Here is a 72,089-nt window from a genome sequence, read left to right as displayed (position 1 = left end):
TTACACTTGAAAACAAGTGCAATGTTACAAGAGTTACCAACAAAAAACGGATAAAGTTTGGAAAGTTCTCTGTTCTTTACATATGAAAAATGAAACAACAAAAAACACGCTTTGTAAAACAGAAGAATGACTATTTGTTGATTACAAATCATTTAAAAAGCAACTTTTTTATGCAGACTATAAATGTTGCAAATTTATCAAGGTATTTAGGCAGTTTGTTCCATTCATATCTTGTTTTTGTTTTGTTTTGTACAAAGTAAATAATTTTGCAAAGTAAATAATTTTATATAATTTTGGCACGAATGGGTGTCTTGATTTCGGTCGGCGGGGGTGCCCGTTTGGGAAGGCAGAGATCTTGTGGTGGAGAAGATGGTTAGGCGCCAGTGCCCGTTGACCGAGGGACAGAGTGGCTTCTTCGCGACGAAGCTCAATTATAATTCACTTCGCACCGAAACAACAAAATCTGTTAGATTTACATTGATTCAACACCTGCAAACGTTGAATCAATGCTGAGACCACCGTTGAATGCTGCTGAGACCACCGCGAGAGCTGAGGCCATACGAGCTGAGGCTGCCGCGAAAGCCGAAGCGAGAGCTGCTGAGTTCGCACTCAAAGACGCTCAGTTGAGGGCTGAACAACGTAAAGAAGTAGCTTTAGCTGAATATTGATCAGAGTTGGGCTCCCGGCGTAGTTCTAAGAAGGGATCTTCTAGCCATTCCAGAAGTGAACATCAATCGCAGTTTAATTTACACAACCTCTTCCAGACGCCTGTTCAATCCGTGGGTAAACCAGTGCAATCCACACGTTTTCCGGTTGTTTCAGGAGGTCTCGAGGCCGCAGCTAAGGGTCTTCCGAAGGCTCTAGAGCCAAGGCCTGCGAATTATAACAGAACTCCTCCCCCAGAGCGTACAGGTCACGGGGCCGCCATTAGCAGTAATGCTTTGCCCCCTTCTCAGTTTTCTGCGTCGCTAGTTTTTGATCGCCCAGCTACACGTAATTTGAGTGGTTGTGAGAGGCATGTCGCGTCCCCTGAAATTAACGTTTGTGAGGATCGTGATCGGGCTGTGCATGTGACTGAGCCCCGTCAGCCATCACATTTCATCGAAACGACAGTTTATCGAAACGACAATTCATCGAAACGACAGTTCATCGAACGACAGTTTATCGAAACGACAGTTCATCGAAACGACAATTCATCGAAGGGGCTAGGGTCTAGAGGCTAAGGGTTAGGGGCTAGGGGTTAGGGGTTAGGGGTTAAGGTTAGAATTAGGGGTTAGAGGTTGAGGGTTGGGGGTTAGGGTTAGGGGTAGGGGTAGGGGTTAGGGGTTGGGAGTTAGGGGTTGGGGGTTAGGGGTTGGGGGTTAGGGGTTGGGGGTTAGGGGTTGGGGGTTAGGGGTTGGGGGTTAGGGGTTGGGGGTTAGGGGTTGAGGGTTAGGGGTTGGGGGTTAGGGTTAGAGGTTAAGGGTTAGAGGTTGGGGGTTAAGGGGTTGGGGTTAAGGGATTGGGGGTTAAGGGGTTGGGGGTTAAGGAGTTGGGGGTTAAGGGGTTGGGAGTTAAGGGGTTGGGGGTTAAAGGGTTGGGGGTTAAAGGGTTGGGGGTTAAGGGGTAGGGTTAGGGGTAGGGTTAGGGGTTAGGGTTTAGTGGTTAGGGTTTAGTGGTTAGTGGTTAGTGGTTGGGAGTTAAGGGTTAGGGGTAGGGTTACGGTTAGGGGTTAGTGGTTAGGGGTTAGGGGTTAGGGGTTAGTGGTTAGTGGTTAGTGGTTAGTGGTTAGTGGTTAGTGGTTAGTGGTTAGGGGTTAGGGGTTGGGGTTTAGGGTTAGGTGTTAGGTTAGGGGTTAGGTTTTCGATTAACTGTCGTTCCAGGCTCGTAGCCATCCGGGGGCTAGGGGGGCCTCGCCCCCCCTGAAATTTTGCCCTCCCTGGCAAAATCCCAAGATTCAAGAGCAACAGTTTCAACTATAATGATTTTGCCCATTTAAATTTTTTTGGCCCCTCCTAAAGAAAGTTGAACCCCCTTGCTCTGCGGTCTGGCTACGGCCCTGTGTCGTTCGATAAATTGTCGTTCGATAAACTGTCGTTTGATAAACTGTCGTTTCGATAAACTGTCGTTTCGACAAACTGTCGTTCGATGAATTGTCGTTCGATAAACTGTCGTTTTGATAAACTGTCGTTCGATAAACTGTCGTTCGATAAACTGTCGTAGTACCATATTGAGCATGCTGGTGAAGAAGGAAACGTAAAAAGATTTGAGTGATATTTACTGTTATGTATTTTAGTTTATTTGCATTGAAACGATGTACTTTTCGTTTCCCTCAGGTCTTCTCTTTTGCTTAATATTCATCCGCCTGCTTTTGTTAATTGGCACTTCTCGTTTTGGGCTTACTTTGCAGGTTTCACACTATATCTTGGTTGTGCAATTTTATAGTAAAACAGAATTCCAGTATGACTCTGACTGAATGAGCTAAGAACACAACAGAGTTATTTGGCGACGAGGATGGGACGCTGAACGTCTGAACGAGAAACTTACAGTGGTACGCAGAAGTGTTCAGTTTTAGTCCCTACGAGTTTTACTTTCTACAACTTTTAAATTTTACAATTATTTACAATATGGACAAGGTGGTGGAATTAATGCAGTCGCAGCTAGAACATAGCCTATGCGACAACAGATGCAACAGCAAGAAGAACAGGCGCGACAACAAATGCAACAGCAAGAACGTCATCATGAAGAACAACTGAAGGAGTTAATTTCAGCCCTCAAAATTCCATGCGAATCAGAAAACCAAAATCGATTATCTCAAGCTATTCCTAAATTTTGTGAGTTTGATTCAACTTTAGAACTTTGGACTGATTATTGGTCACGTTTTGGCACATTTGTAAAAGCACAGTCCGTTCCTGATGATAAGAAGGCTCAAGTTTTCCTCACTAACCAGTCAGCCAGCATCTACAAGATGATCCTCAATCTGGCCGCACAAGAGTCTACTGCAAAGCCAATCAATGAACTTACAATGGAGGAAATTTCGAATTACATGAAAGCACAGTTCGACCCTAAGCGCTTCGTTATTCGTGAACGATTTCGCTTCTGGAGCAACTTGAAGCGGAAACCAGGTGAGACTGTTCCAGAATTGGCTGCACGAATAAGGCAAGCCGCTGCCACCTGCGACTTTTCTTCTATTACTAATCCTTTAGATGAAGCTTTGCGTACTTGTTTTATGTGCTCGGTAGGAAACGAAGCAGTTCTTAAAGCTCTCTTTAAAATTAAACCTGACGATCTTACTTTTTCACGTGCTCTTGAAATAGCCATAGAAACTGAAGACGCTGCAAAAGTGGCTAAGGAGACGGTGTTTGGCACTGAACCGTCGGTGGTACATAAAGTTAAAGGCACCGATAGACGATATTCTTTCAAGAAAGCTACAGTGGCCAGTGCTAATGCGAACAAGCAAAGTCGCCTAAGTGCTATCGATGTGGTAACTCTAATCACCTTGCTAACAACTGCAGATTTAAAAATGCGGTCTGTCATTTCTGTAAACTTACAGGGCATGTACAATCCGCATGTCGTAAAAAAGCCGCACAAGTTCATTCTTCTAAGGTCAACTGCATACAGGAGGTAAATACTGTTCATAATTCGTCGAGTAAAGTTCCTAAACTCGAGGTTCAAATTTTTATTAAGTCTTTTCCCGTCTTAATGGAACTTGATACAGCTACAGGGGGAAATTTCATCTCTTCTGAAGTTTGGTTGCAGCTAGGCAAACCTATCTTGCAGACTCCGCAGCTACGTTTTCAGTCGGCAAGTAAGCACTCGATGCCTATTATTGGATCTTTCACTGCCGAAGCGAGCTGCAACAAATCGGGAAAGACGACCACAGTTCAATTTATGGTATGTGAAATCCCTAACCTTAACTTATTAGGGCGTGATGCTATTCAAGCACTAGATATTTCGGTAGATAAGTTCTTTTCTTCATCTTTACATGCTATTCATCGTCACAACGACATAGATTTTAACTTGCAAAAATCATGTTCCGAGTTATGTGACCAATACGAAGACTTATTTAAACCTGAGTTAGGTTGTCTTCAGGATTACGAATTAGAGATTGAGTTTAACTCTGATTGTAAACCAGTGTTTTCAAAGCCCAGACCAGTGCCTTTCGCCATTCAAGAAGACTTAGCTCTTGCCTATGACGCCGGCATAGAAAAAGGTATCTGGACACCTGTACAATTTTGCGACTGGGGAACTCCTGTAGTACCAGTTCGCAAGGCTTCTACCGAAGGTAAGAAATCTAAATTAAGGGTTTGTGGTGACTATTCTTCGACGGTTAATCCACAACTTAAAACTCACAGGCACCCTTTGCCTCTTCCAGAGGATTTAATGCGTAAACTAGGGGGTGGCCACGGATTCACTAAGATTGACCTGGCAGATGCTTATAACCAGATTAGGTTAGGTCCAAAGAGTCGAAAAATATTGGCATTAAGTACACATAGAGGGGTTTTATTGCAAAATGTTATGCCGTTTGGCATCTCATCTGCCCCAGGCCATTTCCAAAAGATAATGGATGATTTAACTAGTGACCTTCCTGGTGTAGTAGTCTACCTGGATGACATTTTGATAAGTGGAGCTACAGCGGAAGAGCATTTCCAGAACCTTAAACGACTACTCGATCGTTTATCTTCGAAAGGTCTTAGATGTAGGAAGGAAAAATGTAGATTTGCCCAGGCAAATGTCGAATACTTAGGCCATGTTCTTTCTAAACAGGGGATTTCAAAGGGCCCTAAAGTCGATGCTGTACTGAACATGCCCGCTCCTTCCAATGCTGGTACCTTACGTTCTTTTCTGGGGTCGGTTCAATTTTATTCTAAGTTTATGCCCCCAGATTTTTCTACGGTAGCGCAACCTTTATATCATTTAACCAAGAGTGGTGTTCCTTGGAGCTGGGAACACAAAGAAAAATGCGCTTTTGCAAAATTAAAAACGTTTCTTTCCGCAGAAGATGTCCTCGTACACTTTAACCCGTTGCTTCCTTTAGGAATTGCATGCGACGCATCAAGCGTGGGCATTGGCGCCACACTGTTTCACCGCTCCCCGGACGGAAGCGAGAGGCCAATAGCCAATGTGTCGAAAATCTTGACAAAGGCCCAAAGAAACTACAGCCAAATCCAAAAGGAGGCTTTGTCCATCATCTTCGCTTTGAAGAAATTTTATCAATACCTCTACGGTAGGAATTTTATTTTGGTAACGGATCATAAGCCTTTACTTTCACTTTTTGGTCCAGATAAACCTACCCCTTCGCTGGCGGCTAATCGGTTAGCACGCTGGGCGTTGTTTTTGAGTCAATTTAGTTATACTATAGAGTATCGCAAAACAACGCATCACCAAAATGCTGACGCCTTGAGCCGTCTTCCGTCCAACGATGACACAATTTTTGATGGGGAGGAAAGTGCAGATGATGTTGATATTGTCTGCGCAATTGATACGTTGGATTCGCAGGTTAGTCATTCCGATTCTTCTACTTTGCGCAAGGAAACTTCTAAGGATCCGGTCTTGTCTAAAATCATTCGCTTTACACAAGAAGGATGGCCTGCGAAATCAAATTCTAACGATCCAATCGAACAGTTTAGAAGAGTTGCTGATTCTCTAACAACATGTTATGGTTGTTTATTATATGGTTCTAGAGTAGTTATTCCTTTTAAACTCCGCAATGATATTCTTTCTCTTTTACACGAAGGTCATTTCGGCATGCAGCGAATGAAACAGCTGGCCAGGACAGCAGTCTACTGGCCCAATATCGATGCGGACATTGTCGACCTCTGCCGAACATGTACTACATGTGGTGAGCATCAAGCTGCACCAAGCAAGGCTCCTATCCACCCATGGATAGCTCCAGAGAAGCCTTGGAGTCGAATTCATGTCGATCACGATATTAATTTTTTAGGTTCCGATTGGCTTATTGTTACCGATGCTTATAGTAAGTATCCTTCTATTCACCCAACTTCTTCCGTATCGACGTCTGCTACTATTGATCTTTTAGAGCAGGATTTTGCCCATTTTGGATACCCCCACTCCATTGTCTCAGACAATGCGACTACGTTTTCTTCAGAAAACTTCAAGAATTATTGTAAAGCTAGGGGTATAGTCCACATCACTGGAGCACCATACCATCCAGCTACGAATGGTGCTGCAGAGCGTTTGGTGCACACTTTCAAGCAGGCGTTGAGAAAATCGTCGTTACCGCCTAAAAGTGCCACCACTCAATTCTTGATGCAGTTTCGCCGTACGCCTAATGCCAGTGGTTACTCTCCCAGTGAGTTATTAAACCACCGACAACTACATACTAAATTAGATATTTTACTTCCTTCCTCAGCTCAGATCACGAAACCATCGACGACTCCTTCGCCTCGGAAACAAAACCGGAAAACAATTAACTTCGATGTTGGTGATCCTTGTTATGCTTTATACTTTGGTTCCAGGCAAAGCCGAAGTCCTCGGTGGGTTCCTGCCGTCGTGGTGAAGCGACACGGGAGTCGTAGTTTGCAGGTTCGAGTGGACCCTCGAGGTCCAATATGCAGACGCCATATCAACCAGCCACGTCCGCGTTACATCTCGCCGGAAGACGGGGACCCAAGAGAGACTACTTTAACGTCGTCATCGACAGCTGACGAGTTTCCGGTTCCATCGACGCTGATTGCGACCGAGGATTCATCGACGCCGACAGCGACCGAAGATTCATCGACGCCGATTGCGACGGAGGATTCATCGACGCCGATAGCGACAGAGGACTCATCGACGCCGATAGCGACCGACGATCCATCATCGTCATCGCATCAAGAACAAACATTAAGGCGATCAAAGAGAAGACGCCAACCCCCTCTTCGTTATGGGTGGTCATAAATTTTATTGGGGAGGTGTTATGTATTTTAGTTTATTTGCATTGAAACGATGTACTTTGTTTTCGTTTCCCTCAGGTCTTCTCTTTTGCTTAATATTCATCCGCCTGCTTTTGTTAATTGGCACTTCTCGTTTTGGGCTTACTTTGCAGGTTTCACACTATATCTTGGTTGTGCAATTTTATAATAAAACAGAATTCCAGTATGACTCTGATTGAATGAGCTAAGAACACAACATTTACCATACATTGTGACGTCACAATTAAAAAAACGCATTGTTTACGATGGCAAGTCTAAATTTCGAGGAACTTGTGTTAATGATGTAATGTTTTCGGGTCCTGACTTGTTAAACCCTCTGGTAGATGCATGTCTTGGCTAGATTTCGGCTTGGTAGATTTGGTCTCATGGCTGATGTGACTAAATGCTTCTTTCAAATAAAGTTACCGAGTTGATAAAATCAGCTGAATTTCACAACACCCTGAAACAGAAGGAGATAAACTGGGAGTTTATACCTCTATATGCTCCAGCGCAAGGTGGCGCCTGGGAGGCAATGGTAAAATAATTTAAAATAGCATTTTTTCACATTTTGGACACTTCGATACGTAGCCTAAGCCCAATTTTATTGAACTGCTTACGTACATCGAGCAGTGCCGTTCGGATCGTGAACGAACGCCCTTTGGTACCTTCGAGTGACGACCGTAGGGATTTTACTGTCATCATTCCTGCCTCACTTTTGACCCCATATTTAGATCTATATTGTGCTGTTGGGCAACCACATGTTTGTGACCAACTAAGAAGGGATTGTCGGTTCAATTTGTCACTTTCTCAGCAGTTTTGGAGTGAATGGATCGATTTCTACTTGCCAGGGCTTCAGGGCCGGAAAAAATGGTTAAAAATGGCCGAGAATTTGGATCCTGGTCAACTTGTAGTGGTGGGTTCTCTCCAAGTCATTGGTAAACGTGAGAAGTATCAACTTGGGAGGGTGCATGAGGTAGTCCCACAAATTAGGAAAGGGATGAAGCCTGTGGTTCGTAGAGCTAAAGTTGCCGTCTGCAGCTATGATGAGAGTACGGGGGAAGTGAAAGTGGACTACGTGTTGAGGGATATTTTGTACCTCGCCCCCATAAAGAACACCTAAGAGTTAGGGTTTGAGCCTAGTTTTGTCTGCGGTGGCCGACACTTGTCTTAGCCCAGAACAGTCAGTTATTATCGCAACCATTGTATATAGCGTCAATTTTGCGTGTAGCCTACCTATGGTACCAATTTCATGTATCGTAGTGTATTATTCCTATTGCTGTTCATTCTTTGCATGCCCTTTGTATTTGCGTATTAACCTAACCGTGAGTGATTCAAACAATTTGTGTATCGTGTGTTTTTATTTATTGGCTCATGATTGTCCTTAAATTCTTTTTAGTTTTTAAATTCCTTATTTTTACGTGTGCTTTAAGTTTTTCTGTAGCCTACCAACTAACAAGAACTTTTTTATTATTTATGGTCACAATGGTAAACCATAATCTCTTTGTGGGAAATTTGTAACATAAATTTCCCGGATCCGTTCGTCTGCATGCAATGACCGAAAGAAACACTCTTTTGAAAACGTCTATTCAAGAATTGTATTTCAGTAAAAATAGCCTCAAGGCTGTCGAAGAATGAAGGAAACACCGTACCCACTAAAACTTGTCACTATATTACTGAGATAAAGACGGAAATTTCGTCCAGCTGGCAAGCACAAGCAAAAACCGTTTTAATATGCGACCAACTTTTCAAGCAACAATTTTAAAATGACGAGACTAGATTGCAATATTCCAAACGCACGTAACCATCTTCTGTGACATAATAATGATAAGCATTATGAAGCTATTCAAGCACCTGTTCAATTTGGCTAACACTAGGCCTACCATATTTTCATCGCCTAAAAAGAGGACACGTTTCGCAAGTAAGTGGAATTTTACGCTTGAAGAATCGTTTACATTCTTTTAGATCAGGGGTTCTTAACCAGGGGTGCACGCACCACTAAGGGGTGAGAGATCTGTGCCTAGGCGGTGCGGGGATGCTGAATTATCAAGGTTAGTTATAATACGTATGAAGCAAAGTTGTTTTTATCAGGTTTCAACAAAAATTTCAAACTGTAAGCGACTATTAGGCTAAATATCAGCCAATCCTAGCCCAGCCAGCAAGCCCATATGGGCCCCATATACTATTTTAATGGGCTTGTGGGCATGTGGGCTCTATGTGGGTTTTTGTGTTTTTGCCATATGTGCCCAATATGGGCTTTCTTGCAGAATGTGTTACTAAATGACAAGGTGGAATATAAAACTTCCAGTCTTCAAATGCGTGATCATATAAAATTAATGCGTTTTAATAAATTTAGCCACATAAAATTATTGATCATGGCCCCAGTAAACATTGATTGTTGGGGCAACATTGGCAAGAAGTTGGCCGCAGCATTGGCAAGATGCAGACGCCAACGTTGGCAAGATGTTTTATGCACCATTTGGATGCATCTGGCCAGCGTTGGCGTCTGTATCTTGCCACCGTTGGCTTCTGCATCTTGCCAACATTGGATTATGTATCTTGCCAACGCTGGCTACTGCATCTTGCCAACGTTGGCAAAATGTTTTATGCACCATTTGGATGCATCTGGCCAGCATTGGCGTCTGCATCTTGCCACCGTTGGCGTCTGCATCTAGCCAACGTCGACTTCTGCATCTAGCCAACGTTGGCTTCTGTATCTTGCCAACATTGGCAAAATGTTTTATGCACCATTTTGCTTCATCTTGCCAACGTTGGCATCTGTATCTGGCCAGCGTTGGCAAGATGGCTTGTGCACCATTTTGCTTCATCTGGCGCCTAGATTCTGGTTGACTTTTATGCACCATGACGCTGCTTCATCTGACCTATTGACTATTGTGATGCCCGCGCTTTGACCAAGGTTGGCCATGCGAAGCAAGCTGGTGCATAAAACATCTGAACAGCATTGGCATTTACATTTGCCAAACGTCTCTGTACCTAAACCTTGCTCATCACCAAAAGTTTATTGTTGAACCTAGCTAATCCTAGGGCGAAAGAACAGCAGCAACACGGATTTATAAGCAACACTACTCCCTTTGTGACAAAGCAAAGTAACAGCCAAGCTTCTTATATTTTCACATTTATTAGAAACAAGCCACATCAAATCGTATTGACAGATGGATATTCATTGCACATCAGCAGCTTTTTCTTGCGTATCTTTATCATTCTGAATTCCTGCGAATGAAACAAAAAAATTTAATTCAAGAAGGCTGTTTGGCAACAGTGTAGGATTTTGATCAGTTGTTGTCCAGGATAATACGAAGTTAATTGACAATCTGCAATATCAATGTAATATCCATGGTAATACCCCTCTCTCCAACGTGCGTGACAAAAAACTTATCATTCGATTCTGCGCCACGCAGAGCGATAATCAAGTTCCAATACATTCTAATTGCGTGTACAGATAGTTATTCAACAACTAAAGCAACACATTCGCAGTTGTCTTTCAAACATACAACAAGCTCACCAAAAGTTAGTTTTTGCCGTTTTCGGCCACCTTGCCTGTCCTTCCAATTTCGAAATCACTCTGAAACTCTTCATCAATTTCCTGCACGGCAGCAGCTTTGTCGTGCGCCATCACCATGTCTAATCATGAAAGTAAAAAAAGAAGTGTTAAATCAGTATATAAATGCCGACATAGCCTACTAACCACCATGTTCGTTGTTTACATCAATGCGAGTACACCACTAAAACATTTTCATACACTCAATACTCTTCACAATTACATCATACATTAATCAAAAGAGCAAAATGGCATAGTTATGACATAATCATTTAGTCGTAGTAGAAACATTTATCCGTACTCACCAAGAACAACTTTTTTCAGATTCTTTTTTAAACAATCAAACGAGTGCTTAGACTTCACGATGTTTTTTTTTCTTTCTTTGTTCTCGACATGACTTGAACTGTGTTGTGTTCGATAATAATAGTTGGAATAAGTCCACTGATACAATCGCTTGCATTTTTGCCAACAACTTGACTTAAAGTTGCCACCTGCAAAATGTAAATCGAATGTAATGACAGGGGTTTCATCCATCATATTAAAAAGCTTCAGCACTTGTTACAGAAATTTTCGACTGTTACAAATGACAGCCAACGTTTAAAGTTTTATTTGGGATTCCAGTCGTGTGTTGCGTATGTAGGTCGCAGTGTAGGCTACTGTAGGCTATGTTGTCGCAATGGGAGCAAAATAAAACATGTTATTATTATTATTATTCAGTTGACGGCAATGAAAGCTACATTTGCAAATACTCTACAACCATCACAGACCTATCCACACGACATAAAAATACAAACACATTCAAGCAGTCAGGCAAACACTGCCGGAGCAGCAAGATTAAAGATTGAGCAAAACCCTACACGTGTTGTGGGACATCACAAGCTCTGCTACTTTGCTGATATCTTCTTAGCACTCATCTAGGAGCACTGGCACTAAATTTGTCACGAGAATATTTCATATGAAAGTTTTCCATTGGTCATTGAGTTTTATAACTTTCTCTAATTTGAGTTTTATAACTTTCTTTAAATTGTGTAAACGTAGCCTAGTGACAAAAACGACTTTACACAATTATTTCAGGTTCAATGAATAAAAGACATTCACTTACCAGGTTTTCATAAACATTGTCGTAAGTCATTCCTATAGTTTCATTTTGATCATTTCTAAAACTTTTTTCGGCTCATTTCTAATTGATCATTTCTAAAACTAATATCTCAATTGAATTCGATTTTTTATATTTTCGATGCAAGAAGCGAAAATTCCTCTTAGCGCTGTTCACATAAGCATTGTGCTTTCGGCTTTCCACGTAATTGTGTATTGCGCACAACCGCCATGCTTGAACAGTCGAAGTGAATCGAGTGACGTCATAATCCCTTTAGCAAAGGATTAAGTCATGGCCTTTGTCTTCCTTCATCAAAACAAACCAAGTTCTTCTGCTAAATTGCATCTCCTCACGTTGATATAACACATCGCCGCATTCTAAAGCTTTGTTGCCTATTTCACTTCAACACGTCATATTGCCCAGTCAAAGTTTAAGTAGTGACGTCATAATGGAGTTTTCACAACAATTATTGTGCCTGCAGTGTTTTTCTATGCACCGCGGGAGGAGAAAAACGATTCGCCGGATCGTTGAAAGTAAAAGTAGCAATCGTTTTGTGAAATCTCGCTTCAAGAAATTGAGGAGAGATTTCGACGCAACATGACTGCTCCTGAAGCTGGAAATTGCCCACCAGTAGCGGTGTCAGGGGAGTTCAGGGAGTACTTTTGAACTCGGGCCCTGGATAATGTTAGGAGCCCGTAACTTCTTCAAGGTGTCCGGAAAAACAAACAAACTACCGCGTATATTTAGATGTAGTGCGTTATTCTTAAAACTGTTTAGAGGCCCAAAGATCTCATTGGTACCGGGCCCAAATTATCTTCTCACTGGCCTGGTCTGTAGCAAATGATGGTGTACATTTGCATAAATTGAAAGAAAACTTTAGAATAGTTGTTCAATTGGCACAACGTTGGCAACATTTCTAACCGATGTTTGCTCACAGAAACATATTTTTAAACAAAACCGCATAAAAAAGGTTTGTAGGCTATTGATATTTTTAAAAATGGAAATAAGTAATAAAAGCATTGGCTACTCTTCTGACCAACGCTGGTCTTAAATATTCATAGTATACTTGTACGTATCAGAAAATAATAACAGCATTGATAGCCTATTATTAAAATTTAAAATTGTAGCAAAATGATGGCATAGCCTACATTTGCATAATTTGAAAGAAAACACCGAAATTGTTATGAATTGGCACAACGTTGGCAATGCTTCTGACCGATGTTAGCCAATCACACAACTGTGTTTTGAAGCAATACCACATGAAAAGAGGTTTGTGTTAGTATTTTTCAAGTTTAAAACAAATAAGCTTAAACCTGAAATAAAATCTTTGAGATCTTTTTGAACGCTTAATAAGAAGTATTGAAATTGTTGGCGTATTGTTGGCAATGTTGGCAAAATGTTGGACGAAATTGCCGACCTTGTGCCAACATACCCAGCATATAGCCAATTCTGGCCCAGCAATCAATGTTTGCTGGGGGGCTAAGCATGAAACATTGATGGGCTTTCCACTTTGTTTATGGCAGACCATGGGCTACCCACTTTGTTTATGGGCAGACCATGGGCTGCCCACATTTTTTATGGGCAGAACATGGGCTGCCCACATTTTTTATGGGCAGACCATGGGCTGCCCACATTTTTCATGGGCAGACCATGGGCTACCCACATTTTTCATGGGCAGGCCATGGGCTGCCCACATTTTTTATGGGCAGACCATGGACTGCCCACATTTTTTATGGGCAGACCATGGGCTGCCCACATTTTTTATGGGCAGACCATGGGCTACCCACACAGTGATTCAAAGGTTTGTGGGCAACCCATACTCATATGATATACACCTCGATCAGCATTTGTCTAGACTTTGAGATTTTTTAGTTGTCTCAAACGACTTTTATTGATCTTTTAAACAAACACAAAATGAAATTGAACAAGCAAAATTACTGGGGGCACTTTGCTATGCATTGCACTAAACTCACTGCTTACAGTTGGAGCACTTTGGCAAGGTTGGCAGTAGTACTATTTTTGGTGCTTACGTACCACAAATAGGAAAATGTCACATGGAGGTATATACCTCATGGCCATTCTAGTGTGCAATGTCTGTTGACGCTCTTGGCTTACTAAAAAAAAAAAAAAAAAAAAAAAAAAAAAAAAAAAAAAATACTCTTGGCTCTTTACTCTTTACTCTTGGCCAAACAGGTGCCCTTCTTGAAGCGGGCAACAAGAAGATACACACACACAAACAAACTCAAATAAAATTTAAAAATTAATTATCTACCAAAACGCGCTAGTTCTCATGCTTGACCCGCCATCTCCTATACATCCACAGATTACCATCTACCGCGGTGGGTCCCTTCGGTCGGAGTAAGTCCCTCGCCTCCCTGGTAGGTATCTTCCATGTAAGTATGGTGTGCCTGCTGAGTGTTTGGGTGTGTGGACGGCTCCCGGAGCGGACGCACTAATGATGAGACAGGAAACAAATCCATTTTATATGGAAAGTTTGTAAACCTGCAAGATGTAGTGGTATCCATCTTGAACTCTGAGCGTTGCGCGAAAAAAAGAAAAAAAAAAAAAATACTCTTGGCTTACGCTTGGCTTACGCTTCACATCATCAGACCACTGCACATTACCAATAATTCATCTCCAATATCAACAACACACCAAATGGGGTGAATATTCATACAAAATCAATAACAGCATATTACAATATGCACACGTCATAACAGAGCTCGAAACGGCTTGGGAAAACTGGACTATTAACGTACCACAAGTGGAACCACCAGACATGCTTATAAGGTGGGATCAAGGAAGAAAATGTTGAAAAATCGACTGATTGACCTCTCGCAAGATGTCGCACTCAAGCGTAGAGAAGATTACAATCAAGCGAAAAATATGCTCCACACTCTGGACGCTCATCCAGACCACGTCCTGGAAGATCGTCGCCCGGAATTCTTGGAGAAAGTCAACAACTTCTACGATTATAAAGCAGTCGGATCGCAAATCAGATCCAGAACTATCCCAACTAGCGATGAAGAGCCATCTAAAAGCTTCTTCAAAGCAGAGGAACAAAATTGTAAAAGTAGCTCTATCACTGAGATACACGACGCAAACAACACTCACCAAGAAAGAAGACATTCTCAAAGAAGTACACAGCTTCTACCACTCCCTATGGGGTGTAAAAGACAACATAAACTCTCAAGAACAAAACAACTACTTAAACATTCTTGGAGAGGCCAAAATTGAGGAAGACACAGCGGAACAGCTGATCAGTCTCAAAGAAGTAAAAACCGCCATCGATTCTCTTAACAAGGATTCTGCACCTGGATCAGATGGTCTCGGCTCATTATTCTACCAAAAATGCTGGCATTTCCTGAAACACGACATTCTAGAGATGCTTACAAATTGCTACTTGAGAAAAACAATGACTCCCTCAATGAGAGAAGCAAAAGTGAAGTTAATCTTTAAAAAAGGTGAAAAAGAAAAGCTCAAAAATTGGAGACCGATCTCTCTGCTCAACACAGACTACAAGATCTTGAGCAAAATCCTCTCCAACAGACTCACACCCATGATCACAAACCTGATTTGTCCGAATCAGAAATGTGGACTGCCAAACCGCAGAATAGAGCATGTTACAATGAATATACAAGCTGCCCTGGAAGCTTCTCAAACACAACACAGGGACTTGTACGTCATGATAACTGACTTTGAAAAAGCTTTCGATAGAGTTAGTCACTCCTTCCTCTATGGAATCTTGAAGAAACTCGGAGTAAAACCAATAATGATGAATTACCTGTCATTAGTTTACCACAAAACAAAAAGCAAGATAGAAATCAATGGAGCTTTAACAAAACGAATAAACGTTAAAAGGGGCATACGACAGGGTTGTCCCCTCAGCATGCTCTATTTCATAATCTGTGCTGACGTTCTCACCCGACGCATAGAGAAAAACCATCTGATCAACGGTTTTCGCTTTTCCAAGCTGACAATCAAAATCCAGCAATATGCGGACGACACCACATTCATCACAAGAGACATTCCATCTCTCAAGGAAATCAACAAAGAACTAGCCATCTACCAGACGATGTCCGGCCAGAAAGTGAACCAGGGAAAGACCCAGATCCTGGCGTCCAAACTTGACCTGGCCCAAAGAGCTCAGCAACTCTTTCCAGAAGCTGCGATCTTGAACAACGTGAAGATCCTGGGCATCTGGCTAGGCACAAACAAAACACAACTTGACAAGATGAACTGGCAGACCGCCATCAAGAAAACTCAAACGATCGCCAACATCCACAAACCACGAAGACTCTCCCTTTATGGAAAGATCTCGATCATCAACACTCTCTTGGTACCCGTCACTTTGCATCTCAATAGAGTGCTGATGCCAACGAAACAACACATCAAAGAACTCAACAAAATCCTATTCGACTTCCTCTGGTATCCTTCACCATTTGAACAACTCCAGAGAAGCAAGACATTTCCTCCTGTCAAAGATGGAGGCATCAACATGGTGGACATCCAATCAAAATTTCAAACAAGCCGCATCGACAGAATTCGCCACCTCTTCTCACTAGAAGACGCCACCGAAATCTGGCACGAATGGGCCATGTTCAATTTGAGCTACAGAATGAGACACATTAATCCTCATCTGTTCTCCAACAGCATTCCGCATGCCCCGATTCCAAACGAAATGTATGCGGACATCTTCAAGTCCTTTTGCAAACTCAAAGGCTTGAAACACGACTGGGAAAATACTTCCTACAAAAACATCTATCTCAATCTGAAAACGCAATATGAAAAGAAAATTGACAAGATTGATCAAAACGGAAAGAAGATTCCTTGGAATGAGATCCTCTTGAAAAACAAGGGAATCAAACTCCTCCTTCCACCTTACCTATCCTCCATGTCCTTTCGGATTGCACATGGAGGATACAAATGGGGAGACTTTAATAGATCAATACATTCCGACAGAATAACAAATTGCAAATTCTGCAGAAAACCAGAAGACAATGTTGCTCACGTCCTCACCAAATTCTCTTTTGCGCTAGGAATATGGGAGCGCCTGAAACAACAATATCTTGGCCTAACCAAAGAAGACATGGAGATAACAAAAGACATGATCCTCTACAACCAAATCCCTGACGGACAGAAGAACAACCCGATTCTTTTGACCATGATGAATGTCGCCAAGCACACCATCATCCAAAAGAAGATATCTCTGGACATAGGCGACACATATATACAGGACACAAAACGGTCCACCATTCAAGCCCTGTGGGTCATCACGACAAAAACAAAAGACATAACACAAAAGCATAACATTCCTTTGTCATCTGACATTTCTACTCCTTCCAAACCTCCACCTACGGTCAGAAGAAAGAAGAACCAGTCGAGATCCACTCTTCAACCGCCCTCTCAGTCGTCCTTGGTGGTAAGGATGACTGATTGCAGCGGTGGGTCTCACTAGCACAGTACGGTCGTAGATCATCTTTGAAGAAGATTAGACAGCCAAGGGCGTAACATCCCACCTTTAACCCGTCCCTCTCACTCATCTACAACGGCCTGATGCCGGAAGAGTGATTGCAGCGGGAGATCTTCAACCGTCCCTCTCCGTTGTCCCACTCGCTCTGGGATGACAGGATTGCAGCGGCCCATTCTAAGATGACTCTGGGGTCAGCGAAAGCTACCCTCCCTCTGGCCGCTCCTCTCTGGCATCTCCGCCAAATGAGGTGTCAGACTGCAGTGGCCCGTCTCCCACAAGCAGGTGCCCTTCTTCAAGCGGGCGACAAGAAGATACACACACACAAACAATCTCAAATAAAATAAAAATTAACTCTCTACCAAAATGCGCTAATTCTTGAGCTTGACCCGCCATCTCCTAGACTGCTCCAAGATCAGCAAGAGGAAAGTTGAGACAGGCAGATCAGCTTGAGGCAGCCACTAACCAAATATTTACATCCACAGATTACCATCTACCGCGGTGGGTCCCTTCGGTCGTAGTGAGTCCCTCGCCTCCCTGGTAGGTATCTTCCATGTAAGTATGGTGTGCCTGCTGAGTGTTTGGGTGTGTGGACGGCTCCCGGAGCGGACGCACTAATGATGAGACAGGAAACAAATCCATTCCATATGGACAATTTGTAAACCTGCAAGATGTAGTGGTATCCATCTTGAACTCTGAGCGTTGCGCGAAGAAAAAAAACAAAATCAAAAAAAAACGCTTGGCTTACGCCTTACCCGATCTTCAACCGCCCTCTCAGTCGTCCTCGGTGGTAGGGATGACTGATTGCAGCGGTGGATCTCACTAGCACAGTACGGTCGGAGATCATCTTTGAAGAAGATTAGACAGCCAAGGGCGTAACAACCCACCTTTAACCCGTCCCTCTCACTCATCTACAACGGCCTGATGCCGGAAGAGTGATTGCAACGGGGGATCTTCAACCGTCCCTCTCCGTCGTCCCACTCGCTCTGGGATGACAGGATTGCAGCGGCCAATTCCATGATGACTCTGGGGTCAGCGAAAGCTACCCTCCCTCTGGCCGCTCCTCTCTGGCATCTCCGCCAAATGAGGTGTCAGACTGCAGTTGCCCGTTTCCTCCAAACAGGTGCCCTTCTTGAAGCGGGCAACAAGAAGATACACACACACAAACAAACTCAAATAAAATTTAAAAATTAATTATCTACCAAAACGCGCTAGTTCTCATGCTTGACCCGCCATCTCCTAGTCTGCTCCAAGATCAGCAAGAGGAAAGTCGAGACAGGCAAATCAGCTTGAGGCAGCCACTAACCAAATATTTACATCCACAGATTACCATCTACCGCGGTAAAAAAAAAAAAAAAATACGCTGATTGAGCACTTTACTGGGGGCACCTTGCTATGCATTCCTGATCAACTCGATGCAACCTCCAAAGTTTCATACCACTATTCTATATTTTTCCTGGTAACGTAGCCTAGTCATATCTACGCTTCGATCGCTAGTCCCCCCGACCCATCTGGGCGAACCTGCCTCAACGTCTGGCCAGTGCACATCCGTGCTCGTTGGTTCAACATCAACACTTTTTTCGGTAGGTAAAGCATACAATATATTCCCACTTACCATCTTTTTTTTTACACCAATTAATTGAGCCTTTGCTCCAGATTTTATATAATTTTCGTCTCCCACGAGTATTCAAATCGTCCTTGTAGCTAAGCTTCTCTTCCTCGTGGGAGACCCCAAAGTTTATCCGCTCTGCCTACGGGCAGACCGGGTATAGGAGTTAAACGTACCTGTGTTACGGTCACGTGATGGAGACGTGGGCGCTGCCTGGCTTTATAAAACTTCTGTTGCCCGGCCCGTCGTGAGCTGACCTTTTTGCGTTTGCAGAAAGCAAAGCCCGTCTCCCTGGCCCGTCTCCCTGGCCCGTCTCCCTGGCCCGTTCCGCCATTCTAACTTTTGCGGACGAGTCGCACAAAATTCTCGATCCACACTTTCCTTCCACAGGTACCTAGACTCCCCAGCCTGGCCCCCGCGACCTAAGCTGGTGGACTTCCCTTCCGGGTGCATCGCCACCCCATAATCACGCCGCTCCCCACCTCCACGGGGCGTGGCAGGCCGGTTCTTTAAAGTCTCTGACCTGGCTATGTTTATTGTGTTTTTCTCGCCGTGTCAATTATTTTGTACTCGTGCGTCGTTGATCAAAATAAAACAGTTCATCATCTTACTGCTTGCAGTTTGTGCACTTTGGCATCTGTCTGCAGTTATATATATAGGCTACCTGATATACATATGGGCAGCCTGTATTAGATTTATGGGTTACATATGGGCAGCCCATATTAGATTTGTGGGTTGAGTGTGAGCAACCCATAAATGAATATGGGCAGCCTATATGGGGGCAATGTGATGCCCGCGGACACAATGTGTATGGGCCCCATATGGGCAGCTCACATGGGGCCCATATGGGCTTGCTGGTTGGGAGGAGGGGAGCTGCGAGAACTGGTTGGCAATTTCAAGGTGGTGCGGACAAGGCAAAAGGTTAAGAACCGCTGTTTTAGATCGTTGCAGTAGGCTATAGGTCTACGCAGCATAAGTTACCAAAAAAGAACAAGAAAACAGATTGACTGAACGTTTAATTTATTTTTTTCTCATTTTTAGTGCTTCCTTAAGACAACAAATGATTGTAAACATATATTATTAAGAGTCAGCAAAAAATGAAAAAAATACCTAATTTTTAGACAGTTTCAGTCAGACAGCCATGATCGCAAAAATCTGCAAAATGTGACAAGTCAGGCACGATCTCCAGGTAGCCAAGCCTTAACTTTTTTCAACAAGTAATGGTCAGCTTTAACGAAATTGTTAAATTACTTGCAAGAAATATGATTAAAACAGTAGGCTGCACATAACCGTTAAGATGCTAAAAACGGCGTGAACTAAAATCTGTCCCTTTCCTTGCAAAGCTGTAGTCCTGTCCATGCCACGATTTCTTTTGCTGGAGGCAGGGGCGCCGGAACGGTTTTTGACTGGGGGGCAGGATTATGAAAAAAGGGCACTTTTGTTGCTGAAAGGCCAATTTTTTTTAAAGTTTTAAGATAAGATATAGCAACAATGCTCATCCATCAGCTCATCATCGAGTAATGATACAAATGTACGGTGTACAAAGAACAATGGCGCAGAAAGGCATCATATGCTATGTTGTAATGATGTAGGCTAACCTACTGTGATACAGAAATTTGTGTCGTGCGTATTATTTTGAGGCAGAAATGAAAGATTATGATTAAACTGAAAGCGAATAGCTGAAATTGTTATATCGTATTGCAAAATGCTCAGTAGCTTACATGACCTTAAAAGGGCACCATTGCTCCTCCTGCCCCCCCATCCACAGAAAAATTGAGGACAGGGGAGCATTCGGCGCCCCTGGCTGGAGGTTAGGTGTTACACACATTTCACTTATAGACACTTTTTTCGATTTGTTTCAAGTAACAAAGGAACCAAACTGAGTTGATAATCAACAATGTTTACAACCGTTCTATCAATATAAAACGTAGCCTATGTAGGTAAAAGAATAATTTTTTGTGAAAGTGTGAGCATAGCCTTTAAAATGTCGTTTAATATCTTACAGTGAACCAGGGAATGAACGTTCAATGACAGTTCCATAAAATGCACCAATTTCTTGTAGAATTTATAAATCAGCATGTTACATTGGTATACAAAATGTTTAGATAGCAAATAGCCTACAAGCAAATAGCCTACAAGCCGTCGCTGAAACGTCATCAAGCAATATAATCCCGTTGAAAATATAAGCAAGAAAACCAAACTGTCAAAAAAGAGGACATATGAGCATTTTTTAGTGTCCTCGGAGGACAGTTCATTTTTTTTGAAAAAAGAGGACAAATCCTCTTAAAAGAGGACGTATGGTAGCCCTAGCTTACACCATATCTCGTAATTCAAGATTTAACGATGATGTAATGCTTCAACAGGCGTGACAAAGGTGATGCAATTTTTGCTTATTTTTTAGTAATATTCCATTACGTCAGACGCCAAGATTCAGTAGACCTGAAGGGTTCTATGTGACTTTGATTTGTAGTTTTGTACCGGTCCCACGAATTACCCATAAGTACCCATAAGCACCATAAGTACCCATAAGCCCCATAAGTCGCGTCGAATTACCCATAAGTACCCATAAGTCGCGTCGAATTACCCATACGCCCCATAAGTCGCGTCGAATTACCCATAAGCCCCATAAGTCGCGTCGAATTACCCATAAGCCCCGTAAGTCGCGTCGAATTACCCATAAGCCCCATAAGTCGCGTCGAATTACCCATAGGCACCATAAGTAGCATTGAATTACATAGAAGTAACGTCGAATTACCCATAAGCCTGTATAGTGTAGAGTGTAGTCTATAGCCGTCTAGAAGCCTAGTAGTCGGCTGCATAGCCGAGTGGTGAGGAGCACGGGCTGGGCGTTCCAAAATATAGTTCGACACCGCTCAAGAGCAGGACACTTGAAGGCATGCCTAAAGGTGGACACAAAGATTGGCTTCGTTGCCTTCCCGTTCGCTTATGTGTAATCTGCAGTTTGCTGCAGCAGATGGAGTGTTTTGTCCGATAAAACACCTTAACATTGGACAATTTTTCCTATGAACCAGGTGACTGCAGCATAGCAATCGTTCTCGCACTCAGCCAGAGACTTAATTCTTGCTTTAAACTTGATAATTAAAGAAAAAAAGGAATAATGGCAAGAGTGGGAATCAAACCCGTGTCACCAAATTCAATAGCCTTTGCCTTAACCACTCAGCCACGCAAACGCTCGTGAAATTTTCGCTTAATTTGTTAATATGGGTAATGTTTCGAGAACGCTCACAATATTATCAGTTTAGTTTGTTTTTATTTCTGACCATCACAACGAAAAAACAATACACGACAAACTTAGCACAGATCTATAAAAGGTAGAAGCGACAAAACGCGGACGTTTATAACGTGCACGATACCAAAGCCTGCAGATTACATATACGCTGACATGAGGCGTAAGTAATTCCACGTTGCTTATGGGTAATTCGACGCGACTTATGGGGCATTTGGGTAATTCGACGCGACTTATTTAGCTTATGGGTAATTCGACGCGACTTATGGGGCTTATGGGTAATTCGACTCGCGTCGAATTACCCATAAGTCGCGTCGAATTACCCATAAGCAACGTGGAATTACTTACGCTTTCATGTCAGCGTATATGTAATCTGCAAGTCGCTGTTGCGACTTGCGATCGTGTCACTTAAACTGATTGTCCTGCTTTGGTATCATGCACGTTATAACGTCCGCGTTTTGTCGCTTCTACCTTTTATAGACCTCTGCTAAGTTTGTCGTGTATTGTTTTTTCGTTGTGATGGTCAGAAATAAAAACAAACTAAATTGATAATATTGTGAACGTTCTCGAAACATTACCCATATAAACAAATTAAGCGAAGATTTCCCGAGCGCTTGGGTGGCTGAGTGGTTGAGGCAAAGGCTATTGAATTTGGTGACACGGGTTTGATTCCCGCCCTTGCCATTATTCTTTTTTTCTTTAATTATCAAGTTTAAAGCAAGAATTAAGTCTCTAGCTGAGTGCGAGAACGATTGCTATGCTGCACTGCTGCAGTCACCTGGTTCATAGGGAAAATTGTCCAATGTTAAGGTGTTTTATCGGACAAAACACTCCATCTGCTGCAGCAAACTGCAGATTACACATAAGCGGACGGGAAGGCAACGAAGCCAATCTTCGTGTCCACCATTAGGCATGCCTTCAAGTGTCCTGCTCTTGAGCGGTGTCGAACTATATTTTGGAACGCCCAGCCCGTGCTCCTCACCACTCGGCTATGCAGCCGACTACTAGGCTTCTAGACAGCTATAGACTACACTCTACATTATACAGGCTTATGGGTAATTCGACGTTACTTCTATGTAATTCAATGCTACTTATGGTGCCTATGGGTAATTCCATCGCGACTTATGGGGCTTATGGGTAATTCGACGCGACTTACGGGGCTTATGGGTAATTCGACGCGACTTATGGGGCTTATGGGTAATTCGACGCGACTTATGGGGCTTATGGGTAATTCGACGCTACTTATGGGGCTTATGGGTAATTCGACGCGACTTATGGGCTTATGGGTAATTCGACGCGACTTATGGGTAATTCGACGCGACTTATGGTGCTTATGGGTACTTATGGGTACTTATGGGGCTTATGGGTAATTCGTGGGACCCGTTTGTACAGATATTGTCCGTAACAGACAACAGTCTAATAACAGATATACATACAGTAATATAGAGAGAGACTGTGAGTCAATGGCAAATCTGTCAGAGGTTCTTATTTACAAGCGCACTAATATTAGGCACTGGTTAGTTTAAAGGTGCACTGCAACGAAAATATATAGCTTTTGTATTCATAGATCTTTATGAGAAAAAGCGATTTGTAACAATAAATTTTTTTTTAAGTTTGTCATTAGCTCAAAAATCTAATAAAAGGGATATTGATTTAAAGGCATCTGATTGGTCAAAATCTTTGATGACGTATTTGGTTGTGCAAAACAATTCAGAACCACTAGGTTAAACCATAGAAGTAAGATATCTGTGGTTAAGGTATAAACAATTGGGCTACATATTACACAGAGAACAATTTTATACTTGAGTTTTACGCGTTGAGATGGTTTTTTGTATGGCTCCCGGTTGTAGTAACGGAAGAAACGTGAAAGGGGTACACTTTCATCGTTTACCTCTGAATAATCAAGACCAGCTTAAGAAATGGATCTCTGCGATGAAACTCAAAAACCCACCAGTCAACAAGCACTGCCGTGTGTGCAGCGACCATTTTCTGGCCAGCGTGACCTACGGGCAGAGCTACAGGGTACCACACCTAAACATTTGCTCATCCCTGAAGCTGTCCCCTCTGTCTTTGATTTTTCGAGGTATGTGAAAGCCACTGTTACTGCAGTGCCCACAAAACTTGATCGAACTGGGTTCAAATCTCTGAGTAAGAGTGGGCGTTCGGATCGAATAACAAAGAGGGAAATGAACAAAGCTTTAAAACAGGTCAGTAAAACATTGGCAGGGTAGGTACCGTAACTATAAACACATACTACCATAGTTTTGTTTCATATAAATCATTTAGTTCAAGCCAATTATTTTTTTTGCAGCTTCATCAGGCAGTGGATCAACAATTGATTTTTATTAATAATACAATACTAAGCAAAACTAACTTTTCTCTTGCTAATTGTGAAATTTGCACTAATTTGATGCTACTTGGTTGTGTTTTCCAGCTCACCGAATTTGTTCACACTGGTGACCTTGAAGTGTTCCACAATGTACTCCTGAAGTATGTACCTAAGAGGCTGGCATTCACTTATGAGGGAATAGTTGCACGCACAAAACTAGCTGCTATAGAAAACAATTGCAATGTTGGTCGACACCAAGCAGAGACCAAGGGTGGGATGAAGTGCTGGAAGCTGCAATGGTCCAAGGGAAGGCAAGCATTTGTGGTCAAAAAGGTTAACAAATCAAAGGACTTTACATTCCGAGAAGAGCTTATGGGTGTAACTATGCATCGTCTTGAAAACAGTAAGTCTATTGTAATGTTGACAAATTTGAAACTTTTGGGCACATTGCCCAGCACTTGTAGAGTGCACAAAATGCTCCCCAAACACCATTGTGGAAATGTACACAGCAAGTACGCATTTAACTGCCAGCATTTATTGTATTATAATTTAGCATTTCTGCAGTACGGTATAAAGTGATGTATTTATTTTATGCTTTCAGATGTGCCTGAAGAAGTGGATGCTATTGTAGTGCCAGAAAACGCAAAGATGTCTATTGCCAAGGGGGACAAGCCATCTAAGTTGGATGCTATCCAACGACACATATCACGCTTTAGGAATAGTAGGGTGGATATATCTTCATCAGATGCAACATATCCAACGACATATGTCATGCGTTAAAAGTAGTAGGGTGGATACATGTTCATCGGATGCAACATAGGACTTTCACAATGCTAAAGACTGAGGTAATAACGTGTAGGCCTAGTAACTCTAATGATCGATGAAGTGTATACTGCACAAAGAATAGAGTATTCAAATGGTTTATTTATTGGCCTTACTGAAGATGGCATACCTGCAAAGACAGTCTTAGCATTCATAGTCCAGTCTGCACATGGCAGTTATAAGGATGTTGTTTGTCTCGTTCCTATTAACAGACTGGATACAGGAATTTTACTCCAGTGGGTTAAATGGGTTATGCTGTCTTTACACTTTATAATTAGGTTGTGGCTATGTTTACACTATAGTGTAATTAGAAAGTGCTCTGCTTGCAAAGAATAAAATCCAAGGCTGTGCACCAGAGGAATATGCCCAGTTGTTTCATTCAGCTGTTCGTGGAGGTTTGTCTGCTCCTACAGATGCTCGACTGCACTACATTATTTTCTATATGTTTGTGTAGAGATCCTACCCCAATCAAGGAACTTCAAACATCCTCCGAAACCAGGCAACAATGAGCGACGTGGCAGTCGCGACACCCCCCTTTCAAGGGTTAATATGCTTGCCCATGGCAGCAGGGGACCTGGAGCCACCGGAAACACATAGGCCTAACAATGTCGGCGTTGCAGCAGTATTCATTATCTTTGTTTAATTTTCCAAAAAAATGATGACGGTCTTATAATATTGGCGATTCCATGTACCGTAGCCTTATGATTTTAAATGTTATAAGTGAAATGTTTATACTAAAGTTACATTTTATCAGTGTTTGCACTATTTTCCTCACCATATACTCAATTGGAAGTGGCTATTTTTCCACGCTTAATGCCATGGTTACAATCAGGCATTACCAGAGTTGGGATTAAAGTTAGGAAGGGTAAAGATAAGGGTTAGAGTTAGGAATAAGATTAGCGTTTTGATCTTTGCCCAGGACTAAAAAAAGTTTGTTAACCATGTATCATAATGTTTCATAGTGAATTCATCACGAATGGAAGGACATTTCAATCTTTCAACTATTATTTCCTTGTCAAACAAGACTGGTGTAAATCTCTTTCAACAGTTCAGTTTATTTTTATTTTGTTGGAGAAGACGAAAGAAAAAAAACAAACATATACAAAAACACTAATAATTCGCAAAACAAGGATGGCAGCGAAAGACCAAAAGGTCACCAAAGTCAGCTGCCACCCAAACATTTAAACAATAGACCCAAAATTAAGAACATTAACACATATAGGCTACAATACCAGCACTTTACATAATACATTAACAGCGGAATAACACAGGGCAACAAAAATAAAAATTGTGCCGAGAAATAAACAGATGATATGTTTTAGGAGTGATCATTGTACAAATTTTTTCATAAACTTTTATATTTAAATTTAAAAACATTATAAGACTTTTCTTATATTTCTTATGGTATTTGATTCCATAGTTTCACTCCATTAAAACATAGCATCTTCTTACCAGAGTTTGACGTTGCAAAAGGCAAATATAAATCAATCCTTTGGTTCTGACGGGTTTTATGATGGTGAATTTTGTTTACAAAAATAAAGCAGCCAGCAAAGGCCCGGGGCAGCATTTTGTGCACATATTTGTACATAAATTTTGCAGTCTCTAATTTAATAATACCGTTAATTCTGAGCACATTAAATTGGTGATAAAGAACAGTTGTATTTGTAGACCTCGGCAAAAATAAGCAGGATCGGATGAACTTGTTTTTTAACACTTGTAGTGGAGCAAGCAATGTAGAGTTTGCTCTTCCCCAATTTATAATCGAGTATTGGATCTTGGATTGAAACAAAGCATAATATATTATAAAGTTTGTAATATTGTTAAAGGGGCAATGTATCTCAGCTTAAATGCTATGCAGCAGACCTTTGCAAGCTGCTTTCTAAGATTAATAATATGACTATCCCATGTTAATCGCTCATCCAAAGTTACACCTAGATAGTTTATACTTTTCTTCCTTTTGATGGATCAGCCACTGATGGACAGACTGAAATTTTCTGCTGCATTCTTTTTGTTGCAGAGGATCATATACCGGTAAGTAGTTTTAATATAATTTAATGAAAGTTTGTTGGATTTCATCCACACATCAGTTTTTGCTATTTCTCTATTGACATTTTTTTGGAGAGATGACAGGCATTTATTTGACTGACAGTTTGAATATAAATACTGTCCCAAGCAAAACTCTAGAGAGGTGAAAACTGTATTTACAAAATAATTTTTATTAATAATACTTGCAAGATAATTTTATTAATAAAACAGCAAGATAATTTTAATTAAAAATCATCAGGCAAGTGGTCATCATGTATCCTTCGTACTGGCCATCTTCTTCAGGAAATCTGTTGCGGATTGCAAGGACTGCACAGGCAGGAATTACTTTACGCCTCTTTCGACCCAATTTTCCATATATCCAGAAGGTGAAGCTGCGATAAGCAACATATCTGTACGACCTGTAAAAGAAAATGTGATTGACCGAGAAGTGTAAAATCATCATTTTTTTCATTGCAACATTATCAGTAAATCACAATGTAGAAAAGCCCTAGGCTAGAACTTTACAACATAGAGTACCTAAGAATGGAAAGTTGGAAACCTTGGGATTTGTGACCCAGGCAAGGGTGCATGTACAGTGGTACCGATAAGCTAACTCTGGTCTCCGGATTTTTTACACTACCATAGGCTATGTGTAACACACATTATATAAGAACAAAGTTCACCATGTAGGTTCTGAAACTGCAAAGTTTGGATAATATTTTACAACTATCTAAACTGACCTGTTTGAGATTGGATCTCGGAGATCTTCGACGACCACATCCTTTAGTGCAGCCATAATTGCTTCTAACACTTCTTTCTGTATCCAGGCACATCTTTTCAAAGCTGTCGACCTGGTTTATGCATTGGCGGGCTATGTCTGTTTTGGCAACCACGGCGTCAATCTCCTGGCAACATTTATTTTCCATCATTGTTGGCATGATGGCACAATTTCCACACCTACACCATTTCAAATTCTCCATCCGACTGCAGTCGGAGCTGGCACTGTCGGAGCTCGAATCCGAATCACAGTCATCTCTGTCAAGGCGCTGTCTTTTTGGTTCAAACAAAAATCCTTTTCTGATTTCAGACATCTTTAAAAATTACGACTTGTGCAACGCTTCCAGTGTTAATATATGAAGCTGCCAACTGAGTGCACAACCAAATACGTCATAAGGCACATAGCGCCACCCAGTGGCTGATTTTATTTTCGTTATATTTGCCAAACAAAAAAGTATATCAAAAAAATTTTTCGAAAAAGATAATGCTTAAACACCAGAGAATCACCAAAAAAATTTTCATTTTTCATTTCAGGTCCCCTTTAAAGGAAGACACTTGTTGCCAATAGAAATTGACCTAAACTCAAGATTAAACAGTACTTTTGTCTATTCAAAGTTTATAAATATATATGTACAGGCTTCAGGCTATTTCTACTGAAGAATTTTTAAAAGATATTAATTACATTATGTAAATCTAGATAAGGTTAGCCTATATCAGACATGTGCAAATTATGATGCACTGGTCAAATCTATACTTGTCACAATCAACGATTTCGCTGTTCATTAAGAGTATGTAAATTACAGTAAAAAATTTTTTCCATTCTTGTGGCTAGTTTTCTAGGTTAGGCCCAATAAGTTTATTCTAACTTACCATTGAATATTTATTGTTTGTCAGTTTACACTACAGACTGCAGATATACTGGCAAAAAACTTGTTTGTTTACTACTGATAAAAATATAAAGTTACGTATGTTATCTCCTTTCTTGTTCAACTTAAAGTGCCCCTGACAGATTGGATCCAAGTATAGTAACTTTTTAAAGCATTTTGTAGCGCAGAATTACACTTAGCGAATTTTTAATCTTAACCTCGTAGCTCGACTGGTTAGGGCGTAATTTAATAAAACGACTGCTCCACAGCGCCACCACAGGTGAAACTCCATATTTCACTGCTCTGGGGCGACTTTGGTGGTATTACGTCATCCTAAGTGGACATCATTAGCAAGGGATGAAACAAACGCTTCCTAGATTGCAGAACAAATACATAATATGGCAGCTCATTATCAAGATAAAATAAGTTAGTTAAAAAAGCTTTGTTTTTTTAAATTGATTTCCTGCGCATGTAAGAGCATAAGAAGCATGGTGATATAGCAGCGTGTTTTTGGTATTTCTAATAAGAGTTGAATCATCTTTTATTGCGTCAATGGGGGATGGAGTGTTTTTGGTATCGCTAATGAGATGAAGGATGTAGTGTCTGAGTTGTTTCAAGCATCTTTCCAAACCAATCTAAACAATAATCTTACGAAAAGTAAAGCGATCCTCTGAACGAACATAATAGCTTATAATAATCAGGGAGTAGTTAGATGCAAGCTGGTAGTAACTTAGTGATATATTCTTATCTGGCAAATATTAAATTATGCAATATGGTATAGTAGCTTATGTTCCAGCCAATTGTTCACCAAATCAAACGTCATATAAAAACCGTTATGGTCTACTTAACCTAGCTGGCATCTTACGTCATGGAAATTGCTAGAAAATGTCCAAATATTGCACCATCGGTCGTAAGACCTGATGAAATATTGCATCACTACCTTTGAACACCAGTTTAAATTGCGTGACAATGTCTTTCATTATTGCGTCACAGTTACTGTCTACGTGCATTTGAGATATCGCAAATTATTCTAGTCATTCGTAAAATGGTTGCTTGAAAGTTGGAGGCATACAGTGGCGTACGCAGGATTTTCTCAAGGGGGGGGGCCATTGAGAGTAGCGTAGCCAAGAATTTTGAAAGGGGGGGTTTTGACGACCGGCGAGCGAAGCCCGACGGCATTTTTGCTTAAGACGACACCCAGCGGCGGGGGGTCTGGGGGGCCTCCCCCAGAAAATTTTGAAAAATTACTTTGAATTTGGTGCATTCAGAGAATAGTTTCAACAAAAATGTGGGTATGAATATTCCTGTAAAATGGTGCTGTCAGGTGGCATAGCAAAAGGATAAGATCATGTTTTCTTCAGATTTTTCGAAAATAAAGCTAAGTCTCTATGTTTTCTTGTATTTAATTCCTGGCTGAGATGTTTGGTATTGGCAAAACTCGCTCTTTTAATGCAGTTTTGTTTAAAATTAGGCAAGTTTTTTTTAGACTGAAAGCATCATTCTCAATAGCGTGATGTCACACGCGTGCCAAAGTGGGGTTGTAACCCCCAAGGCCCCCCCTTGGCTATGCCACTGGCCATTGATATCCCTAGTTTAGACTTTATCCATTTCTCTCTCACTAATCACTATAATAGGCTTACAGAACACTATGCTACATTGGGACACCTGGGGTGGGGTAGGTGGATTGGGCTATGTATTTCGTATTGGGTTAGTCTATAAAACAACATTGTTACAGCAATTGCTTTGACAGAGCAATGCAAAACATATTAAATGCCTTAATCTACGTCGTTAACTACTAAAACATTTTTAAGGGGGGGGGGGGCATGGCCCCCCCCCCTGTGTACGCCACTGGAGGCATATTTAACTGTTTGCTTAGTGCTTGCCAGCTGGATAAAATTTCCGTCATTTATCTAAGTAATCTGTTCTGTAGTGACAAGTTTTAGTGGTGTATCGCGTTGCATCCCAGTTTCGACAGCCAGGTGGCTAATTTTACAGAAATACAATTTTGAATAGACGTTTCAAAGGAGTGTTTCATTTTCGGTCATTACATGCAGACGAACGGATTCGGGAATCTTATGTTACAATTTTCCCACGAAGAGATTATGGTTTACCGATGTGACCAGCTTATTCATGGTCCAAGAGTAAAGATAGTAATCATCATTCTTATCCAGTTGGGTGTAATATATGATAAGATATACGTATAGTAAGATATGTTAATGTATAATATAGTTATATTAGTCTGGGAGCCAAACGCCATTTTTTCCCTTAACCTTGCATTGCGGTATTAAGTTTTTTTTACTGTTGATTTTGGTAGCCAAGGGTCTCTATTTTCAGAAACTGCTTGATGACATGTTGTCACCTTTGGGCAATTTGAGAAATTCAAGATGGCCGCCATTACCTATAAACGACCATAACGCCCTATCCATTCACCTTAGCAAGGTGATTTTTGTCTCTAAACTTAGGTTGTAGGGGTCAAGCTATCCATAGAACGAAGTATTATCTTAATATCGTATTGCATACATAATGGTAATTTCCAAGATGGCGTCCAAGATGGCCGCCATTACCTATAGATGACCATAACTTCCTATCCATTCACCTTAGGAAGGTGATTTTTGTCTCTATACCTAGGTTGTAGGGGTCAAGCTATCCATTAGAACGAAGTATTACGTTAATATCGTATTACATAATGGTAATTTCCAAGATGGCGTCCAAGATGGCCGCCATTACCTATAGATGACCATAACTTCCTATCCATTCACCATAGGAAGGTGATTTTTGTCTATACCTAGGTTGTAGGGGTCAAGCTATCCATAGAACGAAGTATTATCTTAATATCGTATTACATACATAATGGTAATTTCGAAAATGGCGTCCAAGATGGCCGCCATTACCTATAAATGACCATAACTTCTTATCCATTCACCTTAGGAAGGTGATTTTTGTCTATACCTAGGTTGTAGGGGTCAAGCTATCCATTAGAACTAAGTATTATCTTAATATCGTATTACATACATAATGGTAATTTCCAAGATGGCCGTAAAAGGTAAAGGGGGGTCCCATACTTGATTCAAGTGTCGGGTATGAGAAGATAAGGTTCTCATTGTACTAAGCCTTCGGCACTAAGGAGAGTAGGGTGGCCAGTTCCTTTCTCTCGGCCGCCTTTACTTCAGCAACTACGCCCACCCAATTTATTACACCCTGGGTAGAGGTGAGCGGTGTTTTTCAACAACCAGCTGAAGCCGGGAGTCGAACCAGGTTTGCATAATTGGAAAGCCAACAACGTTGCGCCATCCCACCGCAATTTGTGTGAAATTCATGGCCGTAGTAACACTAAATTATCTTACATACTATTCTATGATGTCAGGTTATAGCAACCCGATTATAGCAGGCGCAAAATATTGTGTATTTCATGTTAGCAGAGTTGCAACTACAAGCACGTGAACTGCATGGAGTAGTACTGTAGCATCCATATTTTATTAGACGTCGTATACCATCTCTGGGGCTAGTTCGACTTCATCAGGTAGGGTGACTGGTTGAAGGGATTTGTTTTGGTCATCCTTTACCCAAACATATTTCGTTTGATCTATCGAAGTGTTATGAATGCAGTAGCCTTCCCAATTTTGAAATAGGAGGCGACGATGTCACAGCCAGAAAGTGCATGTGCCGTGAGTAGTCATTTGACTACCTGACAATGCTTCTGTACAGTTTTTTTCCTATATCAAGCACCGCGCTTCCTTTGATTGGGGACTCCATCAATACAACATTCTGGAGATTTGCCATGTGATGATAATGCAGCAACAGTACAAAGATGTCAGTGTCATCGGCAACGACAGTGACTTTGCTTTCTGCATTTTGCGAGGCACCACTCAAGACCTGTTGAACAATGACGTTATCTGCTTCTTCGTGTGAAGTTAACAGATCTGCCGGTGAGATGACAATTCCACCTTCACTGATTTTGATCGGCACCGGATCTGCTCCTGTTACCACTAACTTATGATGTTGTGTGTTGTCCTCATGAAACTTCTCATCCTGGACAAAATCATCAACTATCAGTTGCTTCTTGTTTTTGGAAGAGGTTAGTAGAACCTTCTGCGCTGCCAGCAACTCTATCAGACACCTCAACTTGGAGAATTTTCTTTAAGGTAGATTTAGATTTCACAACCCCCATATCTCCAGTATCATCAAACATGGATGTTGAAACTGACGCAAGTTCATGACCAAGCACAACCTTGTCCCGCTCAATAACCTGCAGGCAAATCACCCTTGCGTAAATCTGGTTTGGGACAATTAAACGACGTGTGAGACTATCACTCCCGAATTCTTTGTAGCCTATGCTTCAGGCAACTCAACTGAATTCAGGATGCCGGACGAGTCTTTGATCATTACAACAAGTGATTCAAGGGAGCAAGTCTTTTAGGCGCTGACAGTTAGGCGCTGGTCTAATAGGCGCGCACACTGTGGCGTCTGGATATTTAGGTGCGGAGCACTGCGGCGCCCGGTCATTTAGGTGCTATTCCTAGTAAAGTCTGTAGATTGTATCAGCTTGGCAGGTAGGGCAATGAAAATTATATCATGGCTTCCGTGAGTGAAGCTGCTTAAACCGGCAATGCTTTTCACACAAAATGTTATATTGAACAGAAAAATATATTGTTGTTTTATTAATTTATTATTGTTTTATTTGTTGTTAGTCTAGGTTTGCGTTGGTGAAAGCTTTATCAATAAATTATTGCTCAGATCCAACATCGGCTTATATGCAGGGCAATTAGAGCAGTAGACCACCTGATCTCCACAGGACACGTAGCCTACTTCTGGAGTAGAAGTTGCCGGTTTAAAGGCGCAACTTTGTGCAATCTGTTACCTTTAATAATTACTTCTACTTGAGACGGATAGATCGTGTGGAGATGAGGTGCAGGAAAACGCTCTACTACTCTTGATATTAGCACATCTCTACAGGACATTTGCAATGCACCCTGAACACAAGTTGCAGCCAGATGGAACTTTACTTAATCTATTATCTTTCGCAATTACTTCTGTTCGGGATGGATTGGCCATGTGACGAGAACGCATAAGACGCTGTACTACTGTTCACATGAATACATTTCTACAGGGCATATAGGCTACACCTTGGCTACAAGTTGCAAGCATAATGGTGAGACTTCGCTCGTTATTAAACCTAATTGGGGTTTTGACGGAAAACTAAGTTACTCTTCACTCAAGCCTACCGCCCGCTTGAATACAGACTACGGTACATTTTTTACTGATGTTTAGTGTAGTTATTATTTGACCTAACTAAAAGTGAACTCATACATTTTCGGAATCTTGAATAGTTTATTGATAAAGCTTTCGCCAACGCAAACCTTGACTAACAACAAATAAATGCTGAACACGCGCATTAAAAAAACAACATATTTTTCTGTTCAATATAACATTTTATGTGAAAATCATTGCCGGTTTAAGCAGCTTCACTCACGGAAGCCATGACATATTTTCCTGGTCAATATAACACTTTGTGTGAAAAGCATTCCCGGTTTAAGCAGCTTCACTCATATATTTTTTCTGTTGAATATAACATTTTGTGTGAAAAAGCATTCCCGGTTTAAGCAGCTTCACCCATATATTTTTTCTGTTGAATATAACATTTTGTGTGAAAAAGCATTCCCGGTTTAAGCAGCTTCACCCATATATCTTTTCTGTTGAATATAACATTTTGTGTGAAAAAGCATTGCCGGTTTAAGCAACTTCACTCACTGAAGCCATGACCAACAACGCACACGCATTAACAAAACAATATATTTTCCTGTTCAATATAATATTTTGAGCACCTAAATTACCGGGCGCCACAGTGCTCCGCACCTAAATATCCAGACGCCACAGTGTGCGCGCCTATTAGACCAGCGCCTAAAAGACGTGGACCCTGATTCAAAGGCACAATCAATGTTAGTTTGGCTATCAGACTTGGTTGCAGCTGAAGCCACATTTTTTCTGACAAGAAGCTTTTTCAACTGTTAAACTGTTACTGTTACGGCAAAATCGTTACACAATTTGAAATTGTTACTCAAAAATAACAACTGTGGACACACTGGCACAACAACTTTCACTACCTACGCATACGGTACTAATGTAAAAAAAATGGGGGGCCCTAAAACCAGGGGGCCTGAGGCCTGTGCCTCATGGTTAATCGGGCCCTGACGGGCAGCACCTAAAAAGACAATAGTGAATTATTAGTGCCTGTCTACTACAATATGATAGTTACATGGGATTTAGGCTACAGGGAGTTATGCTATGCTCAATTATAGGTAATGGCGGCCATCTTGGACGCCATCTTGGAAATTACCATTATGTATGTAATACGATATTAAGATAATTCTTAGTTCTAATGGATAGCTTGACCCCTACAACCTAGGTATAGAGACAAAAATCACCTTCCTAAGGTGAATGGATAGGGAATTATGGTCATTTATAGGAAATGGCGGCCATCTTGGAAATTACCATTATGTAATACGATATTAAGATAATACTTCGTTCTATGGATAGCTTGACTCCTAACCCTACAACTTAAGTATAGAGACAAAAATCACCTTCCTAAGGTGAATGGATAGGGAGTTACAGTCATTTATAGGTAATGGCGGCCATCTTGGACGCCATCTTGGAAATTACCATTATGTATGTAATACGATATTAACGTAATACTTCGTTCTAATGGATAGCTTGACCCCTACAACCTAGGTATAGAGACAAAAATCACCTTGCTAAGGTGAATGGATAGGGAGCTATGGTCATTTATAGGTAATGGCGGCCATCTTGGACGCCATCTTGAATTTCTCAAATTGCCCAAAGGTGACAACATGTCATCAACCAGTTTCTGAAAATAGAGACCCTTGGCTACCAAAATCAACAGTAAAAAAAACTTAATACAACAATGCAGGGTCAACCATCCCCGCTCCCGGACTATATATCATTGAGGTAAAACCAAACTAGTTTATGTCCACTTTCAGGTTTTTTTGTTTTATTGCAGTTTCTCGGTTTTTGAACATAGCACTTTTCAGCAACTCCAGGTTTCAGCCTTGTATGTAATCAAATTCAAGGTGAAGCTATGGACATACTCCCAAATATCTCGCATACTTGAAAGCAAAACTGGGCTATTTGCAATTCTGTGGACATAGCCCTTTTCTAGCTTGATAGTATAAATAGGTCTATGTCTAATGCTACCATAAATTATGGACATAATTAACCCCCTTATAATGAAATTGTGCCAAGAATCTATGTTCAATTTTCCATTTGGATTATGCAGCAAATTAAAAAAAAATGCAAAAGATTCAGTCCTTTCTGTACAATTGTAACCTATTTGAATTGCCAAGCAACATTCGTGTGAAAATAACTTGTGCAGTGCACCTAAATTAATATGGTATAATAACTGGTGTATCATCGTGCATTCGTGTTATTGTCAGAGGTGGGCAGTAACTAGTTACAAAAGTAACTAGTTACTTTTTGAGTAACTGTAACGGTAACTTCGTTACAATTTTCCAAAAGTAACGAAACGCGGTAACTAGTTCCTATTTTAGCACTTTTTCAACAGTTACAGTTACAAGTTACTTTTGTATTGAAATTTCAGTTTTTAATTGCCGTTTATTTCTCTGCACGTGTTTGTGTCTTGCTTAGTGCGTGTTTGCTGCGTTTTGCGCAATAATGCGTTTTGCGCAATAATGCATTTTTCTCGCAGCTGTATCGGCACTGCGCATGCGCGGTTCTACTTTTGTTTTGTGGTCTGGTGGAAAAGGGTTGCCATATTGGCGAATTTATCGCCAAAGTCCAGAAATCTGGCGATTTTTTAAGACGTTTAGCTTCATATTTATGATTTGGCTCTTTTTTGGCGATTTTCGATAACTGATTTGGCTAAATTAATTGTTTTTGGCGATTAATCGATATGTACCAAAGACGGGCAAGACACAACAATACAACAGGGTTGAGCATTATAATAATATATTTTACATATTTACAAATGAGTTTAACAGTCAAACGTTTTCGGTTTAACTTAAGCCCTCACCAGGAACCTGAAAATATTTATAAAAATGCAGTAAATTTCAACTTCTTGAAGGTAACTAACTAACTGACTATAAGCATCAAGAAACACGCAGCGATTAAAAGCAGTTTGTTGATGCTTATAGTCAGTTAGTTATAGTTACCTTCAAGAAGTTGAAATTTATTGCATTTAGTGTAATGCTTGCAATGCCTCTAAAAAGATTTTCTGACGTTAAAACCAGCAACAGCATTGCTGTTTGCTTGCCGTTGGTGGACGTTCTTGTGGAAGCAAGACAAACCAAATTTGGTTATTGGTTCGAGGACAGCGACTTTCAGCTTGCGACTGCATTCCACCCACAATTTAGACTTATCTGTGTTTAATGCCTGATCATTAAGCGACACTGCTGAATTGAAGACCAAAATAAAACAGAACATGCTTCAAGCAATTGAAGAAGCAAACTGCTCTGCTGAAGAGGGGAGTAGCAGCGACACTGAAGTGGATGGTGGTAGGTAGAGCCACGGAGGACTTTTTGCATCACTTTACGCAAAAACCAAGAAAAGAAAGCAATGCGCGTTGAATCTGTTACAGGAGTATTTGGAAGCGGACCCTGCTGAGGACAAGTTAAGCGGATCCAGATTCACAATTAGACCGATGAAAAAACTGTTTTAAAAACATAACACTCCCATTCCGTCAAGTGCTGCAGTAGAAATATTGTTTTCATTGCAGCACTTGTTCATTACCAGACTTTATTCGTTCATCCCCGACGCCGACACACGCTCAATCGACCTGACACTACCAATGGGTGCGCGTCTCCGTGCGGGCGTCGGGCTTTTTCGCTCAACCATGCACCAATGGGAAATGGCCTCTTTCTCCTCCTGTAAATGTGGTGCCGAGCAACAGACGCAGACCACATCATTGATTGATTGATTAAATCTTTATCCTCGGACTGGGAAAGCTTCTTGCAAAACTTAATCCTGGCAGTTTCGCATACTTGTAGACTAAAGACTTTAAATCACTGACGCAGGCCCGCTCACCGAGATTGACAGAGTAAAGTTTCCGATTGTTGAAGTCTCGTTGCCGGGAAATTATTCCATCTATTAGATGCCGCTAAATGGAGAGCAGTCCTTAACGTGCGTTGCTCAAGCGCATGCCCTGAGAGTCGAACCAGTGCCGCTTGATCTTGAAGCTTCTTCGTTCCAGAAGTGAAGTGCTAACCAATTGAACTATCGGGGCGGACATCATCAATGACTGTAACATCTTCAAGCCACCTAACGGAGTGGAAGGTCTGCGTGTCATGAATGATGAAACCAAAGACTGGCTGCTCTCTAGTAGCCTTCCAGTGTATAGTCCGGGAACATCGTGAATCTGGGGCGTAAAAGAATAGACTCTCGGCCCCAGAGGCTCACACGACGACAACGATTGGGCAAGGACATTTTAAAGCCCAAAAGGGCAGGCCTGAGTGACGAGCACTTTGAAATGCTCGTATTTCTCAAAGGAAATAAACACATAAGCCACTGAGTATTTTTTTTAAATAAAACCTTGTTGGTTTTGTACTTGTGCTGTTATGTTAGCATGGATGGCTCTAACACTATATATCAAACATTGCGGTTAAACTGGACTTGCATGCAGAGCTGGCCAGGTGCAGAATTTTATGTTTAGATTTGTGAGTAACTGAAAGTAACTAGTAACTGTAACTAGTAACGGTAACTAGTTACTTTTTAAAATCGGTAACTGTAACGGTAACTCAGTTACTATTTTGGCCAAGTAACTGTAACTCAGTTACTTTTGAAAGTAACTTTGCCCACCTATGGTTATTGTTAATCCTACCTTTTCTGGTCAGGTGGTTATTGGTTAATGACCAGTCTGGTTGACAGTCACTATACTGATCTGATATTCCTGCGCTCATGGTTCGCTTCTTGCTCAAGTCACACTTGTGGTAGAGTGACAGAAAACGTATTGCTGCATTAAGACCTTAGCTGATACAAAGCGACATTTAATGTAACTTATCAAACAGTTTTTTCTTTGTCAATTGTGAAATGGTATCGACACTAAAAACTTCACCTGTCCCCGATGGCAATTTAGGTATTGATAGAAGCTGCGTTTCTCCTTGATAAGAAGCTAGTACAGCAAGGCAGTCGACACTTTTTTCGAAGGGTCTTACTGTCTATGAACAAGCGCCACTCTTAAGCTCTATATTGTGGTACTTCCATTTTCAGCAGAAGCCCTTTGATGTCTTTGCAGTAAACAAATTCAAATTGTTGGCAAAAATATGGAAGCAATTCTTTTTCTCTAGCACGGTAAAATGTTATGGAAGCTCCGATTCCAAGACAGTTTTTGTCAACATGCCAACATTTCTGCTGCTTCTTTGGATAGGTTAAGATCTCTTAAACTGAACTGATGAGATCACTCAGCTCCTCCCTGTTTGAATGTCTCTGGAATAGCTGAACTACTTTCTAACACACTTCCACCGCTGTTACTTGCAGAACTTTCTACCTCTTCATGAAACTCATCATACTCCATGGCTATGTCAGGTAAATCACTAAATTCAGGCACAGGCACTTCCTCTCAGTGAGGCACAGGTCATTGAGCAGATTCTAAATCTGGGTAATTCGAAGTGCTTTTCTTGTGACGATTAAACCCCTGTATGTCTACCAAACAGAAGTACCGTAGCAGTCATTGAAATGGCTTTTTGGTTCTCTCCAAACCATTAGTACACCAAAATTAAGATTTTTAAGTGTACCGTACCTTTAGTCCACTTTCTCAGGCTTTCTACACATGCTTTCCAGACAATATGAGGTGCCCATGGCCTGTCTTGGTCACCAAGTTTCAATTTAAAACTTAGCAAACGTTAAACTTAGCTAATTTTCTCTAGCCAAAATTTGAAAATATTGATATCTCAAAAACTGGAGCCAATTCAAAGAAACATATTATGTTCTTTTGGATTCAGTGGCAAAAATTGCCCAGAAACCATTAAAATATCTTCGCCCCTCGAAAAAAAAATTTTTGTTGGCCAGTGTAATTTAAACACTGTAAAAGTAAGATCACTATATCACTTATATATCCAATACAAAACAAAGCAAAATTATTGCAATCTGCCGAGGATTACACTTACAAAGTGATATGCTACCATACAATATATTTCTTTTTGAAGGCACCAGCTCTTCACCACAGACACAAATTGTTGAAATAGGCTACAAAACTCCATTTGCAGATGACTACATGATTGCAAACAATGCTATGCTCTTTCAAAAGCACCACATCAAATCCAATCCTGGCAGTGTAACGGGCTATGTCCAGTTTTTGTTTTACAACCGGTTGTTACTTTGAGAACCTCACTGGGCTATGTCCAAAAAAGGGTGTAAAAAATTGGAGGGTGGCACACAATTTTGAAAAACATCTAGTTGTGTGCAAACCAAGGATAGCATGGTATGGTTGAAAGTATGTGGCACTGGTGTTTGATCCATTTGAGATATCAAAAATATTCAAAAAAATAAATGTTTTTTTGCGTTTATCTCAGTTTGATGATTTTGGACATTACACCATTTGGTTTTACGTCATTATATGCTATGTACATAGGCGTCGAAATAGGGTGGGCAGGGTGGGCGACGCCCACCCTGCCGTGAAACGAGGGTGGGCAAAATATGTTTCGCCCACCCTGTTTTCATGCCACTTATGAAGTGTTCGTTACAATTATTTCCGTTTTTCTTAAACGCTGGACTATCCAACCAACTGCAGCGCAACTTCTTGTTTTACGCTATGTCTCTCGCTAGGTATCCGACAGAATAAAGCAATTCCGTAACAACGCTGCGTGGAAAAACGGCGGTACGCACTGCATTGTTGTTGCTACGGCAACTGCCACAGCTGGCAATTCCTGGTGAGAGAAAGCCACGTTTGATCTTTTCTCTAAATTTGCGTCGGCAATTTGATCTTTTCTCTGAATGGTCCTCACTTTCGTTACGTCACAATCAAACTTCAGTTCCCGGTCAGCGTAAGGGAATGTGAATATGACATCATAATGAACATGACAATAAAATAACCGATACAAACTAAAGACGTACTAAAAACAATCGCTTTTACAAATGCGGCAAATCTGAAGGCGCCACTTTAAAGATAACAGGTCACGAGTCACGCGCTTTTTAGGTCGCAAAGGAAAACATGAAAGAAGTTTGTTTAGTTTAGCAGCGCTCATAAGATCGCAAGATGCAAGAAAGAAAACATCCAACCTATTAAAGCTCAATTGCTGCAGCGACGCTAAACGCAGTCTTTGTGAGAAAGACTAACCACACTTTTCGAAATTAGCGTCGGCAATTGCCGAGGTGACTGTAAGGACAACAAGATTACAAGAAAAAACTAATTTTCTTAGACTACACCAGACTAGAATGTTGATTCAATCTTACTATTGCTCGATGTTTTATTTGGGTTACTTCCTACTTCGCCGGCGCTTAGACACGTGCCCAGCTGGGAGAATCCTTTATAAAAATATCACCCTATAATTCAGGCCTCGAAACTGAACGCGGCCATCGCCGCGATTAACCTACAAAAACCGACATTTTGTCCGCCGGGTCTCGCCCTTCCGTCGGCCGCATTGTCCGCCATGAAGTTCCGAGAAAATTTTACACAAGCGGCCTTGTAAATAAAGTAGTAGTACTTTGCCACTTATAATCACAAAGGACTAGAAAAGAGTTAAATCACTCGATAAATCACAATACACCCTGTATATGCTTGAATTGTTAACATTATTGAGTGATCAAGCAGCTGATGTCTGACGATAAGCTGGATGCAAGTGACATCACAATACACTTTATTGATGCGATATATTCAGTCTTCGAAATTAGCGTCGGCAAATGGCGCATTAGCGTCGGCAATGAAAATGCCGAGGCCACACGAGCGCTTGTAACGTTAGGGTTAAACATTCCTCCCAGTCGTTATGGCACAGCATAGATTTATTCCCTAGTCAACACCCTGAAGGATCTTTATGAAAAAGAAAGAAGCGTGTGGATTGGTATCAAAGCCCGAAAGCCGCAAAACGTGGACGCTTCATTGCGAACGGCAAAGACGGTATAGATTTACAGCCAAGCTATGAGCCTTTTGATGTGTCTGACTCCAGTGATGACGCGACAACCTCGTGCTCCGATACAGCATCTGATGATTCCGATTCTGACAGCTAGTTCTTTATCAACAGACTTTGTGTTGTTCGCAGTATCCCAATTGTGCCGAAATTATGTTAGTGTATACGTAAATCGAGGCAATCTTCTCGCAGGCAGCTATTAATTTGTTACCTGTATCTGGTTGAGCAATTGACGTTATTTTATGATAATTCAACGTTGCTAGATGTCGAATTAATGTAAAACAAACGTAACTTTCTTATTGGGCATTGTTGTTACGCAATATAACCGAGCAGAAAAATTAAATCGATTTGTGCTGACTCGAACGTTGAATTGAATCAACCCAAAATTAACTTACTTTTCCCCGTGAGTTATTTAACATGAATTCCTGCAACAGCGTGCCACGTGCGTATCTTGTAGCTCGTCTTATAGCTACTTTTGGCATTATTACATCACAACAAATCAAACAGTGCGGTCGTGATAGACTACTCTAGTATATTTTTCGCTTCTGCCGAAGTAAAAATGTGCTAATTGTCGAAGTTCCGATGGGCGCCATGTGCTTGTGATTGGCGCCAAACAGCTTGCTTCAGTCGGACACGTTTGGCCGCCGGAAAAAAAAAGTTGTTTCAAGGCCTGCTATTTGCATTGATTTAACTCCAGTAGACGTCAAATTATTGTAAGCATCTACTCCTTGTTGCGCCTCGCTTTCCGTTATCTCGTCCAGCTGATACAGCATCTGATGATACCGATTCTGACTAGTTCATCAAACAGACTTTGTGTTGCTCGCAGTGTCCCAGTTGTGCCGACATTATGTTGGCTTATAAGCTTACTGGTCACAGCGGTAAACCATAATTTCTTCGTGGGAAAATTGTAACTTAAAGTTCCCGGATCCTTTCGTCTGCATATAATGACCGAAGAAACACACACTTGAACTTCTTTTCAAATAGTGTATTTCTGTAAAAATTAGCCCACGGCTACCGAAAACGAGGGGGTGCAACGCGTACACCACTGAAAACTGTCACTACAGAACAGATTACTTGGATAAAAGACGGAACCTTTGTCCAGCTAGCAAGCACTAAGCCAACAGTTAAAAGTGCGGCCAACTTTCAAACAATCATTTTACGAATGACCAGAATAGATAGCAATATCTCAAATTCACGTATGCAGTACTGTGACGCAATAATGAAAGACAATTATGAAGTCATTCCAACAGGTGTTTAAAGCTGATGTAATATTTCCTGTTTAAACAGGCCCAAACAAGTCCAAACAGGTTTGACACAAGTCTATGAACGATGGTGCAATTTTGGCACATTTTCTAGCAACTTCCATGACGTAATATTCAGTAGACTCGAACGGTTTCTATATGACGTTTGATTTGGTGAAAATTGTCGGGAACATAGCGGCCCCTAGTTATGACAGTCTGACATGGCATAACTAAAAAGAAATGACGACAATTGTGAGCCAATGAATAAAAACACACGATACACAAATTGTTTGAATCACTCACGTTTAAGTTAATACGCAAATACAAAGGGCATGCAAAGAATGAACAGCAATAAGAATAAACACGACGATACATGAAATTGGTACCATAGGTATTAGGTACACGCAAAAAATGACGCTATATACCATGGTTGCGATAATAACCGACTGTTCTGGGCTCAGACAAGTGTCGGCCACCGCAGACAAAACCAGGCTCAAACCCTAACACTTAGGTGTTCTTTACGGGGGCGAGGCACGAAATATCCCTCAACACGTAGTCTACTTTCACTTTCCCCGTACTCTCATCATAGTTGCAGACGGCAACTTTGGCTCTACGAACCACAGGCTTCCCTTTCCTAATTTGTGGAACTACCTCATGCACCCTCCCAAGTTGATACTTCCCACGTTTACCAATGTCTTGGAGAGAACCTACCACTACAAGTTGACCAGGCTCCAAATTCTCGGCCATTTTTAGCCATTTTTTCCGGGCCTGAAGACCTGGCAAGTAAAAATCGATCCATTTACTCCAAAACTGCTGAAAAAGTGACAAATTGAACCGATAATCCCTTCTTAATTGGTCACGATCATGTGGTTGCCCAACAGCACAGTATGGGTCTAAGTATGGGGTCAAAAGTGAGGCAGGGGTGATGACAGTAAAATCCCTAGGGTCGTCACTCAAAGGTACCAAAGGGCGTTCGTTCACGATCCGAACGGCACTACTGGTGTACGTAAGCAGTTCAATAAATTTGGGCTTACGACTTGAAGAGTCCAAAATGTGAAAAAATGCGATTTTAAATTGTTTAACCATTGCCTCCCAGGCGCCACCTTGCGCCGGAGCATACGGAGGTATAAATTCCCAGTTTATCGCTCTCTGTCTCAGGGCGTTGTGAAATTCAGCTGAATAGATGAAATGAAAATGTGAAATTCATACTTCTTAGATGCTGCCTGAAAGGTACTTCCATTATCGGAATAGATAGCATTAACCTGCCCACGTAAATCTGTAAACCTTGTAAAGGCAAGTAAAAATTCACTCAGCGACAATGACGTAACCAGCTCAACATGAATAGCGCGAGATGCCATACATGTGAATAAGAGTCCCCAAGCTTTTTTGTGACTCCTACCTTCAACAAAGGTCAATGGTCCAAGATAGTCCAAGCCGCAATCAAAAAAGGGTTTCCTATGGGCAGTTGTGCGAGACAAAGGTAAATCAGACATGAGCTGCCTTATAGGCCGAGCTTTCTCAATCGCACATACACCACAGTCATTAAGATACCTCTTCACGGAAGCATTACCATTAGCGATCCAAAACTTCTGTCGCGTAGACAACAAAGTGTGCTGTACTCCACAGTGCGCATTTCGATTATGATGCGACAGTACAACAAGCCTAGTGAAGGGGTGCTTCGAAGGCAAAACAATCGGATGCTTTGCTTCTAGAGAAATCTCGGGAGAATTACTTAAGCGCCCTTCAATGCGGATTACACCAGCATCATCTACACAAGGTCTGTACTTTTTAAGTGAACGCAATCCTTTCAAGCGTTCCTTCTCACGTTGCGAAGCGCCAACACTACCCCGCTTTATCACTTCCTCAAGTGCATCCGGCGATCGTTTGGTCATTAAATGTAACACATCGCCATACACGCTTTTCTGAACAAACTTCACAGTTAAGTCTAAGGCTCTATCAAGATAAGAGGCGTCCAGTTTTGGCTTCATAAAGCTACGCTTTTTCGTTTTACAGCACAAAAATTCAACAAAAGCAACCAAATAAGCAATTCTCTTTTTCATAACATACAAAGAAGGTGCGGCCTCGATCAATCTGTGAAGGCCACCCTGTCCAACGTCAAGCGACCCCTCTTCGTCACGAAGATATAGGCTATGGACAGGTACTGGAGTGGGGTTTTCTACAGATGGAATTTCTTCACACTGATAGAGAAGACTAGAACCATTTAACCACAACTCTCGAAACTCTTTCTTTGTAATAAGATTTGGCCTTGTGCCAACATCAGCTGGGTTCATATCGGTAGGGAAAAAACGCCAATCCTGGGCTCCAGACAACAATAAAATATGCTCAACTCGACGCGTAATAAACTTATTCAAACGTAAATCAGGGTTCTTAACCCACTGCAACACAGTCCGAGAATCACACCAAAAATACTTACTGCAGTCGGGCATCTTCAATGCCTCGTAGGCCTGCTTCACGAGTCTTGCTGTATTCAAAGCGGCAACAAGCTCTTTCCTAGCTATCGGCCAAGAAAACTGATTTTTTACAACAATGGTAGATTTACCCAGAACGAAAGACACACTCGGAACTCCGTTAACCAGTCTACGTAAGTAAACAACAGAAGAGAAAGCTTGATTCGAAGCATCACTAAACCCATGCAATTGATATGAAACAATATCATCCGGACTGCACACACCAGAGTTTGCAAAATACCATCTCGGTAACGAAAAATCCTTAAGCAGGTCCAAAGAGCGAAGCCACGACTCCCACTCTTTAGCAAAGCTATCAGGGACCTCGGTGTCCCAATCAAACTTGTCTATCGCCAATTGCTGAAGTATAAGGCGTGCTTTTAGAAAAAATGGCGCTCCAAAGCCTAGCGGATCAAAATTTTGTCCAAGCTGACTGAGCATACTTCGGCGCGTGTGTTTAGCTAAGGGCTTTAAGGAACATGCGATACGCATCTCGTCAGACTCGGTTTGCCACACACAACCCAATGTCTTCGCTGATGGCAAAGTCATATTTTCAGTCTGAAAGTCAATGTCACGAATCAAAGGTGAAAGCATCTCATTATCCAAATTTGACAAGACAATCATAGCCTCCTTGTTAGCACTCCACTTACCAAGTTTAAACCCACGGCTATCAAACAAAGCAATTGATTCATGAGTGATTTGCTGAGCTTCCTCTAAGCTATCAGCCGAAAATATAAAATCATCCATGTACATATTATTTGCAATATTGCAGAGAGTCAATTCACCAGCACTGCTGGGATTCTGCTCGATCATTTTCTTTATAGCCAAGCAAGCGATATACGGGCTACTCTTTATTCCCCAAGGGTGTACACAAAAACGAAATGGTACCATCCTACCATTTTCAAGGTCATCATCTTCAAACCACAATATACGAAACAAATCCCTTTGCGACTCAGGTAACATTATTTGAAAGAAGCATTTAGTCACATCAGCCATGAGACCAAATCTAACAAGCCGAAATCTAGCCAAGACATCTACCAGAGGGTTTAACAAGTCAGGACCCGAAAACATTACATCATTAACACAAGTTCCTCGAAATTCAGACTTGCCATCGTAAACAATACGCTTTTTTAATTGTGACGTCACAAAGTATGGTAAATACCATTCAAATCCCTTGACATTTCCTGCTTCACCCGCGCGCTCAATATAGCCATTAGATTTATAATCTTTCATGGTGTCAGTAAGGAAATCACGAAGTTCAGGTTGTTTTAAAGCCTTCTTCCTTAAAGCAGCAGCTCTATCTGACGCCAACACAAAATTGTTAGGTAAATCAATATCTTCCTTCAACGGTAGGGGAAGGGAAGGTAATTTGATACGGAAGGTAATTTGATACACCCCCCCTACAGAAGTGTACAAATAATATTAGTCAAAAATATTGTTATTAGGTGGAAGATCTGTGAAAATAATGCCTACAAAAATTGCACCATGCAGCAAACTCGTGTTTTCATGGCATAAAATTGCAAAAATGTGTTTTTTGAGTATTTTCGTAAAATTTTTAACTCATGATTATTTTCGTCTGGAAAATTAAAAAAAAGTTTCTGAAAGATGAAACCAAACTCATTTGACAGTTCATTGATAAAGCTTCAAGGGCATGTCACGTTTTTTCTGCAATGTGCATGCGAGCATACAAAAATCAGAATTTGATAACTTTTTTTGAAAAAGGTAATTTGATACATGTGGAGAAGGTAAATTGATACAGTATATTAAATTCTTTTTTGTGACTGTAGTAAATGTTGTCATTGATCTAGTTGATTTTAATAAGTTATTCTTTATTAATAAGACTTGCTACTTTGAGAAACAACTATTATATAGGCTTTCGTAGGCCTACACGCTGTCTGCTGTCAAAAAATGAGAAAAGCGCAATGCTCTCCCCTTGAATAAGAACTCTAGCCAATGATCCTTCCCATGTCCATTTCGCTGCAGAAGCTTCGCCGCACACATGGGCCTCAACAGTCGTCCTTGCACCCAAGTACGCCAACCACATATTAAATTTTCATTTATTGCTTTGCTGTCAAAGGGGATTCCTGTATTAGCTTTACTGTATCAAATTACCTTCCGGGTGTATCAATTTACCTTCCGTGGAAGGTAAATTGATACATTTGAGTGACGTTTTTAAAATTTCAATTAAAAAAAAAGTAACAAAAATAGAAAAGTGAAAATGTTTTTAAAAAGTGTGTAAGGGATCAGACTTTCATTTCAGCTTAAAATCAATAGTTTGTGTCACGTAATTTTCAGTTAACAGGCAAAAATGTTAAAAGTGTATCAAATTACCTTCCCTTCCCCTACAGGTATCTCAAATCGACCATCTTTCAACTCAATATTCGGTTCGACAAGTTCTCTAGCCAAAATATCATTGCGAGACAATTCACAGGTTTCATTTTGCAAAGTCAAATCCTGAATGACTTTATTCAGGTCTGCTATTTCCATATCACGAGACTGAATTTTACGCTGAAAGCCAGAGATGACATCCGACTCTGAAGACGTCTGCACTCTGCACACTTTAGCAACGCTTTCAACTAAGGGTGACTTACCACCACAAGCCAACCAACCGAGAGGAGTGAGTAAAGCATGCGGTTCACTGCGATTTTCACCAACACGTTCTTCTTTTGTCCACATCAAATAAGCGTTGTCATTGCCAATCAGTACATCTACAGTACTACAATCATTCAAATGAAACATATTCACGTCATGGAAATGACGGAAACCACTTAAATCTTGTTTATGGGGTAAAGTTTTAACATCGTCAGCCCAAGCTGGGTTAACCACCGAGGTTATATCACAAAACAGTTCATCAGTCTCTAACGACTGGATGTTGAGTTTAACAAGGTCAGCACAAGTAGGTTTCTGACCAGCCAGAGTATCCATTTTAAACGACGCTTTATCATACGGTTTAAGACCAAGTTCGCACACCAAGTCACTCGAAACAAAGGTCAACTGCGAACCAGGATCATGCTGACAATACACCAACTTCGATTTGCCAGTCATTGGATTCAAAACACGAGCAGCAGTAACGCGGTTAAAGGCTGCTTTAACATTTCCAATCTTAACATTACGCACAGGAACTCTGGCACCAGCCTCATCTTTACCGACCAAATCCAGAGAATCACGTGACGTCACATAAAAATCATGCAGAAGAAAATAGTGTTTCCTATCGTTGGTGGGTCCACACTTACGACAGTTATTTGCATGATTACAGTCTCTAACCATATGCTGGCGCAAACAATTCAAGCATTTGCCAGCTTTCACAATGACATCTCTCCGATCTTTAGGTGTCAAGCGCAAAAATTCTTTACAATTAGACAAAAAATGATATTCAACTTGACCACGTGACGAACAACAAAAACATGCCGGTAGGTCTTTACGTCTAGCCTCACCACCGCGCGGTGCGCCAACAGCAGTCGAGTACTGCGAACTTCCTGACATGACAATATCATGGGGTTTTACAGACGTCTGCCTAACCGGACATGAAGGCAATTTTCCTTTGCCAAACTTTTTAAAATGCTGCGACTCACCAGAATCGCCCATTAGCATAATGCTAAAATCAGTCGACTTGCGCGTTTCCTCCCGTACTACAAATTCAAACAAACTCTGAAAAGTAGGTTCCTCAGTGCTACCATACTGATCACCTAAAAAGTCAAGATAACGCTGCTTAGCGTCAAACGGGAGTCGCTTAGCCAAATCCAAAACAAAACGTCCTTCTAATTTATCACGCTGACCATAAGCTTTCGCGTAAAGCAAACACTGCGACAATTCATCTTTAAACTCTTTCAAATCACTGGAAGAGATAGAAGTCAATTTGCTACCATAGCGATACTTTCTAATTTCTGGTTCTGCGAAAAGACCTCCACGAACTCCAAAACGTTGGGACAAGCGAGCTAACGACATTTCTATCCTGTCTTCCTCTGACAAGCCAGGAGTGTCGGAAACCAAATTAGCAATCGTTTGTGCAGCTGTTCTAACACAAGCTGCTTGCAACAAAGTCAAACGAGTTCCCTTAAAGGGCGAAGCTGCCATCAAGGCCATAACACGATTTTTAAAGAAGACAAATGGCATATTATTACCATCGTAACCAATCAAGGCCGCCTTATCGAAGAACGTCCTACTATTTTGGTATTCAAAAAAGCAATCCTGCTGTTGAGAACTCGATTTAGCGGGAGAAGACAAGCTATATCCCTTAATGGGTTGAGTGGGCTCAGTCACATGCACAGCCCGATCACGATCCTCACACACGTTAAAATCAGGAGACGCGATACGCCTCTCACAACCACCCAAATTACGTGTAGCCGGGCGATCAAAAACTAGCGGCGCTGAAAACTGTGAAGGGGGCAAAGCATTACTGCTAATGGCGGCCCCGTGACCTGTACGCTCTGGGGGAGGAGTTCGGTTGTAATTTGCAGACCTTGGCTCTACAGCCTTCGGAAGACCCTTAGCCGCGGCCCCGAGACCTCCTGAAACAGCTGGAAAACATGTGGATTGTACTGGTCCACTTACGGATTGAACAGGCGTCTGGAAAAGGTTAGGTAAATTAAACTGTGATTGATGTTCACTTCTGGAATGCCTAGAAGAGCCCTTCCTAGAGCTACGCCGAGAGCCCAACTCAGAACGATATTCAGCTAAAACTACCTCTTTACGTTGTTCGGCCCTCAACTGAGCGTCTTTGAGTGCGAACTCAGCAGCTCTCGCGGCGGCCTCAGCAGCTCTCGCTTCGGCCTCAGCTCTCGCGGCAGCCTCTGCTCGTGCGGCCTCAGCAGCTCTCGCGTCGGCCTCAGCTCTCGCGGCAGCCTCAGCTCGTACTGGCTTCAGCTCTTGCGATGGCCTCAGCAGCTCTTGCTTCGGCCTCAGCTTGGATCTGGAGCTCCTCTCGTCTTAACTGTAGGTTAATTTGTGCAACTATCCGTGACGAGCTCTCAGACATCCTAGTGCTTATATTTGAGGCGCTATCCTCAGGATGTATGTCAGCATCCAACCTATCTGAGAACTCACTTTCTTTTTGTTCGAAGTTATTTTTTAACGAGTTAAATTCGGGATCTACCCTATCACGAAGTTCTGCCAAGATTGCAGAGTTAACAATTTTACTCAAAAGAGCATGGAAATGCCGTAATTCCTCTTCTAAAGTAGATAACTTAGATCTAAAAATTAACAGTTCCTGCTTATCACTCAAAGAACCTAGGGCTACAGAAAGTTTCCCAATTTGAGTCAAAATATCCCGTCTAAGATGCCGGGCCTCTCGAACTGACTTAGCCTCATCGTTAATGGGTCCCTCCCCAGAATGGCCTGCCCGACCGCAAAGAACATCATCAGGCTTAAACTCAGTCGAGTCGACGGCGGTCGAGTCCCTGTCACCACCGAGTGTAGACATATTAAATGTTAGGGCTAAATTAACAATTAAAAAATTAAGTTACACAAACACACAAATTACAGTAGTTATAAAAAACTTAACTGCAAAGACCGTAAAAATACAAAAAAGAATTTAAATGCACGATACCGTAGCTGTAGGAGTATGTGAAGTCCAAACGTCCACAAAACTTGCTTGGATTCTTCCACTTGAATCTTCAAGCACAGATGGATTGCCTTTAATCTTCTTTCTTGCCAATGAATGTCAAAGTTATTTTTCTTCTGTACCAAACTGAGAAGAAATGTCTTTACTTTTTAGCTTAAAGTTCTTCAGTTGCCTACCGAGAAGAAATGTCTTTAATTTTCTTTGCTTCTTTAGACTACCAACCAATAAGATCTTCTTTTATTATTTCTTTGCTTCTAAGTGCTTCTTGGCCTTCCAACTAACTAACTTCGTCTTTTATTTTTTATGGTCACAGCGGTAAACCATAATTTCTTCGTGGGAAAATTGTAACTTAAAGTTCCCGGATCCTTTCGTCTGCATATAATGACCGAAGAAACACACACTTGAACTTCTTTTCAAAAAGTGTATTTCTGTAAAAATTAGCCCACGGCTACCGAAAACGAGGGGGTGCAACGCGTACACCACTGAAAACTGTCACTACAGAACAGATTACTTGGATAAAAGACGGAACCTTTGTCCAGCTAGCAAGCACTAAGCCAACAGTTAAAAGTGCGGCCAACTTTCAAACAATCATTTTACGAATGACCAGAATAGATAGCAATATCTCAAATTCACGTATGCAGTACTGTGACGCAATAATGAAAGACAATTATGAAGTCATTCCAACAGGTGTTTAAAGCTGATGTAATATTTCCTGTTTAAACAGGCCCAAACAAGTCCAAACAGGTTTGACACAAGTCTATGAACGATGGTGCAATTTTGGCACATTTTCTAGCAACTTCCATGACGTAATATTCAGTAGACTCGAACGGTTTCTATATGACGTTTGATTTGGTGAAAATTGTCGGGAACACTTACACAAATCGAGGCGATCTTCTCGCAGGGAGCTATTAATATGTTACTTGTACCTGGTTGAGTAATTCACGTTATTTTATGATAATTCAACATCGCTAGATGTCGAATTAATGTAAAACAAACGTAAATTTCTTATTGGGCATTGTTGTTACGCAATATAACCCGCCGGAAGAATTAAATCGATTTGTGCTGACTCGAACGTTAAATCAACCCAAAATTAACTTACTTTCCCCTCCTCGTGAGTTTTTTAACGTGAATTGCCGTAACAGCGTGCACATCTTGTTGCTTGCTTTATCGCTACTTTTGGTATTATTACATCACAACAAATCAAACAATGCGTTCGTAATAGACTACTCTAGTATATTTTTCGCTTCTCATTTTACGTGTTTTAGTACCTACAATCTTTTCCCACTAAATATTCACAGTAATTGCCGAGGCAATTTCAAATTTTGCCGTTTGGCCTCGGCAACGTTTTTGCCGAAGTAAAAATATGCTCATTTCGAAGACTGAACCATTGCGAATTTGCAAACATACACATTCAATGAAATCTGTTTGAAAACTCTCGCCCACCCAGAAATCCTCTCTTCTAAGAAAAAATCGACGCCTATGGCTATGTATGATATATGTAGGATAAATTTACAAAAGTGGCATTTGGTGAAGTTTAAGTTATCACAAGATAAATATAGTATTTGTTTTGGATTCAATTGTCCTTTGTAGCCAATTGATTCGTGTAGATGTATGATCATTGATCGTGCTTCCCAATGATGGAAAAATTGTTAAAATCCGAGCAGTATGAGAAAGTTACAGCACATAGTGGCAAAGGTTTTACATTTTTAATGTTTAACTTTAATTAGATAAAATTTTAGTTGAGTTGATGCAAATTGATGAGTTTTAAGTCATCCTAGGGACTTATATCGAACACTCGATATTGGTGTAATGTTTTTATTGTAAAAACACAGTAAAATTGTCAAAAAAACCATATCCATTCCGCCTTATCACCTCCATTCAAATGGCTTTGCCCGTGGTAGGATTTTTTGTGGGGTTTTCTTTGCCTGCCTTGCTCTTCTTTGCTATGAGCTAAACGCATCAAGACGTGTTCCCCTCACGACCATCAGCACTCTTGATAACGCACTATGGCCGATCTTCATAGCAACTGTCCATACAAATCTTAAATATATCAGCTAAAGCTATGTGGGCTAATAAAGCTATAGCCTAAAATATGTGTTGTTTAATTGTTTTTTGTTTTTTTGTAACATTTTATTTTCCCTTTATATCTTAAATTTTTCTGAAGGTGTTGCGACCGTGCCAAATTTCTTTCAAATCAATAACTTACTTCGGTCTCAAACACGTTTTAACATTAGCGTTTTGTCACTTCTACCTTTTTCTCGACCTTTGCTATAATAACGTGTATTGTTTTTGATATGATGGTCAGAAATAAAAAACAACTGAACTGAACATTCCGCCGCTTTTCACGTTCCTTTTTTTCACCCTTCTAATAATAGTTGCATCCGTTTGGTGATGTCATATTGACCAGGGAGGCAGATTCTATCGTAGGGCTACCATATATCCTCTTTTAAGAGGATTTGTCCTCTTTTTTGAAGAAAAATAAATTGTCCTTCGAGGACACCCAAAAATGTTCAAATGTCCTCTTTTTTACATTTTCAGTTTTCTTGCTCATATTTTCAACAAGATTTCATTGTTATGTGACTTTTTCGCAATTTCCAACCATTTCTGTACCATTGCAACATTCTGATTTATAGATTTTCAAAAAAACATTGACGTACTATTTGATCTGCTGTTCTAAACAATCTTAGACGTTCATTGAAACGTAGGCTATTAGGTTGCTTTGCGATTGTCTTAAAAGCCAAATAATGGTCAGCGATGAGTGCGAGTGGAACTGCAAATCCAGTTGGGATGAAATTTCCTTACTTGAGGAGATTTCATCAACCAATTTATGAAAATGAAAAATTAGACAAATTAAAAAAATAAGAAAATTAAAAAATGGAGAAAATCACAAAGAAATGAAACATTAAAAAACGCAAAAACTTGCAAAAGAGTTTGATATATTTACATTTTGAGTTTTTCATACTTTTACAATAAATTATTATTTTACCCAGATCTATTTTGTAGGCTATTGATTCAGCGCTTGTAAACGTTGCTGGTTACCAACTTAATAGTTAGGCTAATATGTCAAGGAAGCAAATCGAAAAATAATCCAAAGTGCACTATGCATGACATATAGCCTATTTCAAAATAAATCCTGGCATGGATACTTACAACTTATGTGAGTGTTAATGTAGAATGACTTTAATCTATGATGCAGCCACAATAGTACAAGGAAAGAAACAGCCTTTTAGTTGAGTCTGTTCTTTGCATCTCATTAACAGCTGTGCTGTATACAACTTCAATTATATTTTGTGCAAGTAATTTTATGATTTCGTTAAAGCTGATCCTTTTTTTTTTCTGAAAAAAGTTAAGGCATGGCTACCTGCAGATACTGCCTGATTTGTCACATTTTTATGACATTATCACATCACATTTTTATTTTGTCACACAAATCTAACAAATCGGCTTTCGAGAAACAAACAAACTTGTCTGTTTTTTTGCTGTAACTTTTGCTGCATACGTCTATAATTATCCAAAAGGATGTAAAAGAATCTTCATACGTAACATTCTACTTGTATTTTACTCCCTGGCGAAACGTGTCCTCTTTTTAGGCGATGAAAATATGGTAGGCCTATTCTATAGGAGCTCTGAAATTTAATGATAAGTCTCAACTCTCAATAGGATTAACATCAGCAAATTCACAGGTCGGTGAAAGACCATATACAGGGTGCGGCAAAAGTCCTTGGACAACTTAAAAATTGAATAATTCTTTTAAAAGTTAATGAAACAAGATAACATTTTAAAATGCATTCGAGAAGACAGTTTGCAACATATTTACAAAGTTTCATTTAATATGACGTCCTCTCGCCTGAATAACAAGTTCAAGTCTCTTACGGAAACTCTTAGCAGCGTTACACAGGGTTTCCTGGGGTATTTTGAGCCATGCTTTTTCCAAGGAGCGCTTCAGAGCATCCACTGACCCATGAGACGAAGCACAAGCATTTGCCTCCAAAATGGACCAAACAGAATAATCCATGGGGTTGAGATCTGGTGATGAGGGTGGCCAAAGTTCCTTGCTCCAGAAACTTGAAAAATTGTCCTGACACCATTTCTGGGTTTTGTTTGACTGTGTGACGGCGCTCCATCTTGCTGGAACGTGAATGGTCTTTCTTTGAAGTGTTTCTTGGCCCCTTGAAGTGCCGGAGTCAAAATCAACTCAATGTAAGAATTTGTATTCACTTTTGCACCTTGAGTTGAGGGACAAAAATGAGAGGAGATTTCCATGTCTTGGATATGGCAGCCCAAACCATGACGGATGAGGGCTTTTGACGTCTGAAAACCCGCTTTACGGAATCATGAATGTCTGCTGATGATTTTGCAAGAATTCAATCATTTTGGCGATTGCAAATTGCCTCAACTGTGAACAATTTCTCATCAGAAAAAATGATTTCATCTGTGTGTGTACCATCTTTCAGTTTGTTGATGAGAATCTTCGCTCGAGTCAATCGTTTTTCTTTTTGGAGATCCGTGAGGTGCTGGCACCTGGCAGGTTTGCATTTTGAGAGGCGACAACTTCAATTCACTTTTAACAATTCTTCTCATGGTTTTTTCACTCACATCCATGTCATGAGCGATTCTCCTCATGGATCTCTTTGGGTTGCGCCTAACACGAGCTTTGACAGCTTTGATGAGCTTTGGAGTCCTAACAGTTCGTGGTCTTCCACTGCGAGGTCGATCTGCAGCATTTCCAAGTTCCTCAAATCTCTTCACAGTGTGATAAACTGTTGATCTGGGAGCTTTAATCAGCTTTACAATCTCAGAGTTTGTCTTTCCCGCGCGGTGGAGTTTAATAATGGCTTCACGTTTAGCCTTCATACTATTAAGTTCAATTAAATTTTATTACCCAAGTACTGAAATCTTAAAAATAGGGTTTATTGCACTCCATATTGAATAATAGCAATGAGGTAAACAGATTAAAACCTACTTTAAATTAATTTACAAAATATGTCCAAGGACTTTCGCCGCACCCTGTATATAAATGTGATGAATGTGGAACTTAGTTGTTCTCAAGAGTCAGCTCTTTGAAACGCCATAAAACTCACTCAGTCTTGTGAAAAGCCCTATGATTTTAATTTATAATATATGGAAAATCATTTGCACAACAGCGTCAATTGAAAATTTATCTAGAAATTCCCTCTTGTGAATGTGAAAATTGAAATCTTGTGAATGTGAAATTCCCATACAAATCTCATGAATGTGGAAATTATTTACCCAATTGAGTAACTTGAAAGCTCATCAGGTACGTAGTTCATTCTGGTGAAAGACCGCATATGTGTGCTGAATGTGGAAAATCATTTACACGATTGGGTAACTTAAAAACTCATCTAGTGATTCTCTCTTGGCGAAAGACCACATAGATGTGATAAATGGGAAAAATCATTTGCACAATTGAGTAGTTTGAAAGCTCATCAGTAGGGCCCGCAAAAGTAAATAAAGTCAAAAATTTTTAAGGAGCTCGTCTGTCTGCAAATCAAAGAATAAAGTTGTTTTCAGTATCTAGGGGACTGTTTCTAAGAAGTTTATAGGTCAAAATAAAGTCAAAATTGACAATAAAGTTAAAATTTTCTATAACGTCAAAGTTTGTCAAATTATGGCTTTGGCAAACTTTTTGTGATTAATTTTTGTCAAAATCTTTGTACAGTAGAATTCGCCTATAGTGACACCTGAAGGGACCGTGAAAAAAGTGTCACCATAACCGAAGTGTCACTATAGACGAATTCTACTTAACTGTTGCGTATGCAAGCGGGACTTTGCAACAGGTGTCACTAGAAGCGAAGTGTCACTATAGCCAAAGTCACTATAGACGAATTCTACTGTATAAGCATTCTAAATCAGAAACTGCGACACAAATCATATTAACCCATACAAGCTGGAAAAATGTCCCACTCATCAGATAATTCATTCTGGTGAAAGACCAAATAAATGTGGTTTTTGTAAGAAATCGTTGTCACAAAATCATGTTTTGCAATGCCATCACCAAACTTTTTCTTGTGAAAAATTTACTGCTTGCAATGAGAGTTTCTTTGATATGTTGTTATTGGCATTGCTGATCTGGGTCTGCTACTATTCGGTGAGTCCGATTCGGTGAGTTCCTAACCCCTAACCCTAAAACGGCAATGATAATTAGGCTACGGTACCCGATAATTTAAAAAAAATTCAAAAAATCACCAAACAGGGGATCGGACTCACCGAATCGGACTCACCGAAACGGCCATTCCGGCTGATCTTGGCCATCTTATGCATTAATAATTTCACACAAATTAACCAATAATATCCCTGATATTAAAGGTTAGTATTATTGTAAACATTAGTATCTCATGGTAACCTTTATACTCACTTCTCAGGCCATGACAACGTGCAGCTTAAAATATGACTGAAGGCCGATCTGTTAGTAACCAAAATTGCTGGTAGTCTATAAGTTGATAATTTGGGAATTAATTCATGAACATATTTTTCTTTCAAAACAAAACTTCGTTCCTAAACTTTTCATCAAATTTTCCTATAATTCAACTGATGATCCACTGGGATGCACGGTGTGACAAAACATTTTAAATAAAGTAAACAATATCACACCAAATCAGAAGAATCGGTTTATTTAAATACATTCTATTTGAATAAGTTTATACTGATGAAGCCACACTTGTGTGGCGAAAGCTCTGTATTTAAATAAACCGATTCTTCTGATTTAGTGTGATATTGTTTATTTTATTTAATATTTTTCTTTGTCTATATTTTGTTTGATTTTGAGTTACTATTGTGCTATTGTTACCATTCAAATAACAGACTAGATTTTGGCACCTTGTGTGTCTGGCAACACTGGTAATTGAGATAAAATTGTCATATTTTAGCAGTTTTGCAGTGATTTGAGATTCAGTGATCACACTTTGGTAATTTAGATTCTCAAAACTAGCCTATCATTTCAAAGAGATGTAAAGTGAATTTAGCTCAAACATTAAAATTGAAAATACATTGGACTTCAGTCAAGCCTCCAATTACCGAGTCAAGCCTGCATACCGATCGCCAGGGCTGCGATTTTTTCTTTCTTGTCGAACGACCAAAAATTCTGCGTTTGTTTGTCGAATAGTGGTATGACGTCACAAGAGTCAGATTATAAACGTTTGGCCGCGAATTACTGCGTGATAGAGAATTTTTCCTTTGGCATCTCTTTAGTCTCGCTTAGTACGTTAATGGTTATGCACGTACCCGCATGCAAACACAGTTAGGAGCGAAACATTTACTTTGGCCGATGCCATTTCACACTGCGTAATCTACGTAGGCAATGATTTTGCCGCAGCAAAAATGCGTTTGTTTTTTAACCTGCTGAGTTGGAGACAACAGCTTATCCCGTGTATAGGTTGAACCTGTCTTTTTGAGGTGAAAATCACTTGCGAACATCTCGACCTATACGCGAGTATATACGGTACATATTAGATAAAAGACTATAAAGCCTTTCGATAAAAAACAGAAAACACTTCGCCGTTGTTAACGCTTTGAAGGTAAGTAATTAGCAAAACGAGGTTGATAAAACTGATAGCGGGTTTCCACTCTGCTTGAGATCATGATTTTTTTACGTTTTATTTCGATAACTTTACTATCTTGATCGTTGTTATTCACTCACACGAAACGGAAATGAATCAGCTTGTTTTTCAACTGTTCCAATTATGAGCTAACAAAAGCAAAATTTTTACCACCAGGCGTACTGTATGCCTAAAACTAATCGTTTCAAGCAGCTGTTCTAATAAATTCCTTTTTTAGACCTACAGTAGGTGTCAATGTAAACAAGACAGTAAGCTAAATCAACGACTATTTTAATTGAGTAAAATAGCGTTATGGTTATGACATCATCACCTTTCTCGCCCCCCCCCAAGGTTTTTTGAAAAGTTGGCGCCTATATGTGCTACAGGCCTACAGCGTTTAAGGTGTGCCGAGATGGCAAACAAGCCTCTTCGTACAACATTGCAGCAAAATACATGCAATCACACAAAGTAACACAAGAACCGTAATTCGTCTCGTAACTTGTTGGAGAGCGTTCCAACTTCAGACCTAGATCTTTCGATTGTTGGTGGTACTTCAACATGAGATTGAGAGGTCGTTGCAACTTCCTGAACGCTTCCTGATTCTTGATGAGCTTGAACATCTAGTGAACCGGTGCTATCGCCAGGGCCTGACCTTATATTTGCAGATGGAAGCTCACCGACCAAACTTGAACTGCTTTTTGGTTGTGCTTGGGCAAACTCAGAAACGTTATCATTGTCTTGTCGAGAAAAGAATGTATCGATGCGTTTTTCCTTATGCATTTGAACGGGTTTATCTATAAAAATTTATTGTTGAAAAGTGAAAACGTAGTAGGCGCATTTTGCTGAGCATGCTTTTGCTTACCACTATTAAATTAAACATGTTCAAAATTGAGAATGCTTTGCGACGTTAGACTACTAAACGCTATTAGCTGTAAGTTTACTTGAATGATAAGTTCCAAAGTGACGTGGCAATGCTTCTCTCGGTAGCTCCTTCGAACAGGTCGCGCACTTCACTCGCTGTTTGCTGAACCTTAACCGCTTCTTGGTAAGACCGACTGAAGCTTTTGCCATCCGTGTTGTCGGAGGATTCTTTCGTTTTTTAGTCATTATAGGATACTGACTAACTGAAGACTATCCTATTTGTAGTTGGGCAAAGTTATGCTGTTCTTACAACTTGCCTATTACCTTGCCTTGTCCACTCACAGCTACTACCTACTATTCTTCTAGAAGCAAACTCTTATATATATAGCGACCTTTCTTATCTGTGTTTCTGATTCTGAACATCTGGTCGGAAACTAGGCTATTTTCTTGATGTAAAAAACTTGCGTAATAAGTAGGCTTTATTGTGTTCTTTTATTGTGTGCTTCTGTGATCATTTTCTCCTGTATCAATCACCTGCTTTAAGTTATATATATATATAACGGAAAGGAAATCTTAAACTTGTTTTCGTCACCATGCACTGGCTACATAAATCCATCATTGTTAAATCTTTCAAAGGATGTCATCTCGCCTGGTGCGAGACAAATTTCCTGCAGATGTCCAGACTTCCCAGCCAGAAAACTTGTTTATACATGTCATGCAATGTAAAAACGACGGGTTTTGCTAGCTGGGTTGTGTGCTTTTGTGAATTTGCAAAATCGCCCATTACGTAATCACAGAAACTCTTTTAGTGGAAGGAAGTCGAGTTGCAACCGTGTTTATCTTTTTCAAAACATTTTCAAATCTTTTTCAAAAGATTCAAAACCAAACCATCTGTCTACTATTCTTTATTCACATTGCAAATCAAAAAAAAGTTAAGCGATAACGATAAACGATTAAATTATCGCCGATAATGTCCGATAACGATAATTTTTTTTTTTTTGATTAGCGCTGCCCCATCCCATGCAGCATGAACTGTTTTCATCAACATGACAAAAATCGAACATAATATACTGTAAAGGGACAAAACTTTTTGTAAGTTATGCATGAATGGAATCGCAACAGCGGCAGTGGGTATCGAATTTTCAACCTCTTGATCCAGAATCAAAATACCATAAAAAGTTCCAAACTTTGCATTTTGCTTTCTGCTTAAAGGGCTGTTTACAGCAAAGTCAGCAATAATTGAAAAAGTTCCAAAAAACCCAAAATCAAACGAAATTTATATCGGAACAACAATATTGGATTTTTCTTTGGATTTTTTTGGATTTATGTACCATTTAATGCCAATAGCTCTCTGATAAACTCCCTGAGCTTCCGATCCTCGGATTCCACTGAGTGAGTTTGCAGCACTTCCCGAGTTTTCTGGCTGAAATTTAAATGATTTTTCATTCAAATTCACTAGGCTATTATTTGTTACTTTTTTGTCTCTGTGGCCTCTCCTTATAAACCGATTTCTTATTATGTTGATTACTTATTTGTTAATTTTGATTTGCAAAATTACAATTCAGCATTCATAATATTGTTGCCCCACGAAACTTATGGCGTTTATTATACGACCGGCTTTTTTATGACTTGTTCATTAGGTTAACATTTTGGTGCTTCCTCACTTTGGGCAGGACGTGCCCCCCCTAGGGGTGTTCAATTTCGATTATTTGAATATTCGAAATTCAATTTATTTTCGATTTCCGAATTTCGATTTCGAATATCACAACTATTCACCAAACTGCAAAATGTAATTTTATTGAAAGAAACGACATGAAAATTCGCTTGAAAACGCGAACAAAAGCCATAAAAATTTGCGAAAAAAAACACAAAATAACGTCTACAGCTCCAGGCCCATGTTGGTGTTTATGAAGACAAGCTGATCGACATGGTCACCCGTCAGTCGGGATCTCAGCTTCGTGACGGTCAGGCCAGCTTTTGAAAATGATCGCTCCGCTGGAGCTGAGGTTGCTGGGATCCCAAACACTTCAAGTTCATTTTCACAGCGCGCGATTCACTGCCGCAACATTTCACTGCAGAGCGCAGAGGTTTCGACTCGAAAGCGACATCGAGTATGTTTGCAAGCGCATAAAGCTAAACGCACGCTCCGTCTACGTAGCAAATTATGTTGTTTTTGGGTGCATTCAACATCTGATGACATTGAATCGACACAAAATGGTTGATTTTTGCTATGTCCCAGGCAGCAAAGTCAGTCATTTTTACATTGATTCAACGTCTGCCGACATTAAATCAATGTAAAAATGACTGATTTTGTTGTCTGGTGTTGGATTGTAGCATCGCAACTTGTTCTAGTCATTATTTATCGCAAAGCTGTTGCGGTTTGCATTCAAAAAGTGTTTTCCTACTGCCGATCGCTAGTTCATCTATTGTTTTATGTATCAATACAGCATAAAAAGTTGCCCTCACACAGAAATATGCGTGGGGGCCTGGCCCCCACGCAGGCCCGTAGCCAGGGGGCCTTGCTCCCCTGAAAAAAATTTTGCCCTCTTGGCAAAATCTCAACATTCTCGGGCAACAGCTACAATAATAATAATTTTGCCCATATAAATTTTTTCGGCCTCCCCCTAAAAAAAGTTGCCCTCCTTGCTCTGCGGTATGGCTACCCCTTGCTCTGCGGTCTGGCTACGGCCCTGCTCCCAAGGCTTAGGCGCCTATGGATTCGATAAAAAATGGATAAAACTGCGACAAAGCTCAGCCTACACTTTCTGCTATTGCACAACCTAGCTATCTTCATTCTTGAAAGAAATTTGTGAAATTTGGCATTAAAAATGCCAACCTGGCATCCCTGGTGCAGGACTGGCCGTTGGACCCGCGAGAGCGTGTGATAGTCACGTGATAGACGATGCGCATGTGTCAAAGTCTATTTTTGCTTGCAAAATGCGACAAGACAAATTTCACGCCGCTCGCGTTACTTTCAACCGCGTTAAGCCGAAAAGGCGGCTATAATTTCGAAAATGTCCGGGACGAAAAACGAATTTCAAATATCACCTTAATCGAAAATCGAAATTGAACACCCCTACCCCCTTTTTCGCTCTGGCGAGAGCACTGAACTATAGGCCTACTGTATTGTTCTTGCATCTTTTCTCGACGGTCATACATAGCCTATCCACTTCATACTTACTGCATGGCTAATTTTCTTTAACTTTAAATAGGAACAACTTGTAACATTTCTACGCCACTAATCTAAGCCTAGGCTATGCAATAAAATCCCACTCTCCAGAGTCTTGATCTTGAAAAGTGCGGTAAAATGCACAATGCTGCAATCAGAGTTCTCTTTCTGCTGCAATGCTTACTTGAAAGCGGCCTCGTATTCATAGGCGTAGCCAGGGGAGGGCGAAAGGGGCCCATGCCCTCCCCCCCCAAGTTTTCCAAGTTTTGAGCCCTTTGTTGAAAATGTAATAAAATTTGTAGAAATTTATTACGTTTTCCAAGACATCTGGCTATTAACACCTCCAAGGACTTGTTTTAGACACACAGAAAGACACCAATAAATTTTGCAAATCGTATACCGCGCAAAATTTACGCGATTTACGTTTCTTTGAACTAATTTGTGGAAGCAATTTCAGAATGGCTTACTCTGTTGGGTTTTTGTGTAGTTATTGAGTTTTTGGTGTTCTCTAATTTTAGCCGCAGTTTTGCCCGTTTGTGTGTAAGAGCTACCTTTAATAAGTTAATAGTTGTTTATCTGCTAATAAATTTCATACAAATGTTACCCTAAAAGTGTTTCCAGAAAGCGCTATAATCTATTATTTGAGTGTAATTTTTCAAAAATTTTCCGGGGAGCATGCCCTCGGACCCCCCTAGAATACACGTGCCTTAGGCACGCTTTAACCCCCTACCAGTTTTATTGCTTGCCTTGCTCAACCCACCAGGATACGCCACTGCACATCAGTGGCGATGGCTTAAATCAAACACTTTGTTGTTCTCTTCAATTCATCAAATGTTTGGCCTCCCCAAAAAATTTTTTTCTGGCTTCGTCACTCGTATTGTGACACTTTCCCAAATCACTCGCTAATTTCGCTTTGCTTCAAAGGAAGCTGTCCCGCCTGTGCGCTTACATTTTAATTGTAAAATTCACTCGCGATTGCCGATTACAGCAAAACAACAAGAAAATTGTTGCATGCATTTCATTGCATTGCAATTCTAAAAATTATTGTGTTGTCAGGGCCGTCGCTGCAAGGGGGCATGCCTCCTACCCTGACAACGACCTGCGCACACACACTTCAGGCACTGAAGAAGAACTGGTTTTAATTTTAGTTTCGTTAACTAGGTGGCTAGTAAAAATATTACTTTTCATGGTCCTTCCACTTGTGTGTTGATCCGAAATAAAATTTATCGGCGATAATCAAATATTGCTTTTGGCGATAACGATAAACAATACCTGAAAAAATAATTGAGCAATAAAAATTTATCGCTGGTAAATTATCGCCGATAATGCCCATCACTGCCTAACACTTAGTCAAGTGCCCACTGAGATTGTGACATGAGGGAATGAGATAGAAAGTTTCTCATGCTGATTGTATTGTGGTTAATTGTGGTTGGCAATTTGTAGTTGCCCATGTTTGCAATTTTGGTGCCTCATCTACCAAACAAATGCAGCATCACTTCTGCTATCGCTACCAAAAAAGTAGTGGCATGCTATTGCTAACTTCTGCATATAGGAAATGATATAATTGTAACCTAAATGAATAGTATACAGCTGAATGTGAGTTTTCTGATCGTCAGCTTTTAGCTTTATTTGTATTATTAGCAGTGGGCTATAATTGGGCAATTTTTAGTTTTGCTTTAGGGACAGTTTTTTTGTGTTCCATTTAACCTATCTCAACATAAAATGACAACATTTTTGGTCTGAGTTTCAAGAAAAAAGTGTGCAGGGCGAAAATTCAAAATGGCCGCCATTTTCCTTGAAAATCATGATTTTAGCCATAATTTGGTCATTTTGGGGTATTTTTACCTGGTTGTGGTGTCTTACCCCATGTTTGTGGGGTCAGGCAATCTGTTTAAGCAATAATAAGTAGGATTTAACTTTCACGTGTAGAGTTATGATATAGTTTGACAAAATTACCCACTTTTTTAAATCTATTTTGTGGTTTTTGTTTCGAGCATCAGCAGACTACAAACTGTATGAAATTGTCCTGCCTTCAGCTAAATCAATAAAAAACTTTAAACACAAAAATGCACTTTGTCAGGAAGTAGCATCTGCAAATGCCCTTGTAAATAAGAAGCCCACAACAAAAGTAATTCTGTACAGAGAAGTAGGATAATAGACGGTGATTGGCATCTATCCCACTTCGGTGATTTTCATCTTAAATTTTCTTAATGATGATTGCACTGAATATACGATGATATCTCTATGTCCTCTCTTCATTGCTTTTGAAGATGAGTTGAATAGTTGCCTTTATGAGACCAAATAGTTGCCTTTATTGTTGAGACGATGAATAGACTACAGGTAGCTGCCAGTGACCCCCACTGGACTGCAGTACGTCTTTGGGAGCAGATTGATGCCCTCACGACAGCAGCCGCAAGTAAAAATCTCAAGATTGAGATATGTGTTGCAGAACAACTGGCATTAAAGCATGTGCCATATCATTTGCTTTGTAAGTCCCATACATGTGAACGGTTCGATACAGACAATCTCAAAGCTATGGCTGCTTTTGGAAACAAAACTGGTCTTCGTAAACTCATTGTCAAGAGAGAGCCAGCATTGCAGGCCTAAATTCGGAAAAAATCTGTGGTTGAAACTACTCTGGCAGCTCTTTTAAAGCTCGTAGCCCATGAAGGAGATGGCAAGACAGCATCTTTAGCAGAACAGTTTAGAGGAAGCTGGAGTATATAAGTCGTTTAGCCTTTACAAAGAGCGACGTTTTACCCGACTTGAATATCAGGCAGGTGCAGTCTATGATTGCATTCCATACATGAAGCAGTTACTTTCCAAGACACCGCTTAATAATCTTGTTAGAGCTTGTAAAATTTACCTTGAGAATGATTTCATCATAGCAGGATTCAAAGCACTTGCAAATTTTACATACCAAGTGACAATGCCCTTCCTTGAATGTGTGGAACAAGCAAACCAGGATTTGTTACTTGACATCCTTCTTCAGCTCTGCAGTGACTTTGCTGAAAAAAAGATACACACCCTCCGGGACTACTATGTAGAATGGACACATGTGAAAATGGAAGACAATGCTCCACAAAGCGATCTTGATCATCTTCTTCTTGGAGAGGTGTGCAATGTGCATCCAGACTGGAAAAGTAGAACTGCAGTGCAAGCGTAAGTATTGGGATGTTTATCTTAATGCTGCTCGAGCATCTCCTCTCCACACACTGGTATCCGACCAACAAAAAAAACTGCCGACACACAACTTGAATGCAGAGAGGTACTTGGTCAAGTTTGGTTATCTTGCTTCACAATCGGCCAAACACTCAAACATGATGTTCAAGGCAAAGAGGATCAAATATGACCTTATAAATGCTAGCCTGTAAGAAAGACAAATCAATGAAGTTAAGCGGCCAACCACTACTATTCTCAAACAACTAGATTGAATGGAAGTGACCTGGAGCAACAAGCAGAAAAAGAAAAAGCAAAAGTTGAAAGAGAATTTACAAAAGAAAGTGAGAGCCAGTGATTTTATTTACCAATTCCTTGTGAAATAGAAAAAAACATGGGGGGGGGGGCCTTTTACATCTGTCCATGAAGTAAAAACTCTTGTTTCCAAAACGCCACCTTAGCTAAAGACATTCTTAAGGCGAGAAATCCAATATCAGAAAGAGTCACCCACCAACATGATGCAGAATGCAGATGTCCGCAGAGATCTTTACCAGGTCAACAAGGTATCCCAAAATGAGATGATTGAGAACCTCACTGTACTCCTTGGAAATGATTTCCAAGTTGAGGAAGCAGTGGTCTTCCCTTGTGAAGAGGTAAAGAGGCAGAGGGTCAGGATAAGGAAGGCCTGGTGTTCCAGCCAAACCAGTCACTTACCGTCATATGGGATGTGGGAGAAAACATAAGATGGTACGCTGGGTTTTACCTCAACGATAATGGGGATGGAACGTTTTGAGTGGACCATCTGATGCGTGCTAGCACAGGAGATGAAACTTGGCAGCGACCACCTGGCACTGATGACATTCAGGACACTATGGAGCAACAGATTATCCCTGTGACAATTTCAGGAACTTGGGTTTTTTCTCAGAGAAAACCATGTTACATTTTAAACAATTTCCCTGAAATTGAAACTGTATTTAAAGAAATAGGCTAACACAATATAAAGGTGAAAAAAAAACGATCAATTTGGTAAAAATTAGTATTAAGTCAACCTTCAATTGTCAGTGACTTTTCTGATATGCACTAACAGATTGCCTGACCCCACAAACATAGGGTTGAACACCAGAACCATTGAAAACAAGCCCAAAATAACAAAGTTATGGCTAAAAATGTGATTTTTATGAAAAATAGCGGCCATTTTGGATTTTTGCTTTGCACACTTTTTTCTTGGATACAAGATCAAAAATTTTGTCATTTTATGTTGAGATAGGTTAAATGGAATAGAAAAAAACTGTCCCGAGTGAAAAATAACAAAAAAAGTATTTTTGACCTATGTATAGCCCACTCCTAGTATTATAAGAAGTATGTCATCGAAGTTGGATTGTTTTTGTTGGAAACATGCACTGCACTTCAAAAGACTGCACTCATATTTGACTTTGTATTTGTGGATGATTTTTTTTTTGATTCTTTATTTTTACACCATTGAAACATAGCATTTTCATCATGAAATTTGATTTTACGAATCGATGTAACTTTTTTGACAAGACTTTCAAATGGATATACAAATTGAAAAATCATGAGAAGTCACACTGGTGAAAAGCCATACAAATGTGATTTATGTTAATTTTAAGTCATTTGCAAAACTTTGTAAAAATAAATTCACAAACAAATCCATGCTGTTAAGAAGCCATATACGTGTAATGTGAGGTCCATGTCTTTTAGGTGCAGACAATTAGGTGCTGGTCACATAGGTGCGCAGTTGCGTACACTGGCGTGAGATATTTAGGTGCATTGCACTGTGGCGCCCGGCCATTTAGGTGCTATTCCCAGTAAAGTCTATTTCATTAGGTGCCTGATGGTAATACTGCAAATTATATCAACTTGGCAGATAGGGCAATTGTTTTCACATAAATGTTATATTGAGTAGAAAAATATATTGTTTTGGTAATGCGCATGTCGGGCGTTTATTTGTTGTTAGACCAAATTTGCGTCAGCGCTTGCTCAATGAATTATTGAAGTTCAGTGCATGACTGAGTTCAATGTTAGTTAAGTCAAATAATAAGTGGTAGTATAAGAAGTACGGTAATCCCAAATAGAAGTACGTAATTATTAAAGATAAGAGATTGCACAAAGCTGCACTTTTAAACCGGCAACTTCTACTCCAGCAGTACATGTCCTGTAGAGATCAGGTAGCCTACTGCTCTAATTCGGAATGGCCCGTTTCGGTGAGTCCGATTCGGTGAGTCCGATCGCTTAACGGGGGATTTTTTCATTTTTTTTAAAAAATTATTGGGTACCATAGCCTAATTATCATTGCCGTTTTAGGGTTAGGATACGGGGTTAGAGGTTAGTAACTCACCGAATCAGACTCACCGAATCGGACTCACCGAATAGTAGCAGACCCGCTCTAATTGCCCTACAATACATATAAGCCGACATTGTTGCATTACCAAAACAATATATTTTTCTGTGCAATGTTGTGTGAAAAGCATTGCTCTACCTGCCAAGCTGATATAATCTGCAGACTTTACTAGGAATAGCACCTAAATGACCGGGTGCCACAGTGCTCTGCACCTAAATATCCTGACTCCACAGTGTGTGCACCTATTTGACCGCCACCTAAATGTCTGCACCTAAAAGACGTGCTCCCTGTAATGTTTGTGAGAAAGTGTGTTCACAGATCAGGAACTTGAAAGAGCATGTGTCAATTCATTCTGGTGATGAGCAATGTAAATGTAATTTATGCAAAAAAAATGTTTTCCCGCGTTGTGTTAGAAGTTTGAAATGCCATGAGATAATTTACTCTGGTGAAAAACTGTATAAATGTGTCGTATATGAGAAATCTTTTTCACAGGTCCGGGACCTAAAAGATTAAATGGCCTTTGAAACTACTGCGCCGATAGGTCATGTTTGGTTGCTGGCTTCCACAACCCAACATTTCTACACTTCGTTGGTATTTGAAACTTCTTAATCTTCACTCATCTTTGCTTGTAAAACCTTTTTCTTTTCCCTCTCAACCTTCTCATAAACAAGGCAAAGCCTTTCACATGCCGATGAGAAGTATTGCTGATCTAAGTTTCACAAAAAGGCTAAGCGTCGACAACCTATTTAAAACTCAAATCTAGTTCTACACTTACATACATCTGCAAACATGCTTTGGGGCCTTGTTTGCGTTGTTCTTACCTGAATGAATGAATGCAAAACCACAATATTAATTAATGGATTTTTAACAGATTTTTCATTTTGGCTGTGGAGTGCAAAAATTTTGCTGCCGGAAAGAGCTGTGGTAGGCCCTGCTTGGTCGCGGGAAGAATAAAGGAGCTTAGAGTCCTGATTATGCATCAATTGTTTATTTTGTGTGGAATTAATATTTGTTCTCAGTTTTGTTTTGTAAATTTTTCGTTTGTGGTGTTGGTTTTCTTGTTTAACCACCCTTACTGTATGTTGAAATATTCAGGTTGCAATATTCCTGATCAACGTTTGTCATGCGATATTTCGTTTTGGGACTAACTTAGTTGTCTAAGTATTTTTTAGTTCATTTGTCAGTAGAAAGAGGTAGTTTGTAATTCTCAGGATTACACTTTCATAAAAATTTTATGTGCTTTCACGAATATAGAATGTACGAAGCAGGACATTAAGGCGCGAACAAAACGGCGCGAGACAAAACGGCGCAGAAAAAACGGCGCAGAGACAAAATGGCGCAGAGGCAAAACGGCGTAGACAAAACGGCGCCAAAGTCAACGTAACAATTTTTTTTTCTTTTGAAAATACTTAACTCAAGCGCTATTTTAGTTGATCAATAATAGTTTTGATTCAAACGCGTTGCTCACTTCAAGTTCATTTGGAAAGCACGAAATAACATTATTGTAAAGAGAAATTCTGTCTCTCACACTAACAACCGTGACGGCGTATCAACTGCCATATTGTTACCTGGATAATTGCTTTGTAGTACAGAATTAGCGCACGTGACAGTTCAGAGAGATGGGTGTCAAAGATAGGATGCAAATCAATATCACAGTTGGACGGAATCTATGGCAAACCAGACTGGTTTTATTTTTACTTTTTGAGCTGGGTACAAATTGCAACGGTTTGCCGATGATTAGCGAAATCAGGAATTGTTTATTTACCACGTTTCTGCAGTCATTGTGAATGGGCGTAATTGTTGAGAAGGTGTCTGTGCTGACTAGGCAGCAACGCACATTACAACTGATACTTCATACAACTGTTTACAATTCTGGTTAAACTTTAAAGAGTTTACTATTCTGTGTTACATTAACACTATGATGCATGTTCCAGCCAGCAAAACTGGTCCTTTTTACATTGATTTATCGTCAGCAACATTGAAACAATGTAAAAAAGACCATCTTTGCTGACTGGGAGAGCATGTACGATCAAAGCATTTTTCTGCAAACTGCGGCAATCGGACTAGTTTTCATCTCACCGACCTCTGTGATGTCACAACGCGAACTTTGACTGTTGAAGTTTTTAATTCAAGCGTGCTATTTTTAGCTCCTTACCAGCTGTATAGTTTTATGAATGGAATGTGGCCTGCGAAAATAGTGGTATGGTAGAAAAACACGGTTCACACTCATTGTTTGTTTTGAAATCGCCAAGGTTTTTTTTTTCAAGTCTTTCGCACTGTCTGGTAAAATAATTAATTTGCAATGTTCTTCAATTGAACGAAACTGCACAAATGAAATTACGCACTGCATTTCACAACAGTAGGCTACATTTTTTCAGCAATTTTAAAAAAAATTTCCAAAGTTTTCTGGTTTAAACTTTTGGGCATGCTTTCCAACACTTCCCTCTAGCCGAAATAATTTGTCCGTGTCCATTCCTTGGAAGGCCAGTCGCGGACGGATGACATCAAAAGCATTTGAACTTCTTTAAGGAGCAACGCATTTGAATTAAGAATGTCATTGAGTTTTATTGAACTCATTTAATTATCACAAATTAGATATTATTGCACGGTAGTTTCTCTTTACAATAATGTTATTTCGTGCTTTCCAAATAATAATAATGTTAGTTTTTATATAGCGCTGTATCCATCGCGGAATGCGTTGCTCCTCAGCGCTTTACAAAGCAGACAGTGTCAAATGAACTTGAAGTGAGCAACGCGTTTGAATCAAAACTATTATTGATCAACTATAATAGCGCTTGAGGCTTGAGTTAAGCATTTTCAAAAGAAAAAAAATTGTTACGTTGACTTTGGCGCCGTTTTGTCTGCGCCGTTTTGCCTCTGCGCCATTTTGCCTCTGCGCCATTTTGTCTCTGCGCCGTTTTGCCTCTGCGCCATTTTGCCTCTGCGCCATTTTGTCTCTGCGCCATTTTGTCTCTGCGCCGTTTTTTCTGCGCCGTTTTGTTCGCGTCTTAATGTCGTGGACCGTAGAATGTAACTTGTGATGTTTTTTATTTGAGAACGAGCTTCTGCTATGCTATATCAAATTCTTTGTTTGTTTTTATTACTTATGATAAAACTTCTCATGATTTGTTTCTTTTGATTTTCTACAGAAGTTGTTCAAAGTTTGTGACTTTTTCTAAACTTTATCTGAACAAGTTTCACCTTGACAATATCAATTAGTTTTGATTGTCACAATCAAGGTGCAAATGCCTCGCGATGGCTTGCTTTGTATCTTCAACAAGCGTGTTGTTTTCATTATGGAATTCTGGTGCGATGTGTTATTGTCGGTTATGACCTGAAGTAACCTCTGATGACGAAATCTGTATTATGTAACGTGTTTTCTGGAATCATTTTCCCTACGTGACCTTCTATAGACTTCGGTTGTTTACATTTAAATGCTACGTGACCGAACGATGGTTCTTTATGATGTAATCTTCTCGAAGTTACTGGACTGAACAGCCAACTATAAATAGTGGTGTAGTTTGTGTAATGTTTATTCTGAGATTCTGAGATTATTATTATGGTGATTGTTACGAGTTGATTATGGGAGTTGTATTATGATGAGTTGGTGATGAGAGTTCATTATTGTAGTAGTAGCAGTTGTTAATAGACGCAAAGATTATTGTTGATCGAGAGTGGAAATATTGAATACGAGTACTGTAAAGCAAAGTTGATGCTAATATAATTTCTGATTGAAATTAGAATCGTATGAGAAGCTGCGAGTGGATTACGTTAAACTTGATCAATAGTCGCAAGCATTGGAATCTATTGCCGTTTACTGTTACTTTGATTAATTGTTGGAAGTGGTGAACCATTCGTTGGAGTCCTTCAAGCGTTTTTATATATCATCTCACCAGTAGAACTATCCGTGAATTTAATTGACTGCTTTTCGGTTATAACCC

The 72,089-nt window shown here is 40.4% G+C and overlaps 1 protein-coding gene and 1 pseudogene across 1 annotated transcript; one reads left to right on the top strand and one right to left on the bottom strand.

Annotated features, from left to right (window-relative positions):
• The first annotated feature begins 24,057 nt into the window (after positions 1-24,057).
• LOC145786270 (uncharacterized) lies at positions 24,058-24,980 on the top strand. The gene is made up of 3 exons (XM_082597913.1): positions 24,058-24,078; positions 24,306-24,603; positions 24,802-24,980. The coding sequence occupies exons 1-3, from the start codon at positions 24,058-24,060 to the stop codon at positions 24,978-24,980; spliced, it is 498 nt and encodes a 165-aa protein (XP_082454039.1).
• A 7,391-nt stretch (positions 24,981-32,371) lies between these two features.
• LOC145786261 (uncharacterized) lies at positions 32,372-40,268 on the bottom strand (annotated as a pseudogene).
• Between the last annotated feature and the right edge of the window lie 31,821 nt (positions 40,269-72,089).

Source organism: Aplidium turbinatum, chromosome 2 (genome assembly GCF_918807975.1).
Source record: "Aplidium turbinatum chromosome 2, kaAplTurb1.1, whole genome shotgun sequence".
Lineage (NCBI taxonomy): Eukaryota > Metazoa > Chordata > Ascidiacea > Aplousobranchia > Polyclinidae > Aplidium > Aplidium turbinatum.
The sequence above is the reverse complement of the archived record's forward strand: the minus strand, read 5'-3'. Positions and strand labels throughout refer to the sequence as shown.

Excerpts from the sequence above, each read along its gene's own strand:
- LOC145786270 (XM_082597913.1), top strand. The coding sequence starts at position 24,058 with ATGAACAAAGCTTTAAAACAG. Across the intron at positions 24,079-24,305 it reads TGAACAAAGCTTTAAAACAG|CTCACCGAATTTGTTCACAC; the intron begins GTCAGTAAAACA and ends TGTGTTTTCCAG. Across the intron at positions 24,604-24,801 it reads TATGCATCGTCTTGAAAACA|ATGTGCCTGAAGAAGTGGAT; the intron begins GTAAGTCTATTG and ends TTATGCTTTCAG.